Consider the following 68,031-nt stretch of genomic DNA (forward strand, 5'->3'; position numbering starts at 1 on the left):
TGGTCATACCCTCCAGGTCATTACTACCGTCCTGGTCATTACTACCCTCCTGGTCATTACTACCCTCCTGGTCATTACTACCCTCCTGGTCATAACTACCCTCCTGGTCATTACTACCCTCCTGGTCATTACTACCCTCCTGGTCATTACTACCCTCCTGGTCATAACTACCTCCTGGTCATTACTACCCTCCTGGTCATTACTACCCTCCTGGTCATAACTACCCTCCTGGTCATTACTACTCTCCTGGTCATTACTACCCTCCTGGTCATACTACCCTCCTGGTCATTACTACCCTCCTGGTCATTACTACCCTCCTGGTCATTAACTACTCCTCCTGGTCATTAACTACCCTCCTGGTCATAACTACCCTCCTGGTCATTACTACCCTCCTGGTCATTACTACCCTCCTGGTCATTAACTACCCTCCTGGTCATTACTACCGTTCCATGGTCATTACTACCCTCCTGGTCATAACTACCCTCCTGGTCATTACTACCTCCTGGTCATTACTACCCTCCTGGTCATTACTACCCTCCTGGTCATTAACTACCCTCCTGGTCATTACTACCCTCCTGGTCATTACTACCCTCCTGGTCATTACTACCCTCCTGTCATTACTACCCTCCTGGTCATTACTACCCTCCTGGTCATTACTACCCTCCTGGTCATTACTACCCACCTGGTCATTACTACCCTCCTGGTCATTACTACCCTCCTGGTCATTACTACCCTCCTGGTCATTACTACCCTCCTAGGTCATTACTACCCTCCTGGTCATTACTACCCTCCTGGTCATTACTACCCTCCTGGTCATTACTACCCTCCTGGTCATTACTACCCTCCTGGTCATTACTACCCTCCTGGTCATAACTACCCTCCTGGTCATTACTACCCTCCTGGTCATTACTACCCTCCTGGTCATTACTACCCTCCTGGTCATTACTACCCTCCATGGTCATTACTACCCTCCTGGTCATTACTACCCTCCTGGTCATTACTACCCTCCTGGTCATTACTACCCTCCTGGTCATTACTACCCTCCTGGTCATTACTACCCTCCTGGTCATTACTACCCTCCTGGTCATTACTACCCTCCTGGTCATTACTACCCTCCTGGTCATTACTACCCTCCTGGTCATTACTACCCTCCTGGTCATTACTACCCTCCTGGTCATTACTACCCTCCTGGTCATTACTACCCTCCTGGTCATTACTACCCTCCTGGTCATTACTACCCTCCTGGTCATTACTACCCTCCTGGTCATTACTACCCTCCTGGTCATTACTACCCTCCTGGTCATTACTACCCTCCTGGTCATTACTACCCTCCTGGTCATTACTACCTCCTGGTCATTACTACCCTCCTGGTCATTACTACCCTCCTGGTCATTACTACCCTCCTGGTCATTACTACCCTCCTGGTCATTACTACCCTCCTGGTCATTACTACCCTCCTGGTCATTACTACCCTCCTGGTCATTACTACCCTCCTGGTCATTACTACCCTCCTGGTCATTACTACCCTCCTGGTCATTACTACCCTCCTGGTCATTACTACCCTCCTGGTCATTACTACCCTCCTGGTCATTACTACCCTCCTGGTCATTACTACCCTCCTGGTCATTACTACCCTCCTGGTCATTACTACCCTCCTGGTCATTACTACCCTCCTGGTCATTACTACCCTCCTGGTCATTACTACCCTCCTGGTCATTACTACCCTCCTGGTCATTACTACCCTCCTGGTCATTACTACCCTCCTGGTCATTACTACCCTCCTGGTCATATACTACCCTCCTGGTCATTACTACCCTCCTGGTCATTACTACCCTCCTGGTCATTACTACCCTCCTGGTCATTACTACCCTCCTGGTCATTACTACCCTCCTGGTCATTACTACCCTCCTGGTCATTACTACCCTCCTGGTCATTACTACCCTCCTGGTCATTACTACCCTCCTGGTCATTACTACCCTCCTGGTCATTACTACCCTCCTGGTCATTACTACCCTCCTGGTCATTACTACCCTCCTGGTCATTACTACCCTCCTGGTCATTACTACCCTCCTGGTCATTACTACCCTCCTGGTCATTACTACCCTCCTGGTCATTACTACCCTCCTGGTCATTACTACCCTCCTGGTCATTACTACCCTCCTGGTCATTACTACCCTCCTGGTCATTACTACCCTCCTGGTCATTACTACCCTCCTGGTCATTACTACCCTCCTGGTCATTACTACCCTCCTGGTCATTACTACCCTCCTGGTCATTACTACCCTCCTGGTCATTACTACCCTCCTGGTCATTACTACCCTCCTGGTCATTACTACCCTCCTGGTCATTACTACCCTCCTGGTCATTACTACCCTCCTGGTCATTACTACCCTCCTGGTCATTACTACCCTCCTGGTCATTACTACCCTCCTGGTCATTACTACCCTCCTGGTCATTACTACCCTCCTGGTCATTACTACCCTCCTGGTCATTACTACCCTCCTGGTCATTACTACCCTCCTGGTCATTACTACCCTCCTGGTCATTACTACCCTCCTGGTCATTACTACCCTCCTGGTCATTACTACCCTCCTGGTCATTACTACCCTCCTGGTCATTACTACCCTCCTGGTCATTACTACCCTCCTGGTCATTACTACCCTCCTGGTCATTACTACCCTCCTGGTCATTACTACCCTCCTGGTCATTACTACCCTCCTGGTCATTACTACCCTCCTGGTCATTACTACCCTCCTGGTCATTACTACCCTCCTGGTCATTACTACCTCCTGGTCATTACTACCCTCCTGGTCATTACTACCCTCCTGGTCATTACTACCCTCCTGGTCATTACTACCCTCCTGGTCATACTACCCTCCTGGTCATTACTACCCTCCTGGTCATTACTACCCTCCTGGTCATTACTACCCTCCTGGTCATTACTACCCTCCTGGTCATTACTACCCTCCTGGTCATTACTACCCTCCTGGTCATTACTACCCTCCTGGTCATTACTACCCTCCTGGTCATTACTACCCTCCTGGTCATTACTACCCTCCTGGTCATTACTACCCTCCTGGTCATTACTACCCTCCTGGTCATTACTACCCTCCTGGTCATTACTACCCTCCTGGTCATTACTACCCTCCTGGTCATTACTACCCTCCTGGTCATTACTACCCTCCTGGTCATTACTACCCTCCTGGTCATTACTACCCTCCTGGTCATTACTACCCTCCTGGTCATTACTACCCTCCTGGTCATTACTACCCTCCTGGTCATTAACTACCCTCCTGGTCATTACTACCCTCCTGGTCATTACTACCCTCCTGGTCATTACTACCCTCCTGGTCATTACTACCCTCCTGGTCATTACTACCCTCCTGGTCATTACTACCCTCCTGGTCATTACTACCCTCCTGGTCATTACTACCTCCTGGTCATTACTACCCTCCTGGTCATTACTACCCTCCTGGTCATTACTACCCTCCTGGTCATTACTACCCTCCTGGTCATTACTACCCTCCTGGTCATTACTACCCTCCTGGTCATTACTACCCTCCTGGTCATTACTACCCTCCTGGTCATTACTACCCTCCTGGTCATTACTACCCTCCTGGTCATTACTACCCTCCTGGTCATTACTACCCTCCTGGTCATTACTACCCTCCTGGTCATACTACCCTCCTGGTCATTACTACCCTCCTGGTCATTACTACCCTCCTGGTCATTACTACCCTCCTGGTCATTAACTACCCTCCTGGTCATTACTACCCTCCTGGTCATTACTACCCTCCTGGTCATTAACTACCCTCCTGGTCATTACTACCCTCCTGGTCATTACTACCCTCCTGGTCATTACTACCCTCCTGGTCATTACTACCCTCCTGGTCATTACTACCCTCCATGGTCATTACTACCCTCCTGGTCATTACTACCCTCCTGGTCATTACTACCCTCCTGGTCATTACTACCCTCCTGGTCATTACTACCCTCCTGGTCATTACTACCCTCCTGGTCATTACTACCCTCCTGGTCATTACTACCCTCCTGGTCATTACTACCCTCCTGGTCATTACTACCCTCCTGGTCATTACTACCCTCCTGGTCATTACTACCCTCCTGGTCATTACTACCCTCCTGGTCATTACTACCCTCCTGGTCATTACTACCCTCCTGGTCATTACTACCCTCCTGGTCATTACTACCCTCCTGGTCATTACTACCCTCCTGGTCATTACTACCCTCCTGGTCATTACTACCCTCCTGGTCATTACTACCCTCCTGGTCATTACTACCCTCCTGGTCATTACTACCCTCCTGGTCATTACTACCCTCCTGGTCATTACTACCCTCCTGGTCATTAATACCCTCCTGGTCATTACTACCCTCCTGGTCATTACTACCCTCCTGGTCATTACTACCCTCCTGGTCATTACTACCCTCCTGGTCATTACTACCCTCCTGGTCATTACTACCCTCCTGGTCATTACTACCCTCCTGGTCATTACTACCCTCCTGGTCATTACTACCCTCCTGGTCATTACTACCCTCCTGGTCATTACTACCCTCCTGGTCATTACTACCCTCCTGGTCATTACTACCCTCCTGGTCATTACTACCCTCCTGGTCATTACTACCCTCCTGGTCATTACTACCCTCCTGGTCATTACTACCCTCCTGGTCATTACTACCCTCCTGGTCATTACTACCCTCCTGGTCATTACTACCCTCCTGGTCATTACTACCCTCCTGGTCATTACTACCCTCCTGGTCATTACTACCCTCCTGGTCATTACTACCCTCCTGGTCATTACTACCCTCCTGGTCATTACTACCCTCCTGGTCATTACTACCCTCCTGGTCATACTACCCTCCTGGTCATTACTACCCTCCTGGTCATTACTACCCTCCTGGTCATTACTACCCTCCTGGTCATTACTACCCTCCTGGTCATTACTACCCTCCTGGTCATTACTACCCTCCTGGTCATTACTACCCTCCTGGTCATTACTACCCTCCTGGTCATTACTACCCTCCTGGTCATTACTACCCTCCTGGTCATTACTACCCTCCTGGTCATTAACTACCCTCCTGGTCATTACTACCCTCCTGGTCATTACTACCCTCCTGGTCATTACTACCCTCCTGGTCATTACTACCCTCCTGGTCATTACTACCCTCCTGGTCATTACTACCCTCCTGGTCATTACTACCCTCCTGGTCATTACTACCCTCCTGGTCATTACTACCCTCCTGGTCATTACTACCCTCCTGGTCATTACTACCCTCCTGGTCATTACTACCCTCCTGGTCATTACTACCCTCCTGGTCATTACTACCCTCCTGGTCATTACTACCCTCCTGGTCATTACTACCCTCCTGGTCATTACTACCCTCCTGGTCATTACTACCCTCCTGGTCATTACTACCCTCCTGGTCATTACTACCCTCCTGGTCATTACTACCCTCCTGGTCATTACTACCCTCCTGGTCATTACTACCCTCCTGGTCATTACTACCCTCCTGGTCATTACTACCCTCCTGGTCATTACTACCCTCCTGGTCATTACTACCCTCCTGGTCATTACTACCCTCCTGGTCATTACTACCCTCCTGGTCATTACTACCCTCCTGGTCATTACTACCCTCCTGGTCATTACTACCCTCCTGGTCATTACTACCCTCCTGGTCATTACTACCCTCCTGGTCATTACTACCCTCCTGGTCATTACTACCCTCCTGGTCATTACTACCCTCCTGGTCATTACTACCCTCCTGGTCATTACTACCCTCCTGGTCATTACTACCCTCCTGGTCATTACTACCCTCCTGGTCATTACTACCCTCCTGGTCATTACTACCCTCCTGGTCATTACTACCCTCCTGGTCATTACTACCCTCCTGGTCATTACTACCCTCCTGGTCATTACTACCCTCCTGGTCATTACTACCCTCCTGGTCATTACTACCCTCCTGGTCATTACTACCCTCCTGGTCATTACTACCCTCCTGGTCATTACTACCCTCCTGGTCATTACTACCCTCCTGGTCATTACTACCCTCCTGGTCATTACTACCCTCCTGGTCATTACTACCCTCCTGGTCATTACTACCCTCCTGGTCATTACTACCCTCCTGGTCATTACTACCCTCCTGGTCATTACTACCCTCCTGGTCATTACTACCCTCCTGGTCATTACTACCCTCCTGGTCATTACTACCCTCCTGGTCATTACTACCCTCCTGGTCATTACTACCCTCCTGGTCATTACTACCCTCCTGGTCATTACTACCCTCCTGGTCATTACTACCCTCCTGGTCATTACTACCCTCCTGGTCATTACTACCCTCCTGGTCATTACTACCCTCCTGGTCATTACTACCCTCCTGGTCATTACTACCCTCCTGGTCATTACTACCCTCCTGGTCATTACTACCCTCCTGGTCATTACTACCCTCCTGGTCATTACTACCCTCCTGGTCATTACTACCCTCCTGGTCATTACTACCCTCCTGGTCATTACTACCCTCCTGGTCATTACTACCCTCCTGGTCATTACTACCCTCCTGGTCATTACTACCCTCCTGGTCATTACTACCCTCCTGGTCATTACTACCCTCCTGGTCATTACTACCCTCCTGGTCATTACTACCCTCCTGGTCATTACTACCCTCCTGGTCATTACTACCCTCCTGGTCATTACTACCCTCCTGGTCATTACTACCCTCCTGGTCATTACTACCCTCCTGGTCATTACTACCCTCCTGGTCATTACTACCCTCCTGGTCATTACTACCCTCCTGGTCATACTACCCTCCTGGTCATTACTACCCTCCTGGTCATTACTACCCTCCTGGTCATACTACCCTCCTGGTCATTACTACCCTCCTGGTCATTACTACCCTCCTGGTCATTACTACCCTCCTGGTCATTACTACCCTCCTGGTCATTACTACCCTCCTGGTCATTACTACCCTCCTGGTCATTACTACCCTCCTGGTCATTACTACCCTCCTGGTCATTACTACCCTCCTGGTCATTACTACCCTCCTGGTCATTACTACCCTCCTGGTCATTACTACCCTCCTGGTCATTACTACCCTCCTGGTCATTACTACCCTCCTGGTCATTACTACCCTCCTGGTCATTACTACCCTCCTGGTCATTACTACCCTCCTGGTCATTACTACCCTCCTGGTCATTACTACCCTCCTGGTCATTACTACCCTCCTGGTCATTACTACCCTCCTGGTCATTACTACCCTCCTGGTCATTACTACCCTCCTGGTCATTACTACCCTCCTGGTCATTACTACCCTCCTGGTCATTACTACCCTCCTGGTCATTAACTACCCTCCTGGTCATTACTACCCTCCTGGTCATTACTACCCTCCTGGTCATTACTACCCTCCTGGTCATTACTACCCTCCTGGTCATTACTACCTCCTGGTCATTACTACCCTCCTGGTCATTACTACCCTCCTGGTCATTACTACCCTCCTGGTCATTACTACCCTCCTGGTCATTACTACCCTCCTGGTCATTACTACCCTCCTGGTCATTACTACCCTCCTGGTCATTACTACCCTCCTGGTCATTACTACCCTCCTGGTCATTACTACCCTCCTGGTCATTACTACCCTCCTGGTCATTACTACCCTCCTGGTCATTACTACCCTCCTGGTCATTACTACCCTCCTGGTCATTACTACCCTCCTGGTCATTACTACCCTCCTAGGTCATTACTACCCTCCTGGTCATAACTACCCTCCTGGTCATTACTACCCTCCTGGTCATTACTACCCTCCTGGTCATTACTACCCTCCTGGTCATTACTACCCTCCTGGTCATTAACTACCCTCCTGGTCATTACTACCCTCCTGGTCATTACTACCCTCCTGGTCATTAACTACCCTCCTGGTCATTACTACCTCCTGGTCATTACTACCCTCCTGGTCATTACTACCCTCCTGGTCATTACTACCCTCCTGGTCATTACTACCCTCCTGGTCATTACTACCCTCCTGGTCATTACTACCCTCCTGGTCATTACTACCCTCCTGGTCATTACTACCCTCCTGGTCATTACTACCCTCCTGGTCATTACTACCCTCCTGGTCATTACTACCCTCCTGGTCATTACTACCCTCCTGGTCATTACTATCCTCCTGGTCATTACTACCCTCCTGGTCATTACTACCCTCCTGGTCATTACTACCCTCCTGGTCATTACTACCCTCCTGGTCATTACTACCCTCCTGGTCATTACTACCCTCCTGGTCATTACTACCCTCCTGGTCATTACTACCCTCCTGGTCATTACTACCCTCCTGGTCATTACTACCCTCCTGGTCATTACTACCCTCCTGGTCATTACTACCCTCCTGGTCATTACTACCCTCCTGGTCATTACTACCCTCCTGGTCATTACTACCCGTCCTGGTCATTACTACCCTCCTGGTCATTACTACCCTCCTGGTCATTACTACCCTCCTGGTCATTACTACCCTCCTGGTCATTACTACCCTCCTGGTCATTACTACCCTCCTGGTCATTACTACCCTCCTGGTCAGTTACTACCCTCCTGGTCATTACTACCCTTCCTGGTCATTACTACCCTCCTGGTCATTACTACCCTCCTGGTCATTACTACCCTCCTGGTCATTACTACCCTCCATGGTCATTAGCTACCCTCCTGGTCATTACTACCCTCCTGGTCATTACTACCCTCCTGGTCATTACTACCCTCCTGGTCATTACTACCCTCCTGGTCATTACTACCCTCCTGGTCATTAACTACCCTCCTGGTCATTACTACCCTCCTGGTCATTACTACCCTCCTGGTCATTACTACCCTCCTGGTCATTACTACCCTCCATGGTCATTACTACCCTCCTGGTCATTACTACCCTCCTGGTCATTACTACCCATCCTGGTCATTACTACCCTCCTGGTCATTACTACCCTCCTGGTCATTACTACCCTCTTGGTCATTACTACCCTCCTGGTCATTACTACCCTCCTGGTCATTACTACCCTCCTGGTCATTAACTACCCTCCTGGTCATTACTACCCTCCTGGTCATTACTACCCTCCTGGTCATTACTACCCTCCTGGTCATTACTTACCCTCCAGGTCATTACTACCCTCCTGGTCATTACTACCCTCCTGGTCATTACTACCCTCCTGGTCATTACTACCCTCCTGGTCATTACTGCCCTCCTGGTCATTACTACCCTCCTGGTCATTACTACCCTCCTGGTCATAACTACCCTCCTGGTCATTACTACCCTCCTGGTCATTACTACCCTCCTGGTCGTTACTACCCTCCTGGTCATTATTACCCTTCAGGTCATTACTACCCTCCTGGTCATTACTACCCTCCTGGTCATTACTACCCTCCTGGTCATTATTACCCTCCAGGTCATTGCTACCCTCCTGGTCATTACTACCCTCCTGGTCATTACTACCCTCCTGGTCATAAGAACCCTCCTGGTCATTACTACCCTCCAGGTCATTACTACCCTCCTGGTCATAACTACCCTCCTGGTCATTACTACCCTCCTGGTCATTACTACCCTCCTGGTCATTACTACCCTCCTGGTCATAACTACCCTCCTGGTCATTACTACCCTCCTGGTCATTACTACCCTCCTGGTCATTACTACCCTCCTGGTCATTATTACCTCCAGGTCATTACTACCCTCCTGGTCATTACTACCCTCCTGGTCATTACTACCCACCTGGTCATTATTACCCTCCAGGTCATTACTATCCTCCTGGTCATTACTACCCTCCTGGTCATTACTACCCTCCTGGTCATTACTACCCTCCTGGTCATTATTACCTCCAGGTCATTACTACCCTCCTGGTCATTACTACCCTCCTGGTCATTACTACCCACCTGGTCATTATTACCCTCCAGGTCATTACTATCCTCCTGGTCATTACTACCCTCCTGGTCATTACTACCCTCCTGGTCATTACTACCCTCCTAGTCATTACTACCCTCCTGGTCAATACTACCCTCCTGGTCATTACTACCCTCCTGGTCATAACTACCCTCCTGGTCATTACTACCCTCCTGGTCATTACTACCCTCCTGGTCATTACTACCCTCCTGGTCATTATTACCCTCCAGGTCATTACTACCCTCCTGGTCATTACTACCCTCCTGGTCATTACTACCCTCCTGGTCATTACTACCCTCCTGGTCATTACTACCCTCCTGGTCATTACTACCGTCCTGGTCATTACTACCCTCCTGGTCATTACTACCCTCCTGGTCATTACTACCCTCCTGGTCATTACTACCCTCCTGGTCATAACTACCCTCCTGGTCATTACTACCCTCCTGGTCATTACTACCCTCCTGGTCGTTACTACCCTCCTGGTCATTATTACCCTTCAGGTCATTACTACCCTCCTGGTCATTACTACCCTCCTGGTCATTACTACCCTCCTGGTCATTATTACCCTCCAGGTCATTGCTACCCTCCTGGTCATTACTACCCTCCTGGTCATTACTACCCTCCTGGTCATTACTACCCTCCTGGTCATTACTACCCTCCTGGTCATTACTACCCTCCTGGTCATAACTACCCTCCTGGTCATTACTACCCTCCTGGTCATTACTACCCTCCTGGTCATTACTACCCTCCTGGTCATTATTACCTCCAGGTCATTACTACCCTCCTGGTCATTACTACCCTCCTGGTCATTACTACCCACCTGGTCATTATTACCCTCCAGGTCATTACTACCCTCCTGGTCATTACTACCCTCCTGGTCATTACTACCCTCCTGGTCATTACTACCCTCCTGGTCATTACTACCCTCCTGGTCATTACTACCCTCCTGGTCATAACTACCCTCCTGGTCATTACTACCCTCCTGGTCATTACTACCCTCCTGGTCATTACTACCCTCCTGGTCATTATTACCCTCCAGGTCATTACTACCCTCCTGGTCATTACTACCCTCCTGGTCATTACTACCCTCCTGGTCATTACTACCCTCCTGGTCATTACTACCCTCCTGGTCATTACTACCGTCCTGGTCATTACTACCCTCCTGGTCATTACTACCCTCCTGGTCATTACTACCCTCCTGGTCATTACTACCCTCCTGGTCATAACTACCCTCCTGGTCATTACTACCCTCCTGGTCATTACTACCCTCCTGGTCGTTACTACCCTCCTGGTCATTATTACCCTTCAGGTCATTACTACCCTCCTGGTCATTACTACCCTCCTGGTCATTACTACCCTCCTGGTCATTATTACCCTCCAGGTCATTGCTACCCTCCTGGTCATTACTACCCTCCTGGTCATTACTACCCTCCTGGTCATTACTACCCTCCTGGTCATTACTACCCTCCTGGTCATTATTACACTACTGGTCATTACTACGCTCCTGGTCATTATTACCCTCCTGGTCATTACTACGCTCCTGGTCATTGCCACTCTCCTGGTCATTACTACCCTCCTGGTCATTACTACCCTCCTGGTCATTACTACTCTCCTGGTCATAACTACCCTCCTGGTCATTACTACCCTCCTGGTCATTACTACCCTCCTGGTCATTACTACCCTCCTGGTCATTACTACCCTCCTGGTCATAACTACCCTCCTGGTCATTACTACCCTCCTGGTCATTACTACCCTCCTGGTCATTACTACCGTCCTGGTCATTACTACCGTCCTGGTCATTACTACCGTCCTGGTCATTACTACCGTCCTGGTCATTACTACCCTCCTGGTCATTACTACCGTCCTGGTCATTACTACCCTCCTGGTCATAACTACCCTCCTGGTCATAACTACCCTCCTGGTCATTACTACCGTCCTGGTCATTACTACCCTGCTGGTCATTACTACCGTCCTGGTCATTACTACCCTCCTGGTCATAACTACCCTCCTGGTCATTACTACCGTCCTGGTCATTACTACCCTCCTGGTCATTACTACCCTCCTGGTCATTACTACCGTCCTGGTCATTACTACCCTCCTGGTCATTACTACCGTCCTGGTCATTACTACCCTCCTGGTCATTACTACCCTCCTGGTCATTACTATTAACACCCACAAAAGGTCTGAGCTGCAATGATCTCCTGACAGACCTGCAATCACTGAGTCAGAACCTCTCTACTGGTACCCTTGTTCTACCGGTATACCGTTCTCTTGCTACAAGTCAAGTGCTTCGCAAGTGTATGTAGGGACAAAGTACTTATTTATAATACCAACAAGTTATTCATCATTAGACGTTTCCTGACTTTTCTCAGTTTACAATCACCCAGTTTTTTCCCATCTTTGATTCATATATTTCAAGAAAACTTCAGGATTTGCCTTTACCTTCCCATACATGCAGACTTCATAATTTTCATCATTTATACTTTTTAAATAGAGAAATTTCCGTTCTAGATTCGGTTTCCTAATCTAAATTCGTCTGTATATCGTCTTTGTTATCAGATTCTTTAGCCCCATCATAATGCATTTGGTTATATTAATATATATACAAACCCACCTTCCTGGGCTTTCTAGGTTTGTATTTAAATCAGTTACATTGTGAAGCTTCATCATTAACAAGTGTTACGTCACCCACAACTGGTTTCACGTCGTCCCGTACTAAGGATAGTCCTACACCCATCTTTAATGCCACCAAAATCTATCCTTCCCTAGCAGCATCCTAAACCCTATAGATCAGCTTCTTCTAAATCTGGCATTTTAAGTCATTTCTCTCACAGCTTTTCCATACTGTGTTAAATATGATTTCCCAATTCTAACTGTTGCTAAGCACACTCCCAAGTTTGCAGTTACTCAACTGTGTCACATTTTAGATAACACTAAGTCTAAACCACAATGTTATCGTGTTGGTTCCCAAAATATGTCAAGAAATAACTGAACAATCGACTTGAGAATCCAGGACGGTTCGAAACGTTGTTGTCCCTTCACCTTTTAGTGTGTGGTCTGGTCCAATAACTGAACAACTAGTTAGAAACTTTCACTTCACCATTCCCTAACTTTATATACTTTGCTGTTGACCGGGGGTCACTCCCTACATTAGATTCCATTTTATCTCAGCGAGAGTCACAGTGTGCTTCTGTGATCAGTGCTTTATAAAGTACTAGCTTTGATATCTGGCTTTGCTCAGGTGATGGCAACCACACCTACACTACACAAGTGCCATCCTTACTCTAACCATCTTAACCACTCACTATCTTTATCACTACAATCACGTACACTACATTATATCTTCAGCATTGCAAATATTTTTACTACACCCTATCTTCCTCCATTGTAACTATCTACACCTTTCTACAACCATTATCCTGTAACCCCCTATAACCTATCTTCAACTCCTGTTATCACCTTCACTACACACAAACTCCATCATGGTAACCACTTTCACTACACATTGTCCTCCTCCTTGCATAGTCTTCATCCCCATCACTATCTACACTACCTGAACACTACCGGGTAGCGTAGGGTGATGATAGTGTTATGATTGTGATAGATAAGATACTCCATCTAGGCAGCACATAGATTCTGGGGGCTCCAAACACTAAATTATAAAGTGGAAAAGAATATCCTGGATGAATCATACTAAGGATGGAGTGTGGTTTTCAGCGGGGTTGGAATAGGTATCTTTGGCGGGGAGACCACCGCCAACAACCACCAGTCACCCTGCAACGTTTGGTAAGGCTATACCTCAGTTATCTGACCTTTATCCTAGGATTGACAGACAATGCCGCCTTCAAGAATTATCGGCTCCTATTACAACTTTCACAAACGCCAATAAAGTATGAAATTGTGGTCTTATTTTCCATAGAGTTTTTCACAGTTTTCCAGCTGTTCCTAAAATGGCATGTTGTGATGAGTGAGAGGTAATGGATGAAAGGGGAAAGAGGAGGGAGAGAGGGAAAAGAGGAGGGATAGAGGGAATCAAGGGGGGAGAGGGTAAGAGGGAAAGCTACCCGGATGACGCTAATAAAACATGTAATTTTGCATTCAATACCTGTAATAAACATAATCAATTATTATTATAATTAATATTAATATCATCTTGCCACCATCAATGGGACCACAGAGACATCCCAGCCTGTTTTCCAGTCGGTGAGTTGCTCAGTATCGAAGGATATTAAGTTTAACTCCCATATGACGCTCATATGGAAATAAAGTGCCAACGTTTCTGTCCATCCTTGACCACTGTCGTGTCCAAGGTGGACCGAAACGTTGTTATTACCTTTATTTTAACATGTGCAGCTTGGATGTTATATTTTCAACCCCCCGTTGAAATTACGACTTACTGTCGCAATATTCTACTTATCCGCAACGTATTATGGCTTTGTGTTCGTCAGCCTATCTTAAAAATCCTAGAATTTCGTGAAATTCCTCTCCTCTCCTGTAAAAAATGTAGGCCTATGTGTGAATCTCACTTGTTTACCTGATAATGAATACTTAAGTTCCCTTACCTAGATCACCATATCCAGAATGGACATGTTTGTTGGCAAGTCGTTTACATCCACTTTAGGTTCAGACCCGCACTTTGGACATCGCAGACGACCTCTGTTGTTTATCTGCCCTGTTGAGAAAAATGAACATTAGTTCTATAAAGGGAAAATCACAACTTAAAATAGTCAAGGAAGGATTAAAATGTCGTGACTTTCTTTTCATTTCATATGTGCGGGTTGGATTATTTATATTTTGGTCATGAAGTTTGTATTTCATAGTGTGAGGAAGCACTTTCCTGAATTTACTTGAGTGCCACTAACACTCTTGTGACCTCGACGAGGACAGGAATTAAGTAATTATCAAAAGAAGGCATCAAGTCAGGGAGACTATGTAGCACCATCAAAGGTGCGGGATATTCACAAGGCACTAAATATCACTAAGGGTGCCAATACGCGAACAACTGTGCATAAGGCGAGCAATATGAAACACATCTGATTCACTAAGGATTTTATTAAGGAACAAGTGACCGCGGGGGACGGTCGGGAAGCAAGACACTTGCACATCCTGGAAGTCAAGACATTCAACATGGATATGCATGACTGCAAGAGGGACAATGCCGTTAGGATAATAAGCAGCAGGGAGGCACTCAATTAAGTGCCCGTGCGCAAAGTGTGTATGGCCAATACGTAACATTGCCAGAGCCATTTCCCACCGCCGGTTACGGTGGTAGGAGGACGGCCACTGGGACACACTACTCTTAAGAACACACAGTTTCTTACCAGTAACAGACGACCAACGACCCTGCCAACAGGCAAGAATGGAGGAATGAATAACTGGGTAGAAGTCGGAATAAGGAACACCTTTGCAGGAGATGGAACAAGTCCGGATAGCCGCCTTAGCGGCAGCGTCCGCACGCTCATATAAGGACACACCAATGTGGCTGGGAACCCAACAAAACTCCACAGTCTTAAATCTACGGGAGATAAGAAACAACCAATGTTGAATTTCAACTACCACCAGATGGACCGGGTTAAAGGACTCCAGATCCATGAATGCACTGCGAGAGTCAGCTACAACAACAAAGGAATGTTGACAGCGAAAGCTTCTGATAATAAATTCACCCAGTCTATTTGACTTAGTTATTTCAGGGAGATAAATTAAAATTTATCTGCATTATTTTCAACTGCATAAATGCAGTTGAGTCTAAGCAGAAGAACATTGTTTGAAGGACCTCAGGGCTCCATCCTGGGGTCTTCTGTCATTTGACCTGTATATGAGCTATTTGGATTAAGGATTGAGCAGCAACATTTACAACTTTGCAGACGATACAAGGATGTCCCAGGACCTGAGATCAGCAATGAACATACGCTCGTTTCAAGACAGTCTGGATAGCCATATGAAATAAACAAAGGCTTGGATGAAGCAGTTAATCGCAATGCCATACTTGATCCCGTAACAAAAGTCTTCTTTCACTGCTCGTAAACTGTAAACAAAGAGTGTTGACGAGACCACGCACACTAGAAGGTGAAGGGACGACGACGATTCGGTCCGTTCTGGACCATTTTCAAGTCGATTGTACCAAGTCAAGACAATCGACTTGAGAATGGTCCAGTACGGACCGAAACGTCGTCGTCCCTTCACCTTCTAGTATGTGTGGTCTGGTCAACATTCTTCAGCCACGTTATTGTGACTCATCGCATGCACAAAGAGTGTTGATTTAGCCTTAACCAATAGAGCAATTATACAAGAGTGATGATAGTTACTCAGGCACGACTTGCAAAATGTGTGTCCACACTTGGGTAGTATCAGCGGGCGCCGGTGGCCAGAGTCATACTCCTTGCAGCACTCCTTACACTCCGTGCACCCGGTCCTCTGCAACAATAACAAACACTTGAAAGAAAGTAATCGAGTTAATAAAATAATATTTTATTTAAAAAAAACACAAAATACAGAATCATATTACCTTGGAAATAATAATATAAGAATGAGTAACTATACTATACTGTACAGCAGCAGCACTACAGATGGGCCATACACTTTGGGTCCTGTGTAAAGCCACACCCGCTCACCGATCCTGTGTAAAGCCACACCCTCACACCCGTCTGCCTATCCAATCTATTCTTGAGAATAGATTGGATAGGCCCTGATCAGAGACAAAACGGAGAGACGACCCACTGTGGCTCGGTGAGGCGTCGAGAGTCCTGTGAGACGGATGAGGACAGGGAGGAAATATTCAACTAATCACCGAGCCAGAGTGGGTCGTCTCTCCGTTCTGTCTCTGTGTCTGATCAGGGATCTGATCCTGACCTGTTTCAACCTGTTAAGTTGTTGATTCAACCTGTTAAGTTGTCTTAATTGTGATAGCCCATTCCAGTCATTCAAAACCTGTATTCCTCCTAAAGCAAAATTTCTACAGCTTATATGCATTGTTGTGGGTTTAGACCTGATCGGACAGATTAAGAACCATGTATGTGTATCCTCTTTGCTTGTGTCTCAAACCTACTTAAAAACCTCAGTCAAAACCCCCTTGTTCTGTGTCTCTGGTGAATGCTGATTGAGGCACTTTGGTATTATCATAGGAAAGGTCCTTAATACCAGGCTTGTCAACAATATTTTTTACTATTAAATAGAATGTCTTTTTGTCGGTCTGAAGTAGGAGGCCAGATGTTTGAGGCTACAATCACAAAAATTTGCACGGTGATTGCTGTGGGGTAGGGACCCAACATGTGTGGGTTGAGGTTGGCTCCATTGGTTACAGTTAAAACTGGCTTCCTCATATACTGAACCCCTAACAAATCTAGCACCGGCTCGATCCTCTGGACCGGCCATTTCTAACCTGGGTTCCATGGAACAATGGGATTCAGAGACCCAGTGTCCTGCCTTATGAGAGAATTTTAAAAACTGATGAAAAAAATTGTACCTTGCCTTCTTTTACAAAAAAAGTAATTATTAGAATTTAATTTAATCTATTAATAAAAAATATAGTATTTAGAAAGTCATGCCAAGTTAGATATTCACGTAGTAGTTATTAATTGAGCAGTGAAAGCTTTACTTGGCAGAATATATGTTGTTAAGGCAAGATATTCAATTCACAGTAACTAACGTTTCCAGCGGTGCTCCCTTCTACTAACTCGTCTCGTTTCCGTCAAAGTACCGACAAATGTGCAGGTTACCATTACTGTACACTAGTACTAGGCATACTGTACTCTTGGGAGAATATAGAGTCGCGCTGTGGTTGTCGAGGCTGGAGTGGCCTCTCCAGGGCGCAAAGCCAGGGTAGGGTGATATGGAGGAGAAGCTGTTACCCATGCAGCAGGATCCCCACCCCCCCTCCACGTTCCTATACTGTCCAATGGAAACACTGTACACTAGTACAGTATTTATTGCTGTGTTATGTATTGCTAAGTAAATGCTGCTTATTAACGGTAAGTTAATTCATTTCTGGAGACCTGTTAGTGAGGGGGGAGGGCTGAGAGAGAGACAACAGTTTTTCTGCCAGTCAACACCTGTATTTGTAACCACAGAGATGTTTGTAAACGACATGTTGTTTTTGTTGATTTAGGGACGACAACGATCGTAGAATCGGATGCGCCCGGCGTACCCGTTAAGGGTTAATTCGCGAAGCCCAGAAAGGTGAAACGCCAAGCCAAATCACGAAACAAATGACGCCAATCACTAGAAACTAATATGCCTCGCCGCAAAGAAACACAGATAGAGAGATGATTGGGGAGTCCCCAAGAGTCCCGCAGGGGTAACAAGCACCAGCCCCGCCCCACACAGAGAACACTGGGAAGCAAAACCAAAAACTCTGCTCCCAACTAAAACGCTAAAGTCATCCAGTGTCCTCTGGCAGAGCAGAAGCCGGCCGCCCACCACGACTGAGGGCCCACCAGGAGCCCACCAAAACCCACCAACCCCCGGCACCTCTCGGCCAAGCCGGCCCCCGAACACCGTCACCCCGCCGGGAGAACCAGCCAGAACACGTAAAAAAAAAAAACTATCAACCATCCCGTGACCCAAGGCGATATGTGCGCCAGGCGTCGTACAACCGGACCGTTGAATAGGAATGCCAGACGGCAGTAGCAAAGCCGAAACGCGAGAACAGAACGTGATCCGGCGGCCCCCAGGCGGAGGAGGTGTCCAGACGTCCGCTCGTCGTCAAGGTTGAACCAGGACCTAAACGACATGTTTGTAAACGACGTGTTTGTAAACAAAGACATGTGCGTGGCATGGTTAGCACTGCAACCCGAAAATGAAGTCAGTGTTGATCTCAATCTTGCCTGATCATTAGTTAACAATAAACTACCTTGGTGCAGGTGTCCTATTATCTTAGCATCATCAGCAAACATGTTCATATAATTCTGTATACCTTCTGGTAGATCGTTTATATAGACGATGAAAATTACCAGTGCAAGAAATGAACCCTGTGGTACTCCGCTTGTAACACTCCTCCAATCAGATACATTGTCTCTGATTACTACCCTCATTTTCCTGGAGGTTTGAGCATTATTCATCCACGTCAGAAGTCTTCCTGTCACCCCTCCAGCATGTTCCAAGTTTCCTGAACAACCTCTTGTGTGAAACTATCAAAAGGCCTATTTTTTAAGGTGCAGATAAATAGTCACCCCAACCAACTCTAATTTTTGTGGCTGACATCAAAACTAAGTAAATTTGTTACACAGAATTTCCTTGATCGACAACCATAATGTCTGATGTTAAACAACTAATCTCCAGGCGTTCTCCTTAATGAGTTTTAGTTATTTTTTCAGTGTTTTGGAAACCTCGGTTGTTGATGATTCAGGTCTGTAATAAAGAGGGTTTTTACTGCTACAATTTTTGTAGATTGGAACTATGTTTGCCTTTTTCTGTATATCAGCCAAGAATCATGTACATATAAATGATTGGAAAAAAATAATTGAAGTTGAGTGCTGAGCTCAGATGCACATTCTCTCATGACCCAAGGTGAAACTTCATCTGGCCCAACCGTGTTTCTACCTGGCTATCATGTATCTCATAAAATGTGGCTTACATCTCTTATTTCTTTACCAAACAATAAATCTTTCCAATTAAACTCATTCAAGAACTTGCCGAATACCCCATATTCTCCTCTCTTGCCATCAGGTTTTCCACAATTTCCATCCATTTCTCCAGTCCCTTCTAGATTATAATGCACTGACATTTGATTTCCCAAAGGACATGGTCGCAATGGTGGAGCATTCCCTCCTCTCATTCTCGTGTTCTGATTAATATACTGAGACGTGAAAACTGCAGGATGAGGTTTATGTATCGGCTGGTTCAGAAGATTTAGCATAGAATATAATAGATTTGTAGGAGAAATTTTTTCTAAAGTGCCAGATTTTCGAAAAGCTGATTTTAATGGCTTAAGATTTTTTTTGGGTGAAATAGATTGGAAAGTCTTGTGCATTGTGGAAGGGGGCGGACCGGTCTTGGAGCAAGATGTGAGCTCAGCGATGGGTGACGTAAAAGGGGATTTCGATGTGGATTCAAAATATAACTTATTTAAAAATATTCTAAGCAAAGCACAGGAGAGTAGTATACCTTACAAACTGAATAGATCTAATAAAATGACCCAAAATAGATAACAAAGGATCTGAAGAACCTTATAGGTAGAAAGAGAGCTTGGTACAAAAGGATTAAGAATGGGGAAGTCAGTTTAGAACAAGAATTCGCACAACTGGTTAGAAATGTTTAAAAGGAGATAAGGAGGGCAGAAAGAAACTATGAAGTTCGCACAGCAGGTCAAGCAAAGATAAATCCCAAAGGTTTTTTTCAGTTATATCGAACAAAGATTAGGGAAAGGATAGTTCCATTAAAAACTGAGAGAGGCCAGATAACTAATAATGACGAAGAGATGAGTAGTATTTTTAATAAATATTTAATCTCTGTATTTACTAAAGAGGAACGTAACTCTATACCTTCAGCTGAACAAGTCTATGTGGGTGGGGACGAGGACAGGTTGACTAATTTTACAGTTACCAGGGAGGATGTTATTGAACAAATAGTGAAACTCAAGTCAAACAAATCCCCAGGGCCGGATGAAATGTTTACCAGGGTGCTTAAAGAATGCAAAGCGAAACTTTGCAATCCATTGTCTACCATATTTAATAAGAGTCAGACAGAGTGCCAGAGTCGTGGAAGGTTGCTAATGTGGTACCAATTTTCAAGAAAGGAGATAGATCACTTGCGTCAAACTATCTGCCAATTAGCCTAACGTCTATTGTGGGAAAATTACTTGAATCGATAATTGAAAATACCATTCGACATCATCTTGAAATATATAAATTTATAAATGATTCACAACATGGATTTACAAATGGTCGTACATGTTTAACAAACTTGCTATCATTTTATTCCAGCATAGTTGAGGCAGTTGATACCTTACCTTGAGGGTAAGGTATCAACTGCCTCACCCTCAAGGTAAGGTAAGGTATGATAGTGGCAAGGGTTGTGATGTTGTGTACCTTCACTTTAGCAAAGCTTTTGATACAGTGCCACATAAAAGACTGATTAAAAACTTAAGAGGCTCACAGAATTGAGCATTGAATTGGGTGTAGCAGAGGAAAAGGAGGTTATAGGTCCGGTCATTCTCAGGTACTGGAGGGTTGGGGGACATGGTAGGGCGTGGTTGGGGGAGGGAAGGGGTGTGCGGTAGTGAGGTCAAGGTCTTGCCAGTTGCTGCCTAGATGTTTTGACTCTGCTGTCATGAAATCTCTGTGATTTATGTTCCTGCTGCTCCTGATTTGTCATGAATCGTTTTATGTAAACATTATAGAAATTCCCTGACCTCCTTAGTAAATGTCTGTGTTCCAATATATACTCAACTGCATGTACGTTCGTAAATTCTACCTAAACAGGTCGATTCGTAGTATTCGGAGTACTTGTCCTAATGCAGAGTGATATCACAACCTCCTGCTCGGTCAGCATGCAAACATCTCATGATCTCCCCCAGCTCTAGTCTATCATATTGTATCCTCTCGAGTTGTGAAGGCATGGCGTTCCTCGATGAGTCCTACCTTGAGGCTACCTTGAGGTGCTTCCGGGCCTTAGTGTCCCCGCGGCCCGGTCGTCGACCAGGCCTCCTCCAGTCCATGTATTACTATTGTTCTTTTCTTCTGTAGTTCCTTGTCATCATCTCTCATCACTCTACTTCAATGTTCCTTGATGTAGACCAGACCACACACTAGAAGGTGAAGGGATGACGACGTTTCGGCCCGTCCTGGACCATTCTCAAGACAATCGACTTGAGAATGGTCCAGGACGGACCGAAATGTCGTCGTCCCTTCACCTTCTAGTGTGTGGTCTGATCACCATACTTTAACCACGTTATTGTGACTCATCGCCTGCATTCCTTGATGTATTGTGCCCCCTGCTGTCTCTTTGTCGTTTCTAATTACCATATTGTCTCTTCATTTTCACATAATCGAGAGGTGCTTTGTAATCTTTCCAATTTGTTCTCTAGTTGTAGCAGTCTCGCCTCCCCAGCTTGCTCACTACTCCAGTGGTGGTTGACCCTACCTCTGTTGCCCCGGTGTCCTGGACTATGTCTCTCTCCCTCTTCCACTCCTCCGCCCCCCGGCTATGACTGATTCTAAGTTATTTACTCTTCCCTTCTATCTATGCATTACTGCCGCCACTCTGTTTCCATTTTCCTATTTTCTGCTGTCTCTTTGTCGTTTCTAATTACCATATTGTCTCTTCATTTTCACATAATCGAGAGGTGCTTTGTAATCTTTCCAATTTGTTCTCTAGTTGTAGCAGTCTCGCCTCCCCATCCCTCCTCAGCTTGCTCACTACTCCAGTGGTGGTTGACCCTACCTCTGTTGCCCCGGTGTCCTGGACTATGTCTCTCTCCCCCTTCCACTCCTCCCCCCCCCCCGGCTATGACTGATTCTAAGTTATTTACTCTTCCCTCCTATCTATGCATTACTGCCGCCACTCTGTTTCCATCTTCCTATTTTCTGCTTAATAATATCCCTCTATCCACTGCTTCTGTTTGTCCATTTCATATTCCCATTTTGTAGCCAAGTACTTTTTCTGTTTTTATATGATCTCCTCAACTCCAAAGTTTACCCCTCTCTTCCCATTCCTCCCAAAGCTCTCTCTATAATCCTATCTACTCCTCCCAGTGTAAATTCCTCCATGCTGCTCCTTGACCTAGTTACTCTTCCTGTGTCAGCCATTGCAAGACTTCCTTAAGCAGAAAGCGTACCAGTTACCTCACCCTCTTGCCAGCACAATAGGTGAGTATTTCCCGGTATGTTGTCTTCAAAGTCTTGAGCTTCCAATTTCTTCATTCAGAGTTCCCAGCCTTGCCAGAGCTACCCTTACACCTGCCGTCAGGAGATATAGGAGCTCCACGACCCAGTGGATCAAAGGGTTGCTATCACAACATTTATTGTGTTGTTACTGCAGTCCTTTCTGACTGAGGTCACTTGTATTAGTGCCATCCCCAATAGGCAACATCTCAAACCTACTAGGTAGGGTATCTGGATTGTGCCTGGGGGGGGGTTCTGGGATTTAAATAGGGAGATTGAAGAAATCGAGCGGAAATTGCAACACTCATATGAAACTGAAGAAAGGCAGTTAGAACCGAAAGCCATTCAGGAAATAAAGAAAAATCCAAAATATTTCTTCTCATATGCGAAATCAAAAGCAAAAACCACTGCCAGTATTGGACCTATTCGTACAAGTGAAGGTTCATACACGGAGGATGACAAAGAAATTAGTGAAATCCTAAAAAAGCAGTATGAGGACATGTTTAGCACTCCAATAAACAACATGAAGGTGGAAGATCCAGACAATTTCTTTATGCGGGATATTCAAACCCCTGTAAATATAACTGATATAAACACGAGCGCACTAAATTTTGAAAAAGAAATTGAAAACATGCCCATGCACACGGCCCCAGGTCCAGACTCATGGAATTCAATATTTATAAAGAAATGCAAAGTGCCGGTAGCACAGGCACTCAGTATAGTGTGGAGGAAGAGCTTGGACACGGGGGAGATACCAGATGCACTTAAAGTAGCAGACATAGCCCCTCTACACAAGGGAGGGAGCAAAGCATTGGCCAAAAATTATAGACCAGTTGCACTAACATCGCACATCATAAAAGTATTTGAGAGAGTGATTAGGAGTCAGGTCACCAATTTCATGGAGACCAATGACCTTCACAACCCAGGCCAACATGGATTTCGAGCGGGAAGATCGTGCCTCTCACAGCTACTTGAGCACTACGACAAAGTCACTGAGGCATTAGAAGAGAAACAGAATGCTGATGTGATATACACGGACTTCGCAAAGGCTTTCGATAAATGTGACCATGGCGTGATAGCACACAAAATGAAGTCAATGGGAATAACCGGTAAAGTAGGACGCTGGATACTCAGTTTTCTGTCAAACAGGACTCAGCGAGTAACTGTCAACCATATAAAATCTAGTCCAAGTGCAGTGAAAAGCTCTGTACCTCAGGGTACAGTCCTTGCACCGCTGCTTTTCCTTATTCTCATATCAGATATAGACAAAAATACAAGTCACAGCTTCGTATCATCCTTTGCAGATGACACAAAAATCAGTATGAAAATTACCTCGGCTGAGGACATTGAAAAACTTCAAGCTGATATTAATAAAGTTTTCGACTGGGCATCAGAAAATAACATGATGTTTAACAGTGATAAATTCCAGGTACTCAGGTACGGTAAAAATGAGGACCTTAAACATAATACAGAGTACAAAACACAATCAAATGTACCCATAGTAGGAAAACAGCATGTAAAGGATTTGGGAATAATAATGTCTGATGACCTAACGTTTAAGGAGCATAACCAAGCAAATATTGCGACAGCCAGAAAAATGATAGGATGGATTACGAGAACTTTCAAATCCAGGGATCCCATCACAATGGTTGTACTCTTCAAGTCACTTGTGTTGTCCCGTCTTGAGTACTGTTCAGTACTCACTTCCCCCTTCAGAGCAGGAGAGATTGCTGAAATAGAGGGAATACAGAGAACATATACGGCACGCATAGATGCAATAAAGCACCTAAATTATTGGGATCGTCTCAAAGCCCTCCAAATGTACTCACTAGAAAGAAGACGAGAGATATATCAAATAATATACACCTGGAAGATACTGGAGGGCCAAGTACCAAATCTACACAGTAAAATAACAACGTACTGGAGTAAACGTTATGGAAGAAAATGTAGAATAGAACCAGTGAAGAGCAGAGGTGCCATAGGCACAATCAGAGAACACTGTATAAACATCAGAGGTCCGCGGTTGTTCAACGTCCTCCCAGCAAGCATAAGAAATATTGCCGGAACAACCGTGGACATTTTCAAGAGGAAACTAGATTTATTCCTCCAAGGAGTGCCGGACCAACCGGGCTGTGGTGGGTATGTGGGCCTGCGGGCCGCTCCAAGCAACAGCCTGGTGGACCAAACTCTCACAAGTCAAGCCTGGCCTCGGGCCGGGCTTGGGGAGTAGAAGAACTCCCAGAACCCCATCAACCAGGTATCAACCAGGTAAAGCCCGGCCCAGGGGCAGAGTTGACTTAAGAGAGCTTGGTCCAACAGGCTGTTGCTTGGGGTGGGCTGCGGTACACAGTGGTCGGTCAGTCTCTTTCTCATTCTCTCTCTCTTTCTTTCTTTCTCTCTCTCTCTCTCTCTCTCTCTCTCTCTCTCTCTCTCTCTCTCTCTCTCTCTCTCTCTCTCTCTCTCTCTCTCTCTCTCTCTCTCTCTCTCTTTCTTTCTTTCTCTCTCTCTCTCTCTCTCTCTCTCTCTCTCTCTCTCTCTCTCTCTCTCTCTCTCTCTCTCTCTCTCTCTCTCTCTCTCTCTCATTAACTCTCTCTCTCTCTCTCATTATCTCTCTCTCTCTCTCTCTCTCTCTCTCTCTCTCTCTCTCTCTCTCTCTCTCTCTCTCTCTCTCTCTCTCTCTCTCTCTCTCTCTCTCTCTCTCTCTCTCTCTCTCTCTGTCACTCTCACTATCTCTGTTTCTCCCTCCTGTTCTCTCTCCCTGTCATTCTCTCTACCTCCCTTCATCCTGTTCTCTTTCACAATACTCACTATACACACCCAGGTAATGCAAAACATAACTGCAATGTTATTTTTAATAGTGTTACTTTAATATTGAATGTTGTTGTTAGGTTGTGTGTGATGAATATCTGAAACATTTGTTAAAACCAGTCTATGGAGAATCAAGCCCACATTTCAGACTTCACAGTAGTCGTGGTTGTCACAATAGGAGACAATCCTACCTAATGAGATGCATGAGGATTGATCCCCTCGTGACACTTCTCTGATCCCCTCGTGACACTTCTCATACAATCACACTCCACCATGGAAAATTGCATGAGTCTATCCAAAACAATCTGGCCTTCATCCTCAGAAAGACTGACAGAGATATACATTCTGTTTTATATAGATAGATTAGTTTCAGAATTAATCTGAGAGCTTTCGGATACTTACCCCACGATTTTGTGTACTGGATTGCTTTGATGTTGAACTCAAATTATCCATGAAAGAATAACCTCCCGTCAATGTAGGAAGGGTTTGCAACATACGAAAACCCTGCGACAGAGGAAGGCCCTGCGACATACCATTGTTCTGCATCATCATCATCATCATTATCTTCATGAAGTCTTCGTGTCGTGCTTGTGAGATCGCCATTTGTGTTAGCATCACATTCATTTGTTGAAAAGACATCTGGAATCATGACACTTCATTAAATTAGAAAATCAAGTGAAGCAATGTGGGGAATCGAACCCTCACCTGGGTATTCCCAAGCTGTGCACCTTACTGGGTTAAATCTCTGCCCCAACTAATTTTCTCGTCGATATATCACTTTTTTGTGTGTTCTATATTAAATATTTCTTTCATTCTGAGAGAACCGATTGAAGTTAGATGAAAGGCTAATGACAATGATATAAAGAAATGGACAAACTTTAAAACTAAAATATGTATGTTTCAAAATGAATATATTATATATGTCTATTTAATATAGGTTATTATTAACATGATATGGCATCACAAAGAAATCACAGTGCAGTGAAAATCGCAGAGAAAATTATTTGGGGGCAATGAGGTGTCTTGAACCAGCGTTTTGGTGAGTCTTAAGACACCAGCCTTTAACCCATTCAGCCACAGTAGAACAAAAGCCTATTAACTCATAACTACTGAATTCACAAAGAGGACTGGAGGTCCAAGCCAGTACCCAACCAAGCTTTTAAGATAAGTCCGCCTACACGCTTACCTGCAGGTCATATTCACACTTTTACTCCCCTCCTTCAGATTAGTATAGAGTACCCTTTAACTACTTCTGGTCTCTGGTTCTCTCTGCATTATTATTATTAGTTTTCTTTCTTTTTATATTAGGGGGGCTTATATTATTTATATAAGCGGGGCTTATATTTGTGGGATATCCTCCTTTGATGTTTAAGTTTGACTCCTTGGCTGCTCTTCCATGTACTATTTGTGTCCTAGCTTGTATCATGTTTCATGAAAATTCCTTTTTCCCACCTACCACCACCTCTTTTGGCTCGTTCGATCGTTTTTGGTTCCTCTTGTAGGCACAGGACTTCACTTCCCTCTCAAATCCTCATTTATTTTGCATCCACAAGGCTTCTACCTTGTGGGCTGCATTTATGGAGGGTTCGTGTTTTTTTCCTGGCATTTGGATGATCTTCAACTTTCTTTTGTACTACTTGCTCATTTGTGGGGCGAGTTATGGGCTCCATCCCGTGATCAGCTGCCTTAGCTTCCTGTAGCCTTGGCCACAGAGGCCCAAGTGATCCATGCTCACTTGGTCACCATTTTGTAGATCAGGTCTGCAAAATTGTCCGGATGCATTGGCTTCAGTGCCGGGTATTGCTGCCCTGTTGCCTGCTGTTTGGCTTTGGGGGCCATACCCTGGCTGCTCACTCCTCTCTTTTGGTGGTAGACTTTTGTCTTGCCAATCTCAGCTCGCATGTTGGCAGGCTATGCTTGTCCAGGCTTTAATTTGGCTGAGTCCCTCCCCTTTTTCTTTGCTTTCCCTTTTCATCCATATAGTTTCCTGTGGAGTCGATATCTTAGGGCCTTCGGCCACAGCCACTGGCTTCCTGCCCCTTATTTGGGTTCTCTTGCAGCAAGGTTCTGTGCTTCCCGTATTTTCCGACTGTTGGTTTCTTCTTCGCATTAGTACCTGCCACCGCTCCTCCTTCCTGGTAATCCTTCTTTGTTTCTCTGTGGTTATTTAGCTATTGAATGAAACGTCTCTTTCTGGTAGAGCCCCAAAGATGCTCTCTGTTCTTCTCCCTCCCTTCCAAATTTTAATATTTTTTTTAATATTTATTTATATGTACAAGAGTTGTTACATTCTTGTACAGCCACTAGTACGCGTAGCGTTTCGGGCAGGTCCTAAATCCTATGTTCCCCGGAATATGACTCCCACGAAGAATCGTTTTAACAACCAGGTACCCATTTTACTTTTGAGTTAAACAAAGGCTACAGTTAGGGATTTGCACCCAGTAAATCCTCCCCGGCCAGGATACGAACCCAGGACAAAGCGCTCGCGGAACGCAAGGCGAGCATCCTACGACTATGCCACGGAAACTGTTCCTCTACTCATCAGTTCGTTGGTGGGGTTATTATCTACTCCAGAATTTGATTGCGAGCTGCAGAGGACTGAGCTCCAGGCTGCCTGGTTGTGGTGTTCAATACTAACAGGTTTGCCCTAATTTGGAGGGATTTTTTTTTTTAATCGTTAGGGGAACTATTTGGCAGTTTTCAGGTTTTTAGTCTTGTGAACTCAACAGTTATCTGTAAAGCTGTGCAGACTTTGTGGATGCTTTCCCGGGAAAGTTGCAAAATTCATTTGCTTTTTGCGCTGCAACACCTCCACATTGCTACTCCACCTTCTCACTTAAAACCCCAGCTTAACACTGCTTGCAAGCTCACTGTGACCCCTCACTGAACTCCCAGCTAACTGTTAAACAGAAACTTTAATTGAGGGGGAAGCTACAAATGAAAGGGATATGATTTTAAATAATGAATAATACTTAAACTTACAGCTGCCACCACCTTCCTGAAACCTGAATGTGCCTGTATTACTGAACTCCCAGGAAGGACAGAAATAAATGATCATGAACTCGAAGGGCGTAGGAATCTTAACGTTAATGCTTGGGATTTATTTATAGAAATCTTTACTTATTGAGGAGACACGGACTTCCAATACAGCACATAAACTCGACATATAAAAATGACTCAACATTAATAAAAAGGGGTTAACTAAATACCATTAAATCAATATTCACTTTACTTAACAAAAGTCATGTTTATTTATATCTTAGCTGTAAATATATCCTTATGAGGCAATAGGTATCCACTGATTGAACATGAGTACTCAAGAGCACATTACCTTTCCCTGCAATCACCGGCCACAGATGTTGAATGGCTGGCCTCAGGTCCCTGGACCTGTCTCCAAAACACTCCCAAGACACATTCTAAAAATTCCTTTTGACTACCCCAGGGAGGCCTATGGTTTTACCCACGAGTTTGACTCCGGGCTAGGAGCGCCAATCAATTCAAACCAAAACTGGATGCTCTGGTCCCTTGGCCAATGGGTGTCTGGCACTACCCTTGGGGACTCCGCCTCTCAGACTTAGTCCAATAACTTGAGCCCCCAAGGCCTAAATTTGAGAATACGGTTTTATGGCACTAAGTTATATTGCTCCAACTTGTCCACGCCTATAGAGGAGGAAGGGGAGTGGGGAAAGGGTAGGGGAGAGAGGGAAATGAGTGGGGATGGAGTGGGGGAAAAGTGGGCCAAGTGAGAGGGACTGTCCAGCCACCAGGGGCCTCTTGGCTCCAGTTTTATGGCAGGAAAGGGCGGAGGGAGAGGAAAGATGAGGCAACGGGGGAGGGGGGGGGGGGAATGAACAGGGAAGGGCGAGACAAACGAGGGGAAGGGGAGAAGCTAGGTCTGTACACAGACCATTACAGTGCCTCTGGGAGGGTGGAGGGTAGGTTCTGGCACTGGTCCCTAAGACCAAATAGACCTCTTGCAACTTATATGACAAATATAATGGAACATTCTCTCTGAGATGGCTGTACACAGCCACTAGGTCTCTACCAATAAGTGTTTCATTACATTCAATTTTTTTTTTTATTCCAATATGTTTCCAAGTTTTCATGTTACCCTTTATTTTATAAAATTTCATGGTAGTTTATTCAAACTTTTCATTATCTTCAATATTTGGAGCCGGTTGGCCGAGCAGACAGCACGCTGGACTGTGATCCTGTGGTCCCGGGTTCGATCCCGGGCGCCGGCGAGAAACAATGGGCAGAGTTTCTTTCACCCTATGCCCCCTGTTACCTAGCAGTAAATAGGTCCCTGGGTGTTAGTCAGCTGTCACAGGCTGCTTCCTGGGGGTGGAGGCCTGGTCGAGGACCGGGCCGCGGGGACACTAAAGCCCCAAAATCATCTCAAGATAACCTCAAGATATTATTGAAAAATTCCTCTTTGGGAAAGAGCCTTATCCGGTGTTTCCGTTCATATTCATGTTTTTTTTTTGAGTGATTAATGTATGTCTTTTGTAAGCCATGGGTTGTTTAGGCTTTTGGCAGTGACTTGTTGAGATAGCCCAACAGTGCATGTTACAGAGGCTCTGGACTTTGTAAGGAAATGTTTGTATATGAGTTTAATATTTTCCACGCAACCGGTTTTAGTCTCCTAAGCTTGTTGCTGACAACTTCATTAAACTGCTTATGGAGGCCTGATTGTGTAGTCTGAAGCTAATTTTCCTTGTTCTAACAGTAGGAGATGATGTTTGTCAGTGATCTGTTGTACCATCAGTAGTTATTTCCCGAAGTTTGCATCTAAATTGTACTTGGATGGGGTTCTGGGAGTTCTACTCCCCAAGCCAGACCCGAGGTCAGGCTTGACTTATGAGAGATTGGTCCAACAGGCTGTTGCTTGGAGCGGCACGCAGGCCCACATATCTACTACAGCCTAGTTGGTCCGGAATTTCTTGAAGAAAACTGTCCAGCTTTTTCTTGAAGTTTCCACTTTTGTTCCGGTAATATTTCTTATACTCGCTGGGAGGGTGTTGAACAACCGTGGACTTCTGATGTTCGTATAGTGTTCACTGATTGTGCCTATGGCACTCCTGCTCTTCACTGGTTCTATTCTGCATTTCTTTCCATATCATTTGGTTCAATATGTTATTTTACTGTGAAAATTAGGGACCTGGCCTCAAGTATTCTCCATTTATATATAATTCGATACCTCTCTCTCGTCTTCTTTCTAGAGAGCACATTTTGAAAGCTTTGAGACGGTCCCAATAGTTTATGTATTTTATCGTGTCAATGTGTGCTGTGTGTTCTTTGTATTCCCTCTATTTCAGCAATTTCTTCTGCTCGGAAGAGGGAAGTGAGTATCGAGACAGCACATTTGAAGAGTACAACCATTGTGATGGGATCCCTGGATTTGAAGGCTCTCATAATTCATCCTATCAATTTTCTTGCTGACGCAATATTTGCTTGGTTATGCTCCCTAAACGTTAGGTCGTCAGACATCATTATTCCCAGATCCTTTACATACTGCTTTCCTACTATGGGCAGATTTTATTGTATTTGTACCCTGTATTATGTTTAAGGTCCTCATTTTTACCGAACTCGAGAGCCTGGAATTCATCACTGTTAAACATCATGTTATTTTCTGCTGCCCAGTCAAAAACTTTATTAGTATCTGCTTGTAGTTTTTCAATGTCTTTAACAGAGATAATTTTCATGCTGATATTTGTGTCATCTACAGAGGATGATACAAAGCTGTGACTTGTATTTGAACCTATATCTGATATGAGAATAAAGAAAAGCAGTGGTGCAAGGACTGTACTCTGAGGTACAAAGCTTTTAACTGCACTTGGACTATTTGATTTGATTGACTGTTACTCTCTGAGTTCTGTTTGACAACAAATTTAATATCCATCCCCTTACTTCATCTGTTATTTATATTAAGCTTAGTTTGTGTGCTATCACTCCATGGTCACATTTATCAAATGCCTTTGCAAAGTCCGTGAATACGACATCTGCATTCTCTTTTTCTTCTAATGCCTCAGTGATTTGTTTGAGCTTATTTGACCAATTGTAGCCTAGGGAGGAGGCACCCATTTAAGCACTTCTGGTAAGTTTAGTCCTCATGGGTATGAAGGAACGAACTATCAGGGGGCTCCTACCCAAGCTCATGGGTATAAAGGAACTATCAGGGGGGCTCATAGCCAAGCTCATGGGTATGAAGGAACTATCAGGGGGGGCTCATACCCAAGCTCATGGGTATGAAGGAGCTATCAGGGGGGCTCATACCCAAGCTCATGGGTATGAAGGAACTATCAGGGGAGCTCATACCCAAGCTCATGTGTATGAAGGAAGGAACTGTCAGGGGGCTCATACCCAAGCTCATGGGTATGTGAGAAAATTGTCGGGATTGATATAAGAGGAGAACTACTTTGTACTTGTACTGTACTAAATTTTAAAAAATTACTGTATGCAAAATTAATACAACTAAAAGTACCTAGCTAGGGTTGTAAAGCCTAGCTCCTCTTGTCCTAATGACAGACTGTGGGCTGTAAGGGGCATGTTGGGTTCCTAAGGGTGAATGGAGAAGTTGATTGAAAATCTACAATCCACCTGCAGATAATTCAACACATCAGCTTGTATTGTTAATACAAGAATAAGATTAAATAAACCCAATTCTATAACTGAACACTGGTTCTGTTAATGTCAAGGATCAAAACATGTACACAGTCGAGCTTAGCACCATAACTACAACAACCAATATTTACACACTAATAAACACAACAATTTGTATTATAGAGGTATGATATATATGAATATGCAATCAAAGGACCTTGAATTGGGTCCAAGTGTTGGTATCTAGGCACAAGAGATTATATTCAATATGATAAACTGATATGATAAATTAAAGATAACTAAGTAAACAATTGTTAACTTAATGTATATTATCAATTATATCTACAGATATATTAAATTTATATGAAAAGATTCAGTCGAGCTTGACTTTTAATGACTGAGGTTGAATTAATGAGTGTCCAGATACTTGAAAAGATTCAGTGGCTGAAAGATTAATAATAACTGACTGATATATTGGGCATTGCCCCACTCTGTAACAACAAACAGTTTAACTGAATAGATTAAGGTTATACAAGCATACAATTGGCCAATCAACACATTACAATAACACTCAATATACTTAATCTGAATGTCGGTGCCATTTGAGAAGTTGCCAGACAGGATAACGCTCTTGTAGAGTTTAGGCACTATATTTTATGTCACAGCTTTGCTGTTTATTATTCTGGTAGCTTTGCTAATTGATTAGGTCCTTGGTTGTGTTTGCAGTATTTTTGTGATTTTTTTTTTTACATACCCATACTCAGGGAAGGGTTTTTGACACTTAAAAAAAAAATTCCAAAGAATTTATTTCCTGCGCACTGCAGGGGTGTCATATTTGGAGGCAACGCAGTTAAAGGGATAGAGAGGGTAACCTTCAAGGTATATATATTGATTATTTTTACTGTCTAGACATATGATTGAGATAAGATGTGATTATAATATAATTAGATATAAGATTTATAGATTATAAGTAGTACTTATTAATACTATTGATTCATATTAAGGATTTGACTTAATCTTTACTGGAAATCAATTGATTGTTCCAATAGCATTTTAATTAAGATATTGTTCTAGAACTTCTAGATCCTTGAAAAACCATGCACAAAGTCATGTAGGAACCATGGGCCTTATGGTGTATGCGATCATAGTGACATTGTTATGTAGGATCCAGATGTAGGATTTAATGAATCTGTAATGATTCTGATATAATATAGAAATAATACATTTCTTAGATAATAATATAGATATAGTGGGTAAAATTTTCCACAGTATGAAGGAAGGAACTATCAGGGGACGGCTCATACCCAAGCTCATGGGTATGAATGAAGGAACTATCAGGGGGCTCATACCCAAGCTCATGGGTATGAATGAAGGAACTATCAAGGGGCTCATACTCCAACCCGTCCTTGACTCAAGTCCATTCCATCCAGCGGTCGACCCCACAGACGCAATCATAAATTTTAACATGCTGTTCATCCAAAACAGGAAAATATAAATTAATATTATAATATATTAGCATATTGTGCATATATAGGCATAGGTTAGGTTAGGTGTTTAGGTTCTGTTGGCGATTATTTGTATTTTGTAGTACGTGGGTGAAGCATTTACAGCGTTGTGGCTCGATAAAAATTCGTCAGCGAAACACTTGTTCCGGAAGTGTTCGGACGTCAACAGTTTGGCGGGTGCATGGAATTACTTTTGTGTCTTTGTTTGGAGGACAAGCTGTATGAGCATGATATGAACATGCAAGAGTTCATACAGTTGAGGAAGCTAGTAACTTGTGGGTGATTCAACTGCCAGAGATCAATATTATAATACTTTATTAGTATAAAGTATTATACTAATTATTATACTATAAAGTATTATACTTTATACTATATAATTATTATAGTATAAAGTATTATACTAAGTATTATACTTTATTTTATAATACATTATTAGTTGAATTTTGCTGTTTGTTAATATTAAATTTCTGTTGTAAGTATAGAATTCAGTTACATGTGCGTTAAGAACTTTGTGCACCGCTCTAATGGTTAAGTTCGCTTCCGAACTTTTGATTTTGAACTGGAAATTTATATATTCACAGGTGTCTCGAGTTGTGATGACGTTTGAGCATGACAGCCTCTAGTGGCAGCAAACTGCCGAACCACCACCTCTGGCTGGGTCCACAGTTCTTTTTCTGAGGAGGACTACTGACTAATTGGATGTTCAGTAGTTGGGTTGAATTTTATTTTAGTCACGGCTCTGCTAATATTACATTTTTTTTAGTTTAGTGGGTACAATGGGTGTTCGATTCTATAGTTGCTGTTCGATTTTGGTTTGGGCTTCGTCTTGTCAAGAAGGGGAGAGAAGCGTTAAAAGAAGATAAAGGACCGGAAAAATAACTATGTTTAACCTCTAGAAGAAATATATCAGTTCACCAATAATCAGCGAGAATGATGACCAAACCACACATCACAAGATAAAGAAAGGAAGACAAAGAAAGAAATAATATACACAAATGATATTATTTGTAATTAATGAAAGGTTATTGGTCAAACTGCCATCATTATTATACTATCTTCAAGGACATAAACATAGATCAAATGTTACCTGTATCAAGCTGTCGCTGTTTTCTTGCTGTCTGTCCATTCTCTCTATGAGCTGTAAAGAATAACAAAGGGTATTATAGTAAATAATTTAAAAACGGTAATACAATTTCAGAAGCCCTATTATTATCCCATACGAGGCAGCTGTTTTTATATCCACCTAAACTCATTTATATATATATTATATATATATATATATATATATATATATATATATATATATATATATATATATATATATATATATATGTATATATATATATATATATATATATATATATATATAATGTTCACAAACAAAACAACACCTACAGGAAAAACATTTAAATATGAACTAATCCAAAATTATCAATTAGTATACCTATCGCTCATAATCGATCTTTACTCCCTCAAAACTCCCTATACATATATATCGAGCCCCGGTAGTACAGTCGGCTTCGTTCTCGACTCACAATCGGAAATTCCAGGTTCAAATCCTTGGCACGACATAAATGGTTGGACCACGTTACCCATCACCTGATGCCTCTGTTCCCCTAGCAGTAAATAGGTCCCCGGGAGTTAGTCAACTGTTCTGGGGTTGCATCCTGGGGAGGATCAGTACCTTAAAGGGGGGAACCTCTGTATAAGCCTAACATGTATAATACACACAGAGATCACACTAACGTGATGCATCAAATGAACAAATCCACAAGACATAGCTCGGGTGCAGGGGGGAGTTGTGTAAAACCCTGGTTTATGCCTCGGAGAGGCTACGGGATCCAGTAAGTTCAGTAGAACTTCGGTTTCAACATATTTAACCCTGTCATAGCTCAGTCGATTAAGGCAGTGTCTGGGATGCTCCCGGACGCAGGTTCGAATCCTCGTCACGGCCCTTGTGGATTTGTTCATGTATAATACACTAGCTATCTTTACCTCGACACAAATAATGATATAACTAATTATTCGGCAGCACTAGGCTGTTGAATGAGGCTACTTATAATAAAACTCACACTTAAACTCACTTTAACAACAGCTATAAACTGTTTTAGAAAAGATTATATCAACTGTTCGGTGTTTGATCTGTTGACATGAGGTTCTGTTAAACCATTCATCAAAGAACCTTGTACAGTACTTGGGTGATTAGTAACATAAATATACAACAAACTACTACAAAGAATATAGAACAACTCAACGTACCTCTCTAAATTGGTGTCTCTCTTCTGCGTTTGTCGTAGTTCTATTCCAAGCTTCTATTAGTTCTAAAAGGAAATAAAATATTTTGATGCATATATTTATATGTATTTTTAATTTAATGATGAAGGCAGCATGTATCCAAACAATGATATATTAGGCATTACAAAATAATACTGATTTAATGCGACACCGAAAAACTATAAAATAATAAACAATGTAATCCTTATAACAATCCTTATCCACCATCAGATATGTGACCAATGTGAAACTGCCTCTTGAGAGACCTCTGATACAGCTTAATCTTTAAAAAAAATCATGTCTGTATAGCGATACGGTTATCTAGAATCTATTTTTTTCAGCAGGTAGCTGTTATTCTAAGGCATAGATATTGCTACCTGGCTAATTCACTGTGTGTACGTTCGACTCTGTCAGTGATGTTGCCCCGTGCGATGGGGAGATTTCTGTTCTACCTCTTCCAGTTGGCAAGCCACCTTGCACTCCACGGGAGGACCTATCTGGTTGCTACCACTGTAGGTCTGACCCTACCTATGGTGATAGCGTGGTCACCCTTGAGTTTACTGACCTCAGTCACTTCTCGTGGACTTTCCGTGTTACTAAAATTAATATGCCCATACTGGAATGCAGATTCCTATGTCATCACATCATTGTGAATCTGGCATGTGGAATGACTGGAATGAATGACTGATGAATGAATGATGAAAGGAATGAATGACCTCTAGTGAATGACTGGCACTCAACGATTGCTTACCAGCTTGGCACTGAGTACATCACCAGCCCAGCAGAACCTGTGCTGGATCCAAGGACATCACCGGGCCTCATGCCTAAGACGCCAAATTTAATCACTTAAGTCATCCTCCACAATGTACCTCGGGTCAGCCTAAATCCAGAATGATTCTAGATGGTCAAGGAAGAATCTAACAAGTTGTTAGCTGTTGGTGTTGTGAGACGTACTGATAGTTTCTGAACTATCCAACTGCCTATGGTTGCCAGGACAACCGCAGTGGAAGTCTTGCCTTGTAATAATACAGAGCCCTTAATGTAAGGACACCTTTGGACCAAAATCTCATCCCACACATTCAGAATTTCATTAACAAACCGCAAGGAGCGAACACTTTCTCTAAAATATATTTGGTTTGAGCATTTCACCAAGTCTTGGTGTATGCTGCGTATGTCCCCAGAATAGCAAAGTACTATACCTTTTGGCTAGTTTAAAATGTTCTTGATGCCATTTGGCCTCTGTCAAATAGTCCAGACATTCCAACATTTCATTGATCAAGTCATCAGAGACTTTCTCAAGTGCTGTGCCTACATTAATGCCTCATCAGAGAGAGTCCATCTACAGGTGAACATCGGCAACACCTTCTGCTACTCACTCACAGCTATGGACCCCAGATTAAGCTAGGTAAATACATTTTTTTAGGTGCCTGAACTCTACTTCCTGAGTCGCAAAGTACCTGATATCGTGCCATTGGTGAAGAAGACTGAGTCTCTCCAAGAGTTCTTACGACCCATAACCCCTAAGAAGCTATTTGAATTCTAGGGTGTGGTGAGTGTTTACAAGATTTATCTAATACTTTTCCAACATCTCAAAACCTTCGCTTGGATTTCATGGGGTAGGCAGTCATGAAAGGCCACAAGACGCCAAGCAAGTGTTCGCTAATCTCTAGCAGCTAGTTCATCTAAACCTCCTCGCCCATCCAGTGTTCTGTACACCAACAGCCTCTCTACCAACGGCTCTGACACTAATATGGCAGTGGTCTTATAGTATGTTCATTAATGACATATTATATCCAATCGCTTCCTCCAGTATACACTTAATTAACACCAGTGGAGGCAAAATACAGTACGTTCGAAAAGGGTATAATTAATTACACAAAACTTCAGTCATTTTCTATAGGGACATTATTTTCACTTCCTCACCAACTTCACACCACTGATTTAACGATTTGGTGGTCAAGGGCAGTTCCCAATCACTGTGAGTCACTGAACACTAGAGCAATATATCCCAATTCCTGACTTGGTAAGGTAACTATGAGAAAGCTCTAAGTTGATATAACAGTATAGTACGTATAAGGATATGAGAACAACTAGCTGGGATATAAGGGAAACTGTATATACCGTCGCCACTGCCATTTCTGGACCTAGTTTATGTGCCATCCTCCATGCGACGTCTCACATTGATTTTGCAGAGGTTACCAGAGTACTGTGGTATGAGCTCGTACCCTCAACACCTGTGAATTCTCCCTCAGCACTTTACCTCAGTGTTGTACCCTTGCTTAAGTCCGAGGATACTGTTACTTAAGACACTTCTCTCATTGGTGTCCTACAGCTGTACATACTAAAGACACATTGTTAGAGAAGCTCCACGGAGATCCACTCCTTGGCTAACCTTGACATCCAGAATACGTCGGGCCTCCTGAACAAGTAGGTGGTATGGCCAGGAATCATCATTGATGCCCGCTTTTAATGTCAACAATCAAAGATACACACAACCACACAGATGCCGCTGCAATATTTCCCACGAATGTCTGTCAGACTTTAGATGGTTCATGAAGAGATCAGCGGCCCTCTTCCTCAACATGGAGGGCGCTCATACAAAATTCACATGCGCCCACCACGTCTCAAGATGAGACCAGCGCAAATGGTGGAGATGAGGACAGTGTTTGTAGTTCTTAGTTTCTGCAATGGTTCAGTCTCTAGGACTGGAGTTCCCACAGCAACGATTGTCTCCTACCAAGGATTGTAATTCAGGTCACACTTATGTTAGAAACTGCAGCAGTTCCTGGGAGCCCCCCCGCCCCCCGCAACCACACCACGGCCTACCGTCTTCAGTCCAACAGAATGGTTGAACAGTTAACTCCAACTGAAAGTGGTGTTGTTGGTACAACCAGACCTGACTGTTTCAATTGCCAACCTTCCTTTAGTCCCTCTTGGGACTAAAGAAACATTTAAACATCTCAAATTGGCTCCACTCCTGCCCTCCGCCTGTCCCAAGTTTCTCCCACATTATGTTACCATTGAAAACAAGTCACAAGTCCATCCTCACTCCCACTGGAGCCTCCTGCAGAAGTGAACACTCTCTTATTTTACTACGGCTACCACTGTGACATGTGGGGTCCCTGTACCACCACTGGTACTACTGACACATAAAGGGACCCCCCCCCCCCCCGTGTTGGAAATAACCAACAGTTTTATACATCTTTGTATTTTATGCACCTTTGTATTAACCACAAGTAGTTATTAAAATTACTAACTTGTAGATTTAATCATTATCATGATTTATTTACACATATTGCCAGATTCTTCCTAGTCAGAGTGCCGACGTGAGGAACGACAGGCAGTAACATGAATTCTCTCCACATTTAGTTGGATTTATAACAAGAGTCCAGTTTATTATTTCCTTTACTAAAAATAGTCACTAATAAGTTTAATTTCGTAGTATACTACTACTTACTGGAACTCCCTTATTTAGTTGATATTAAACATTCTAGAGGAAATTACTTTAATGTAAATGATTTTACTTTAATTTCCTCGATTAGTTGCACAACTTTAATAAGCCAATTTATGTTACGAGAAATTCTATTTTATCGCAGAAGAATTTATTGTGATATTAATACTCGTCACTACCTCTTCCTTTCTTAGTCAATTGCGATACATACATAAACATTTACGGTCGAGATGTCTATCGAGAGCCGCGCATGCGCAATAAGGAAGAGGGGGGATGGGAGAGCGTCACTAGACGAGAGCACGGTGTGGACGCCATTGACAACGTGTAGTAGAGCTACGTTTTGATCCCATTTATTTCGCTCCCACGACCAGTAGAGCGGTGCCATGTTATCTGGCACAATAGCCGTGTCCCAGACTATCATATGAGCAATTCCAAAGTCAACGCCTTTCAAGCAGCAGCTGGAGGACGAAGAATTGCTCAAGTCTCCACATCAACGGACACGCGGCTCGGCAGCTAGGTTCACCTTTTTGTTATTATGTGGCCACAATTAACATTTAGGCTAGTTGTCGTTAGGCCGTAGAACAGATAATACAATCCCGTACGTGTCTTAAGTAAATTTACCATCTAAATAGATGATTAATTTCATTATTTTTTCCAAAGAGAATTTACAGTGTTTGAATATAAATTGCTCAGATATTAGCTGATAATTTCCACTATTATCCTCATAATTTAGGATGTATTTGTAGTTACTTATTATGTAGAAGATTTCTACAATGTAATTGCCTTTCAGTACCAAGGCGACGCCAACCGAGGTACTAGGCTTCCCACCGTCCCGTGCAACAATTTGCCCTATGCAACACGTCGTCGGTGGAGCGTAGCAACTGATTACACCTCACTAGATTAACAGCTAAGCTGTCCCTTTTTTATCTGTAGCAATAACTCTGTAGTTACAGTAGTGATCTCTCAAAGAGATCAATTACACTAACCCATTGATTTACTGATGCTGTTCAACATTTCAGTAGTATATTGAGGAGCATTTATCTCCAATTAATATTATATAATCAACCTTATTTCCTTTCCTATTTTATTTACTCTGGTGAAGAACCAGCACCAGAATAATGCTAGGGATGTATTAATCTTTTTGCATGTAACCCCCCAATTTTGTGTAAGTTAATTTGACTCCATTTATATAAGAAATACAGTTTCACTAAGATCCATAGGACACTAGTTCTTGGGATCAGTTTTTCCATTGTCTTATTTTGTTTTCCACATTTTCTCAAAAAGTGGTGGTCCTTCATAGCTATCGAAGTATATATTTAATTATTAGTTATTGGAGTCAAGTTTTCCCCCACACCCCGTACCACCACTGACACATAAAGGGACCGTGAACCACCACTGCTACCACTAACACACGTGGGGACCCTGTACCACCACGGTGACAGCACCCGCCATGTTAGCAGGGAAAGCTGCTTATACAGGTGTGGCCCAACCTGTACTAGCAGCTATGCTGATGACCAACTCAGGAGACCAGTCAGTACCTGCCTGCAACTCAACCAGTCACCCGGACTAAAACAACACACAGATATAAATGCTGTACAGATGTGCATATTCTATTTTTTCTTGAAGGATCTTTGAGCGGCGTTGTTTTAAGGACGTCCCAAAGCACAGCTGTAAATCTGATGGCATTAGGAATTGAAAATACTAGGCTTTAATCAAATCTAGATTAATGTAATCATATATTTCAGTTCATCTTTATAAAGGACTGCTATGTATTTAAGTCTTATTTAAGTATTTATTTATGCTCTGCTCTTATTTATAAGTGTTCAATACTATACCACAAAGTAACACAGATTATGTGAAAGGTTTAGTTCAAAAGTTTGGCAAAGTATAAGACTGTACCTTTAGCACCTAGTACGATGAAGGGCAATGCCTCGAACCACGCACACATTTTGGCCCGAAAATTTCTCTTGACTAACTCTGAAAGCAAAAAAACTAATTGATAATGACCAGACATATTATTTTTAGATTCAACAGAGCAGAAGTTGTTAAACACATGGAGCGAAATTTCCCTGAAGCGACCATACGAGTCATAAATACTCATATTCCGCCTAAGTCAGGCTGCGAGCAGCCGCGTCCAACAGCCTGGTTGATCAGTCCAGCAACCAGGAGGCCTGGTCGACGACCGGGCCGCGGGGACGCTAAGCCCCGGGAAAAAATTGATAATATTAAAGAAATTACCTTGCTCTGAAATGAAAATATCAAGAGTTATTATTTGCATGTATTTGCAATATTTAGAGAACAGTTTTTAAACCATAAATGAAATGAAGTTAATTGAGGAAGCAATAAAGGAAATGTCTTTATATGCTTGGGAAGGTTATCTTGAGATGATTTCGGGGCTTAGCGTCCCCGCGGCCCGTTCCTCGACCAGGTCTTCCTTTTTGTTATACATACCCCCAAGAAGCAGCCCGTAGCAGCTGTCTAACTCCCAGGTACCTATTTACTGCTAGGTGAAAATGAACATCAGAGTGAAAGAAACTTTGCACATTTGTTTCCGCCTCCACCGGGAACTGAACCCGGAACCTCAGGACTATGTATGAATCCAAAGCGCTGTCAGGTCCCCTTATAACACTGACCTGGGAAACACTCCTTCTGGGAAAAAGAAAGGGAAGGGAATTATCAGGAGAAAGCGCCAAGCCTTCACAACTATATAGCATTGGGAAGAGGTTAGGATAAGGATTTGGGATGGGACGGGGGGAAAGGAATGGTGCCCAACCACTTGCATGGTCACGGATTGAACACCGACCTGCATGAAGGTATACCGTCGCTCTACCGTCCAGTGCAAGTGGTTGGAAAGTGTTTACAATTTCATCTACGTTGGTCTCATTTTCCTAATTGTAACACTTCCCCTACAGGAGTCAGCTTGAATTAATCCCGTTAATGACCAGGAAACTGTGCAACATAGCTCCGAGACATAGCGGGGGCCATTTTAACTCAATAAAGCTAAATAAAAAATAGTTTTTATCCCTTCTAATATGGTTAAAATGTGTTCCCCTGATCACGGGATAAAAAAAAAAAGATTGTATATGACTGACTTCGGCCGTGGTAAAGTGAGTATATTGGATGGTCTATAGCCTCGTGGCAGGAGTTGCTGTGGAGGTATATGTAGATATATATATCAATTTCTCTGATTTGTTTTCCCTCTTTTTATATCCAGGATTATTCAATGGTGTGTCATTTGAGAAATTTATGTAATAAAATGTGTGAAACATCAGAATGCTCAAATATTCGTCTCGTAAATATGCGGACTATATTAAGTGCCTATAGCACAATATAGACCCACACACTAACCAGACGACGAGACAACATGCTTGCCCTGCCAGGAGTACCGACCTCTCACCTTGCACCAGTGACACAGTGTGTGCAAATATTGAACTTCAGCCAGCATTTGTTTCGTGTTGGTTCACGATGTTCCGTTTCCGTTTAAAATGATAGACTATGAATGCTAGTGTGATTGGGCGGTTTGGAGAGGTGCTAGGAATGGGCCAGAACCGTTTGTTTCACTTATGGGAATTTCAAGGGTATTGAAGTGGAACCTGAACTGTGAAAGTTATTTTATCAAGAGATTTGCCTTCCACTGTTTATGTCCAAGGTTTCCGGCTTAGTATAGTGTACATTGGTCAGCCCATTACTTGTTTCAGGAGTGGGCTCCCCAGACGTTTTGTGACTGTGTATGGTAGAGGCAAAGGACAAGATGAATATATATGGGGGGATTTTCAAGTCTGATGCATGCAGAACAAAGTCGTACTCGTGGGTTCGATGGAGGTGGCACCTGCGCTCGAAGATGTGGCACGGAATGAATGTGTGACAGTTTCCGGGTGAGGACCATGTAATACGTGGGGTGTCAGCGACACTTTCAGTTGCTCTACCACTACTGGCCTGATGGATGTGGATGCACAGGTTCAAGGCAGGGAAAGATATATATAGGTCTCCAATGGGGACCAGGTGGATGGTTCGATTGATACAGTTGGTTGTCCTGCTGTTTTATTGCCGGTGCATCAGAGTTCAGCCCTGTGGACTCGGTTGTGGTGGTGAACCCTGCGGATAAGGAGGACTGACGAATTAGTGGTGAATGCAAGCCACAGAGGGAGGATACTAATGGGTGTCTCCTGTAGAGAATTGTGTTTGTGTGATGGAGGCGGCGGTCCACGATGAGCTACCTAGCAGTGTCTCGCCAGAACACTGGCCCTGAGAGGTCGTGCTGAACAGAAAGAGGTGTGGTGGAGTCTGGCGTTGCCCTCATGTTGGTAAGCGTCCACCACCTGGTATGGGAAGCCTGGGTGCATGTACATGGCTAAAGTGGAGGCGTACCTCCTCAAGTGGAATACTTCACTGCCCTGAAACTTCGAACTCTCAGGAGACCCTACACGGAGAGGCCACTCCAGACCGACAACCAGAGCGCAACTCCATAGTATCCTGAGACTGATGGATGCCTACTACTACTACTACTACCTCCTCTAAGTGTAGGGTCTACTGGGAGTGTCGAAGTTTCTGAGCAGTGGAGTGCGGTGGCAGGGGAAAATCGTAGTTTCGATGATGAACGTGTTGACGTTGTCTCTCCTGAAGGATTCAGAGGATGGGCCAAGGGCTAGTGAGTGCCACTCTGACGATTTCTGGTAGAGTGGGAGGTGGTGAGTAGTTTAAATGTGGCGTTTTCATCTCGAAGGTAGTAGGTTGCGTGTTAGGGATTACCCAGGGATTGGGTGTGTTGTATAACGTTAATGCATGTCACGTGGGGTTCCGAATTGTTTTGTGTCATTATGCATTGTATTGAATTTTGATTTTGTGTTAAATTTTGGGCACTATGTGGTATTATAGTTCATAGTGTTCCTACCATACAATTGTTTGGGGTTTTATCCATACTACAAATTCAAGTTTTCTTGCCTGTTACAACTTTGGTACCTAATTCCTAGTACATGTAACGACCATCGCTTGTTGGAGGTCCTTTTCCTGAGTGAGTGAATTGGTACTTATGAGTTAAGTGTGCCTAAATCTTTTTCTTAAAGATTCAGTGCCCCGTGTTATACTTCGTGCGTTGATATGTCATGTTTAATCGGTCATTGAGGGCCTTTTTATTCCTGTTAATTTGTCAATACATGTTTCTTGTACATCATGCCGTCAATGTCTGTAAGGCATTGTTACTGTGTGGTGTCTTGCCTTTATATTATCTTATGTATGTTAAATTACATTCCATTGTATTTATTTTGCTGTATTTTTTCTGCTTTCCAATGTGCTGTCATGCTCTCTGTATGTGCAGTTATCTGGGTGTGGTTTTTATTTATATGTGATGTGTGTGGACAGTACATTAAGGGTTTTCAGTTTGTTCTCCTTGTGCTCACTCTGTCATCTGCGTGCTTGTGAACTATTTTGTTCTTCTGTTCATCGTAAGGCTTGTTTGCAAACGATGAGTCACAATAATGTGGCTGAAGATATATAGACCAAACTACACATCAGAAGGTGAAGAAACGACGACGTTTTGGTCCAACCTGAACCATTCTCAAGTAAAATTCGCCTTACGACAAACTAACGACGTTTTTCTTTTCTTTTCTTTTTATTTGTAAAACAAACAAAACAACATAAACGGCACTGAAGTAGCAAATAAAACCGATTAGAAGTTCCACACCCAACATCAACACCATAAAGGAGAAATACAACACAGAACATTCAGAGTAACACATCATGGAAAACACTGAAAACATTAATAACAATGAACACAGAAACATAGTGCACAGAGCAATGCAACACAATGTGTAAACGCAAATTGAACAGTAATAATGGTACAAAGGAACACACTTTAGGAAGACCCGCACCACCCTGATGGGGCGTGCCAATATGACATAGTAAGTAAAACACCCAACACCAAGGTATCAAAATAATGAAAGACAGTGAATACAAGTGTACAAAAGAAAAACAAAACAAAAATGAAAGTAAAGTAAAAACACACATAATACTCTGCACAAAACACAACAACAGACATACCAAGGAAACAGAAACACATTACACACACATGAACAGAGCATAAACAAAACAGGACACACACAGCACAAAGAAACCCCATGTGAAAAACTATACACACCAAATGTGAAAGTTCAATAGAGACATATAAATGAGAACACAATAAGTATAACACAGTAAATATAACATGAAATAGAACAGAGTACACACAAACAGCAACCGCACCCAGACGGGTCGTGCCAACCTGGACACATGATATAAGCACATAATAAAAGGCATCAATACATAAGGACAGGGAGAACACAAAGCAAGCACAAGCACTACGTACATTTAGCCGGGAACTCCTGCGCCAGATAGCGCAAGCAGTACGTTTCCCAAATCAGCATGACGTGATCGGTTACACCCAGATAGTAGAGGAGCACCATGGGATTGGATGCACCTGAGTTCCAACATCTGATGCTCACGTATCAGAGGCCACAGTTAGTGCCCGCAAGCAACACATCCTGAGGCCACAGTTAGTGGCCACAAGCAACACATCAGAGGCCACAGTTAGTGCCCACAAGCAACACATCAGAGGCCACAGTTAGTGCCCACAAGCAACACATCAGAGGCCACAGTTAGTGCCCACAAGCAACACATCAGAGGCCACAGTTAGTGCCCACAAGCAACACATCCAGAGGCCACAGTTAGTGGCCACAAGCAACACATCAGAGGCCACAGTTAGTGCCCACAAGCAACACATCCAGAGGCCACAGTTAGTGCCCACAAGCAACACATCCTGAGGCCACAGTTAGTGCCCAAAAGCAACACATCAGAGGCCACAGTTAGTGCCCACAAGCAACACATCCAGAGGCCACAGTTAGTGCCCACAAGCAACACATCCTGAGGCCACAGTTAGTGCCCACAAGCAACACATCAGAGGACACAGTTAGTGCCCACAAGCAATACATCAGAGGCCACAGTTAGTGCCCACAAGCAACACATCAGAGGCCACAGTTAGTGCCCACAAGCAACACATCAGAGGCCACAGTTAGTGCCCACAAGCAACACATCCAGAGGCCACAGTTAGTGCCCACAAGCAACACATCCTGAGGCCACAGTTAGTGTCCACAAGCAACACATCAGAGGCCACAGTTAGTGCCCACAAGCAACACATCCTGAGGCCACAGTTAGTGCCCACAAGCAATACATCAGAGGCCACAGTTAGTGCCCACAAGCAACACATCAGAGGCCACAGTTAGTGCCCACAAGCAACACATCCTGAGGCCACAGTTAGTGCCCACAAGCAACACATCAGAGGCCACAGTTAGTGCCCACAAGCAACACATCCAGAGGCCACAGTTAGTGCCCACAAGCAACACATCCTGAGGCCACAGTTAGTGCCCGCAAGCAACACATCCTGAGGCCACAGTTAGTGCCCACAAGCAACACATCCTGAGGCCACAATTAGTGCCCACAAGCAACACATCAGAGGCCACAGTTAGTGCCCGCAAGCAACACATCCAGAGGCCACAGTTAGTGCCCACAAGCAACACATCCTGAGGCCACAGTTAGTGCCCACAAGCAACACATCCTGAGGCCACAGTTAGTGCCCACAAGCAACACATCAGAGGCCACAGTTAGTGCCCACAAGCAACACATCAGAGGCCACAGTTAGTGCCCACAAGCAACACATTAGAGGCCACAGTTAGTGCCCACAAGCAACACATCCTGAGGCCACAGTTAGTGCCCACAAGCAACACATCAGAGGCCACAGTTAGTGCCCACAAGCAACACATCAGAGGCCACAGTTAGTGCCCACAAGCAACACATCAGAGGCCACAGTTAGTGCCCACAAGCAACACATCCAGAGGCCACAGTTAGTGCCCACAAGCAACACATCCTGAGGCCACAGTTAGTGCCCACAAACAACACATCAGAGGCCACAGTTAGTGCCCACAAGCAACACATCAGAGGCCACAGTTAGTGCCCACAAGCAACACATCAGAGGCCACAGTTAGTGCCCACAAGCAACACATCAGAGGCCACAGTTAGTGCCCACAAGCAACACATCCTGAGGCCACAGTTAGTGCCCACAAGCAACACATCAGAGGCCACAGTTAGTGCCCACAAGCAACACATCAGAGGCCACAGTTAGTGCCCACAAGCAACACATCAGAGGCCACAGTTAATGCCCACAAGCAACACATCCTGAGGCCACAGTTAGTGCCCACAAGCAACACATCAGAGGCCACAGTTAGTGCCCGCAAGCAACACATCAGAGGCCACAGTTAGTGCCCACAAGCAACACATCAGAGGCCACAGTTAGTGCCCACAAGCAACACATCAGAGGCCACAGTTAGTGCCCACAAGCAACACATCAGAGGCCACAGTTAGTGCCCACAAGCAACACATCAGAGGCCACAGTTAGTGCCCACAAGCAACACATCAGAGGCCACAGTTAGTGCCCACAAACAACACATCAGAGGCCACAGTTAGTGCCCACAAGCAACACATCAGAGGCCACAGTTAGTGCCCACAAGCAACACATCCTGAGGCCACAGTTAGTGCCCACAAGCAACACATCAGAGGCCACAGTTAGTGCCCGCAAGCAACACATCAGAGGCCACAGTTAGTGCCCACAAGCAACACATCAGAGGGCACAGTTAGTGCCCACAAGCAACACATCAGAGGCCACAGTTAGTGCCCGCAAGCAACACATCAGAGGCCACAGTTAGTGTCCACAAGCAACACATCAGAGGCCACAGTTAGTGTCCACAAGCAACACATCAGAGGCCACAGTTAGTGTCCACAAGCAACACATCAGAGGCCACAGTTAGTGTCCACAAGCAACACATCAGAGGCCACAGTTAGTGCCCACAAGCAACACATCAGAGGCCACAGTTAGTGCCCACAAGCAACACATCAGAGGCCTCAGTTAATGCCCACAAGCAACACATCCTGAGGCCACAGTTAGTGCCCACAAGCAACACATCAGAGGCCACAGTTAGTGTCCACAAGCAACACATCAGAGGTCACATTTAGTGTCCACAAGCAACACATCAGAGGCCACAGTTAGTGCCCACAAGCAACACATTTGTAAGTAATCACAGCTTACGTTTGAAAGTACTTCAAGTCAAAAACTAACTCTGGTTTAAGTACGAAGTCCTAAAGGCTTATGCAGTCAAAACTTGTTAATATAAATCTAATAAATTAGTCATAAATTAGCATATTTACTCCAGCACTATATATATATATATATATATATATATATATATATATATATATATATATATATATATATATATATATATATATATATAGTGCTGGAGTAAATACGCTGATTTATATGGAGCTTTGTCAACTTTTGTAGTTAAATTTTCATATATAATTAAATAATAAAGATACATTTACCAAATACCTTGATGATAAAAGATCCCTTTTAGCAGCAGGAGACCTAAGCGCTAACGGGACCCCAAGATAATTAAAGCTTGAGGAGCGTTGTATGTACACGTCCGTCCGCGGTGGAAGCTGGTGAGACACTGAGGAGTTGGTCGGTTGGCGTCTCTGGACGGGAGGACGGGTGCTGCCTTCTGGTGGTGGAGGGCAGCTTTGTGGTGGTGGTGGAGGGCAGCTTTCTGGTGGTGGAGGGCAGCTTTGTTGTGGTGGAGGGCAGCTTTGTGGTGGTTAAGGGCAGCTTTGTGGTGGTGGTGGAGGGCAGCTTTCTGGTGGTGGAGGGCAGCTTTGTTGTGGTGGAGGGCAGCTTTGTGGTGGTTAAGGGCAGCTTTGTGGTGATGGTGGAGAGCAGCTTTGTGGTGGTGGTGGGGGGCAGCTTTGTGGTGGTGGTGGAGGGCAGCTTTGTGGTGGTGGTGGAGGGCAGCTTTGTGGTGGTGGTTAAGGGCAGCTTTGTGGTGGTGGTGGAGGGCAGCTTTGTGGTGGTGGTGGAGGGCAGCTTTGTGGTGGTGGTGGAGGGCAGCTTTGTGGTGGTGGTGGAGGGCAGCTTTGTGGTGGTGGAGGGCAGCTTTGTGGTGGTTGGTTGTGGTGGAGGGCAGCTTTGTTGTGGTGGGTGGTGGTGGAGGGCAGCTTTGTTGTGGTGGGTGGTGGTGGAGGGCAGCTTTGTTGTGGTGGGTGGTGGTGGAGGGCAGCTTTGTGGTGGTGGAAGGCAGCCTTGTGGTGGTGGAGGGCAGCTTTGTGGTGGTGGAGGGCAGCTTTGTGGTGGTGGTGGAGGGCAGCTTTGTTGTTGTGGAGGGCAGCTTTGTGGTAGTGGTGGAGGGCAGCTTTGTGGTTTTGGTGGAGGGCAGCTTTGTGGTGGTGGTGGAGGGCAGCTTTGTGGTGGTGGTGGAGGGCAGCTTTGTGGTGGTGGTGGAGGGCAGCTTTGTGGTGGTGGTGGAGGGCAGCTTTGTGGTGGTGGTGGAGGGCAGCTTTGTGGTGGTGGTGGAGGGCAGCTTTGTGGTGGTGGTGGAGGGCAGCTTTGTTGTAGTGGGTGGTGGTGGAGGGCAGCTTTGTGGAGGTGGGTGGTGGTGGAAGGCAGACTTGTGGTGGTGGGTGGTGGTGGAGGGCAGCTTTGTGGTGGTGGTGGTGGAGGGCAGCTTTGTGGTGGTGGAGGGCAGCTTTGTGGTGGTAGTGGAAGGCAGCTTTGTGGTGGTGGAGGGCAGCTTTGTGGTGGTGGTGGAGGGCAGCTTTGTGGTGGTGGTGGAGGGCAGCTTTGTGGTGGTGGTGGAGGGCAGCTTTGTGGTGGTGGTGGAGGGAAGCTTTGTGGTGGTGGTGGAGGGCAGTTTGTGGTGGTGGGTGGTGGTGGAGGGCAGCTTTGTGGTGGTGGAAGGCAGCCTTGTGGAGGTGGGTAGTGGTGGAGGGCAGCTTTATGGTGGTGGTGGAGGGCAGCTTTGTGGAGGTGGTGGAGGGCAGCTTTGTGGTGGTGGTGGAGGGCAGCCTTGTGGTGGTGGTGGGGGGCAGCTTTGTGGTGGTGGTGGAGGGCAGCTTTGTGGTGGTGGTGGAGGGCAGCTTTGTGGTGGTGGTGGAGGGCAGCTTTGTGGTGGTGGTGGAGGGTAGCTTTGTGGTGGTGGTGGAGGGCAGCTTTGTGGTGGTGGGTGGTGGTGGAGGGCAGCTTTGTGGTGGTGGTGGAGGGCAGCTTTGTGGTGGTGGGTGGTGGTGGAGGGCAGCTTTGTGGTGGTGGGTGGTGGTGGAGGGCAGCTTTGTGGTGGTGGTGGAGGGCAGCTTTGTGGTGGTGGGTGGTGGTGGAGGGCAGCTTTGTGGTGGTGGTGGAGGGCAGCTTTGTGGTGGTGGTGGAGGGCAGCTTTGTGGTGGTGGTGGAGGGCAGCTTTGTGGTGGTGGTGGAGGGCAGCTTTGTGGTGGTGGGTGGTGGTGGTGGAGGGCAGCTTTGTGGAGGTGGTGGAGGGCAGCTTTGTGGTGGTGGGTGGTGGTGGAGGACAGCTTTGTGGTGGTGGGTGGTGGTGGAGGGCAGCTTTGTGGTGGTGGTGGAGGGCAGCTTTGTGGTTTAGGGTGGTGGTGGAGGGCAGCTTTGTGGTGGTGGTGGAGGGCAGCTTTGTGGTGGTGGTGGAGGGCAGCTTTGTGGTGGTGGTGGAGGGCAGCTTTGTGGTGGTGGTGGAGGGCAGCTTTGTGGTGGTAGTGGAGGGCAGCTTTGTGGAGGTGGGTGGTGGTGGAGGGCCGCTTTGTGGTGGTGGTGGAGGGCAGCTTTGTGGTGGTGGTGGAGGGCAGTTTTGTGGTGGTGGTGGAGGGCAGCTTTGTGGTGGTGGTGGAGGGCAGCTTTGTGGAGGTCGGTGGTGGTGGAGGGCAGCTTTGTGGTGGTGGTGGAGGGCAGCTTTGTGGTGGTGGTGGAGGGCAGCTTTGTGGTGGTGGTGGAGGGCAGCTTTGTGGTGGTGGTGGAGGGCAGCTTTGTGGTGGTGGTGGAGGGCAGCTTTGTGGTGGTGGTGGAGGGCAGCTTTGTGGTGGTGGTGGAGGGCAGCTTTGTGGTGGTGGTGGAGGGCAGCTTTGTGGTGGTGGGTGGAGGTGGAAGGCCGCTTTGTGGTGGTGGTGGAGGGCAGCTTTGTGGTGGTGGTGGAGGGCAGCTTTGTAGTGGTGGAGGGCAGCTTTGTGGTGGTGGGTGGTGGTGGAGGGCAGCTTTGTGGAGTTGGGTGGTGGTGGAGGGCAGCTTTGTGGTGGTGGTGGAGGGCAGCTTTGTGGTGGTGGAGGGCAGCTTTGTGATGGTGGGTGGTGGTTTAGGGCAGCTTTGTTGTGGTGGGTGGTGGTGGAGGGCAGCTTTGTGGTGGTGGTGGAGGGCAGCTTTGTGGTGGTAGGTGGTGGTGGAGGGCAGCTTTGTAGTGGTGGGTGGTGGTGGAGGGTAGCTTTGTGGTGGTGGTGGAGGGCAGCTTTGTGGTGGTGGGTGGTGGTGGAGGGCAGCTTTGTGGTGGTGGTGGAGGGCAGCTTTGTGGTGGTGGTGGAGGGCAGCTTTGTGGTGGTGGTGGAGGGCAGCTTTGTGGTGGTGGTGGAGGGCAGCTTTGTGGTGGGGGGTGGTGGTGGAGGACAGCTTTGTGGAGGTGGGTGGTGGTGGAGGGCAGATTTGTGGGGGTGGGTGGAGGTAGAGGACAGCTTTGTGGTGGTGGGTGGTGGTGGAGGGCTGCTTGGTTGTGGTGGGTGGTGGTGGAAGGCAGCTTTGTTGTGGTGGGTGGTGGTGGAGGGCAGCTTTGTTGTGGTGGGTGGTGGTGGAGGGCAGCTTTGTGGTGGTGGTGGGCAGCTTTGTGGTGGTGGGTGGTGGTGGAGGGCAGCTTTGTGGTGGTCGTGGAGGGCAGCTTTGTGGTGGTGGGTGGTGGTGGAGGGCAGCTTTGTGGTGGTGGTGGAGGGCAGCTTTGTGGTGGTGGGTGGTGGTGGAGGACAGCTTTGTGGTGGCGGTGGAGGGCAGCTTTGCGGTGGTGGGTGGTGGTGGAAGGCAGCTTTGTGGTGGTGGAGGGCAGCTTTGTGGTGGTGGAAGGCAGCCTTGTGGTGGTGGAGGGCAGCTTTGTGGTGGTGGAGGGCAGCTTTGTGGTGGTGGTGGAGGGCAGCTTTGTGGTGGTGGAAGGCAGCCTTGTGGTGGTAGGTGGTGGTGGAGGGCAGCTTTGTGGTGGTGGAAGGCAGCCTTGTGGTGGTAGGTGGTGTTGGAGGGCAGCTTTGTGGTGGTGGAGGGCAGCTTTGTGGTGGTAATGGAGGGCAGCTTTGTGAGGGTGGAGGGCAGCTTTGTGGTGGTGGTGGAGGGCAGCTTTGTGGTGGTGGAGGGCAGCTTTGTGGTGATGAAGGGCAGCTTTGTGGTGGTGGTGGAGGGCAGCTTTGTGCTGGTGGAAGGCAGCTTTGTGGTGGTGGAGGGCAGCTTTGTGATGGTGGTGGAGGGCAGCTTTGTGTTGGTGGTGGAGGGCAGCTTTGTGATGGTAGATGGTGGTGGAGTGCAGCTTTGTGGTGGTGGTGGTGGAGGGCAACTTTGTGTTGGTGGTGGAGGGCAGCTTTGTGGTGGTGGTGGAGGGCAGCTTTGTGGTGGTGGTGGAGGGCAGCTTTGTGGTGGTGGGTGGTGGTGGAGGGCAGCTTTTTGGAGGTGGGTGGTGGTGGAAGGCAGCCTTGTGGTGGTGGGTGGTGGTGGAGGGCAGCTTTGTGGTGGTGGAGGGCAGCTTTGTAGTGGTGGTGGAGGGCAGCTTTGTGGTGGTGGTGGACGGCAGCTTTGTGGTGGTGGTGGACGGCAGCTTTGTGGTGGTGGGTGGTGGTGGAGGGCAGTGTTGTGGTGGGGGTGGAGGGCAGCTTTGTGGAGGTGGGTGGTGGTGGAAGGCAGCTTTGTGGTGGTGGTGGAGGGCAGCTTTGTGGTGGTGGGTGGTGGTGGAGGGCAGCTTTGTGGAGGTGGGTGGTGGTGGAGGGCAGCTTTGTGGTGGTGGAGGGCAGCTTTGTGGTGGCGGTGGAGGGCAGCTTTGTGGTGGTGGAGGGCAGCTTTGTGGTGGTGGTGGAGGGCAGCTTTGTGTTGGTGGTGGAGGGCTGATTGTGGTGGTGGAGGGCAGCTTTGTGGTGGTGGGTGGTGGTGGAGGGCAGCTTTGTGGAGTTGGGTGGTGGTGGAGGGCAGCTTTGTGGTGGTGGTGGAGGGCAGCTTTGTGGTGGTGGAGGGCAGCTTTGTGATGGTGGGTGGTGGTGGAGGGCAGCTTTGTTGTGGTGGGTGGTGGTGGAGGGCAGCTTTGTGGTGGTGGTGGAGGGCAGCTTTGTTGTGGTAGGTGGTGGTGGAGGGCAGCTTTTTGGTGGTGGGTGGTGGTGGAGGGCAGCTTTGTGGTGGTGGTGGAGGGCAGCTTTGTGGTGGTTGGTGGTGGTGGAGGGCAGCTTTGTGGTGGTGGTGGAGGGCAGCTTTGTGGTGGTGGTGGAGGGCAGCTTTGTGGTGGTGGTGGAGGGCAGCTTTGTGGTGGTGGTGGAGGGCAGCTTTGTGGTGGAGGTGGAGGGCAGCTTTGTTGTGGTGGGTGGTGGTGGAGGACAGCTTTGTGGAGGTGGGTGGTGGTGGAGGGCAGCTTTGTGGTGGTGGGTGGTGGTAGAGGACAGCTTTGTGGTGGTGGGTGGTGGTGGAGGGCAGCTTGGTTGTGGTGGGTGGTGGTGGAGGGCAGCTTTGTTGTGGTGGGTGGTGGTGGAGGGCAGCTTTGTTGTGATGGGTGGTGGTGGAGGGCAGCTTTGTGGTGGTGGTGGGCAGCTTTGTGGTGGTGGGTGGTGGTGGAGGGCAGCTTTGTGGTGGTCGTGGAGGGCAGCTTTGTGGTGGTGGGTGGTGGTGGAGGGCAGCTTTGTGGTGGTGGTGGAGGGCAGCTTTGTGGTGGTGGGTGGTGGTGGAGGACAGCTTTGTGGTGGTGGTGGAGGGCAGCTTTGTGGTGGTGGGTGGTGGTGGAAGGCAGCTTTGTGGTGGTGGAGGGCAGCTTTGTGGTGGTGGAAGGCAGCCTTGTGGTGGTGGAGGGCAGCTTTGTGGTGGTGGAGGGCAGCTTTGTGGTGGTGTTGGAGGGCAGCTTTGTGGTGGTGGAAGGCAGCCTTGTGGTGGTAGGTGGTGGGGAGGGCAGCTTTGTGGTGGTGGAAGGCAGCCTTGTGGTGGTAGGTGGTGGTGGAGGGCAGCTTTGTGGTGGTGGAGGGCAGCTTTGTGGTGGTGGTGGAGGGCAGCTTTGTGAGGGTGGAGGGCAGCTTTGTGGTGGTGGTGGAGGGCAGCTTTGTGGTGGTGGAGGGCAGCTTTGTGGTGGTGGAGGGCAGCTTTGTGGTGGTGGTGGAGGGCAGCTTTGTGCTGGTGGAAGGCAGCTTTGTGGTGGTGGAGGGCAGCTTTGTGGTGATGGTGGAGGGTAGCTTTGTGATGGTAGATGGTGGTGGAGGGCAGCTTTGTGGTGGTGGTGGAGGGCAGCTTTGTGGTGGTGGTGGAGGGCAGCTTTGTGGTGGTGGGTGGTGGTGGAGGGCAGCTTTGTGGAGGTGGGTGGTGGTGGAAGGCAGCCTTTTGGTGGTGGGTGGTGGTGGAGGGCAGCTTTGTGGTGCTGGAGGGCAGCTTTGTGGTGGTGGTGGAGGGCAGCTTTGTGGTGGTAGAGGGCAGCTTTGTGGTGGTGGTGGAGGGCAGCTTTGTGGTGGTGGTGGAGGGCAGCTTTGTAGTGGTGGTGAAGGGCAGCTTTGTGGTGGCGGTGGAGGGCAGCTTTGTGGTGGTGGTGGAGGGCAGCTTTGTTGTGGTGGGTGGTGGTGGAGGGCAGCTTTGTGGAGGTGGGTGGTGGTGGAGGGCAGCTTTGTGGTGGTGGGTGGTGGTGGAGGACAGCTTTGTGGTGGTGGGTGGTGGTGGAGGGCAGCTTTGTGGTGGTGGTGGAGGGCAGCTTTGTGATGGTGGGTGGTGGTGGAGGGCAGCTTTGTGGTGGTAGGTGGTGGTGGAGGGCAGCTTTGTGGTGGTGGTGGAGGGAAGCTTTGTGATGGTGGGTGGTAGTGGAGGGCAGCTTTGTGGTGGTGGTGGAAGGCAGCTTTGTGGTGGTGGTGGAGGGCAGCTTTGTGATGGTGGGTGGTGGTGGAGGGCAGCTTTGTGATGGTGGTGGAGGGTAGCTTTGTGGTGGTGGTGGAGGGCAGCTTTGTGGTGGTGGGTGGTGGTGGAGGGCAGCTTTGTGGTGGTGGTGGAGGGCGGCTTTGTGGTGGTGGTGAAGGGCAGCTTTGTGGTGGTGGAGGGCAGCTTTGTGGAGGTGAGTAGTGGTGGAGGGAAGCTTTGTGGTGGTGGTGGAGGGCAGCTTTGTGGTGGTGGATGGTGGTGGAGGGCAGCTTTGTGGTGGTGGTGGAGGGCAGCTTTGTGATGGTGGGTGGTGGTGGAGGGCAGCTTTGTGATGGTGGGTGGTGGTGGAGGGCAGCTTTGTTGTGGTGGTGGAGGACAGCTTTGTGGTGGTGGGTGGTGGTAGAGGGCATCTTTGTGGAGGTGGGTGGTGGTGGAAGGCAGCTTTGTGGTGGTGGTGGAGGGCAGCTTTGTGGTGGTGGGTGGTGGTGGAGGGCAGCTTTGTGGAGGTGGGTGGTGGTGGAGGGCAGCTTTTTGGTGGGGGAGGGCAGCTTTGTGGTGGTGGTGGAGGGCAGCTTTGTGGTGGTGGTGGAGGGCAGCTTTGTGGTGGTGGTGGAGGGCAGCTTTGTGGTGGTGGTGGAGGGCAGCTTTGTGGTGGTGGTGGAGGGCAGGTTTGTGGTGGTGGTGGGCAGTTTTGTGGTGGTGGGTGGTGGTGGAGGGCAGCTTTGTGGTGGTGGTGGAGGGCAGCTTTGTGGTGGTGGAGGTCAGCTTTGTGGTGGTGGTGGAGGGCAGCTTTGTGGTGGTGGTGGAGGGCAGCTTTGTTGTTGTGGAGGGCAGCTTTGTGGTGGTGGTGGAGGGCAGCTTTGTGGTGGTGGTGGAGGGCAGCTTTGTGGTGGTGGTGGAGGGCAGCTTTGTGGTGGTGGTGGAGGGCAGCTTTGTGGTGGTGGTTGAGGGCAGCTGTGTGGTGGTGGTGGAGGGCAGCTTTGTGGTGGTGGTGGAGGGCAGCTTTGTGGTGGTGGTGGAGGGCAGCTTTGTTGTGGTGGGTGGTGGCGGAGGGCAGCTTTGTGGAGGTGGGTGGTGGTGGAGGGCAGCTTTGTGGTGGTGGAAGGCAGCCTTGTGGAGGTGGGTGGTGGTGGAGGGCAGCTTTGTGGTGGTAGGTGGTAGTGGAGGGAAGCTTTGTGGTGGTGGTGGAGGGCAGCTTTGTGATGGTGGGTAGTGGTGGAGGGCAGCTTTGTGGTGGTGGTGGAGGGCAGCTTTGTGGTGGTGATGGAGGGCAGCTTTGTGGTGGTGGAGGGCAGCTTTGTGATGGTGGTGGAGGGCAGCTTTGTGGTGGTGGTGGAGGGCAGCTTTGTGGTTGTGGGTGGTGGTAGAGGGCAGCTTTGTGGTGGTGGTGGAGGGCAGCTATGTGGTGGTGGTGGAGGGCAGCTTTGTGGTGGTGGAGGGCAGCTTTGTGGAGGTGGGTAGTGGTGGAGGGAAGCTTTGTGGTGGTGGTGGAGGGCAGCTTTGTGGTGGTGGAGGGCAGCTTTGTGGTGGTGGGTGGTGGTGGAGGGCAGCTTTGTTGTGGTAGGTGGTGGTGGAGGGCAGCTTTGTTGTGGTGGGTGGTCGTGGAGGGCAGCTTTGTGGTGATGGAGGGCAGCTTTGTGGTGGTGGTGGAGGGCAGCTTTGTGGTAGTGGAGGGCAGCTTTGTGGTGGTGGAGGGCAGCTTTGTGGTGGTGGAGGGCAGCTTTGTGGTGGTGGAGGGCAGCTTTGTGGTGGTGGAGGGCAGCTTTGTGGTGGTGGTGGAGGGTAGCTTTGTGGTGGTGGAGAGCAGCTTTGTGGTGGTGGAGGGCAACTTTGTGCTGGTGGGTGGTGGTGGAGGCCAGCTTTGTGGTGGTGGGTGGTGGTGGAGGGCAGCTTTGTGTTGGTGGTGGAGGGCAGCTTTGTGGTGGTGGTTGGTGGTGGAGGGCAGCTTTGTGGTGGTGGTGGAGGGCAGCTTTGTCGTGGTGGTGGAGGGCAGCTTTGTGGTGGTGGTGGAGGGCAGTTTGTGGAGGTGGGTGGTGGTGGAGGGCAGCTTTGTGGTGGTGGTGGAGGGCAGCTTTGTGGAGGTGGGTGGTGGTGGTGGGCAGCTTTGTGATGGTGGGTGGTGGTGGAGGGCAGCTTTGTGGTGGTGGTGGAGGGCAGCTTTGTGGAGGTGGGTGGTGGGCAGCTTTGTGGTGGTGGGTGGTGGTGGAGGGCAGCTTTGTGGTGGTGGAGGACAGCTTTGTGGTGGTGGTGGAGGGCAGCTTTGTGGTGGTGGTGGCGGGCAGCTTTGTGGAGGTGGGTGGTGGTGGAGGGCAGCTTTGTGGTGGCGGTGGAGGGCAGCTTTGTGGAGGTGGGTGGAGGTGGAAGGCAGCCTTGTGGTGGTGGATGGTGGTGGAGGGCAGCTTTGTGGTGGTGGAGGGGAGCATTGTGGTGGTGGTGGAAGGCAGCTTTGTGGTGGTGGAGGGCAGCTTTGTGGTGGTGGGTGGTGGTGGAGGACAGCTTTGTGGTGGTGGGTGGTGGTGGAGGGCAGCTTTGTGGTGGTGGTGGAGGGAAGCTTTGTGGTGGTGGTGGAGGGCAGCTTTGTGGTGGTGGGTGGTGGTGGAGGGCAGCTTTGTGGTGGTGGAAGGCAGCCTCGTGGAGGTGGGTAGTGGTAGAGGGCAGCTTTGTGGTGGTGGTGGAGGGCAGCTTTGTGGAGGTGGTGGAGGGCTGCTTTGTGGTGGGGGTGGAGGGCAGCTTTGTGGTGGTGGTGGAGGGCAGCTTTGTGGTGGTGGTGGAGGGCAGCTTTGTGGTGGTGGTGGAGGGCAGCTTTGTGGTGGTGGGTGGTGGTGGAGGGCAGCTTTGTGGTGGTGGGTGGTGGTGGAGGGCAGCTTTGTGGTGGTGGTGGAGGGCAGCTTTGTGGTGGTGGTTGGTGGTGGAGGGCAGCTTTGTGGTGGTGGTTGGTGGTGGAGGGCAGCTTTGTGGTGGTGGTTGGTGGTGGAGGGCAGCTTTGTGGTGGTGGTTGGTGGTGGAGGGAAGCTTTGTGGTGGTGGTTGGTGGTGGAGGGCAGCTTTGTGGTGGTGGTGGAGGGCAGCTTTGTGGTGGTGGTGGAGGGCAGCTTTGTGGTGGTGGGTGGTGGAGGAGGGCAGCTTTGTGGAGGTGGTGGTGGGCAGCTTTGTGGTGGTGGGTGGGGGTGGAGGACAGCTTTTTGGTGGTGGGTGGTGGTGGAGGGCAGCTTTGCGGTGGTGGTGGGGGGCAGCTTTGTGGTGGTGGTGGAGGGCAGCTTTGTGGTGGTGGGTGGTGGTGGAGGGCAGCTTTGTGGTGGTGGTGGAGGGCAGCTTTGTGGTGGTGGTGGGCAGTTTTGTGGTGGTGGGTGGTGGTGGAGGGCAGCTTTGTGGTGGTGGTGGAGGGCAGCTTTGTGGTGGTGGAGGTCAGCTTTGTGGTGGTGGTGGAGGGCAGCTTTGTGGTGGTGGTGGAGGGCAGCTTTGTGGTGGTGGTGGAGGGCAGCTTTGTGGTGGTGGTGGAGGGCATCTTTGTGGTGGTGGTGGAGGGCATCTTTGTGGTGGTGGTGGAGGGCAGCTTTGTGGTGGTGGTGGAGGGCAGCTTTGTGGTGGTGGTGGAGGGCAGCTTTGTGGTGGTGGTGGAGGGCAGCTTTGTGGTGGTGGTGGAGGGCAGCTTTGTGGTGGTTGTGGAGGGCAGCTTTGTGGTGGTGGTGGAGGGCAGCTTTGTGGTGGTGGTGGAGGGCAGCTTTGTTGTGGTGGGTGTTGGTGGAGGGCAGCTTTGTGGAGGTGGGTGGTGGTGGAGGGCAGCTTTGTGGTGGTGGAAGGCAGCCTTGTGGAGGTGGGTGGTGGTGGAGGGCAGCTTTGTGGTGGTAGGTGGTGGTGGAGGGCAGCTTTGTGGTGGTGGTGGAGGGCAGCTTTGTGATGGTGGGTGGTGGTGGAGGGCAGCTTTGTGGTGGTGGTGGAGGGCAGCTTTGTGGTAATGATGGAGGGCAGCTTTGTGGTGGTGGAGGGCAGCTTTTTGATGGTGGTGGAGGGCAGCTTTGTGGTGGTGGTGGAGGGCAGCTTTGTGGTGGTGGGTGGTGGTAGAGGGCAGCTTTGTGGTGGTGGTGGAGGGCAGCTATGTGGTGGTGGTGGAGGGCAGCTTTGTGGTGGTGGAGGGCAGCTTTGTGGAGGTGGGTAGTGGTGGAGGGAAGCTTTGTGGTGGTGGTGGAGGGCAGCTTTGTGGTGGTGGAGGGCAGCTTTGTGGTGGTGGGTGGTGGTGGAGGGCAGCTTTGTTGTGGTGGGTGGTGGTGGAGGGCAGCTTTGTTGTGGTGGGTGGTGGTGGAGGGCAGCTTTGTGGTGGTGGAGGGCAGCTTTGTGGTGGTGGTGGAGGACAGCTTTGTGGTAGTGGAGGGCAGCTTTGTGGTGGTGGAGGGCAGCTTTGTGGTGGTGGAGGGCAGCTTTGTGGTGGTGGAGGGCAGCTTTGTGGTGGTGGTGGGTAGCTTTGTGGTGGTGGTGGAGGGCAGCTTTGTGGTGGTGGAGGGCAGCTTTGTGGTGGTGGAGGGCAACTTTGTGGTGGTGGGTGGTGGTGGAGGCCAGCTTTGTGGTGGTGGGTGGTGGTGGAGGGCAGCTTTGTGTTGGTGGTGGAGTGCAGCTTTGTAGTGGTGGGTGGTGGTGGAGGGCAGCTTTGTGGTGGTGGTGGAGGGCAGCTTTGTGGTGGTGGTGGAGGGCAGCTTTGTGGTGGTGGTGGAGGGCAGCTTTGTGGTGGTGGTGGAGGGCAGCTTTGTGGAAGTGGGTGGTGGTGGTGGGCAGCTTTGTGATGGTGGGCGGTGGTGGAGGGCAGCTTTGTGGTGGTGGTGGAGGGCAGCTTTGTGGAGGTGGGTGGTGGTGGAGGGCAGCTTGGTGGTGGTGGAGGGCAGCTTTGTGGTGGTAGGTGGTGGTGGAGGGCAGCTTTGTGGTGGTGGAGGGCAGCTTTGTGGTGGTGGAGGGCAGCTTTGTGGTGGTGGTGGAGAGCAGCTTTGTGGTGGTGGTGGAGGGCTGCTTTGTGGTGGTGGTGGAGGGCAGCTTTGTGGTGGTGGTGGTGGGCAGCTTTGTGGTGAAGGGTGGTGGTGGAGGGCAGCTTTGTGGTGGTGGAGGGCAGCTTTGTGGTGGTGGTGGAGGGCAGCTTTGTGGTGGTGGGCAGCTTTGTGGAGGTGGGTGGTGGTGGAAGGCAGCCTTGTGGTGGTGGGTGGTGGTGGAGGGCAGCTTTGTGGTGGTGGAGGGGAGCTTTGTGGTGGTGGTGGAAGGCAGCTTTGTGGTGGTGGAGGGCAGCTTTGTGGTGGTGGTGGAGGGCAGCTTTGTGGTGGTGGAGGGCAGCTTTGTGGTGGTGGGTGGTGGTGGAAGACAGCTTTGTGGTGGTGGGTGGTGGTGGAGGGCAGCTTTGTGGTGGTGGTGGAGGGCAGCTTTGTGGTGGTGGTGGAGGGAAGCTTTGTGGTGGTGGTGGAGGGCAGCTTTGTGGTGGTGGGTGGTGGTGGAGGGCAGCTTTGTGGTGGTGGAAGGCAGCCTTGTGGAGGTGGGTAGTGGTGGAGGGCAGCTTTGTGGTGGTGATGGAGGGCAGCTTTGTGGAGGTGGTGGAGGGCAGCTTTGTGGTGGGGGTGGAGGGCAGCTTTGTGGTGGTGGTGGAGGGCAGCTTTGTGGTGGTGGGTGGTGGTGGAGGGCAGCTTTGTGGTGGTGGGTTGTGGTGGAGGGCAGCTTTGTGGTGGTGGTGGAGGGCAGCTTTGTGGTGGTGGTTGGTGGTGGAGGGCAGCTTTGTGGTGGTGGTTGGTGGTGGAGGGCAGCTTTGTGGTGGTGGTTGGTGGTGGAGGGCAGCTTTGTGGTGGTGGTGGAAGGCAGCTTTGTGGTGGTGGTGGAGGGCAGCTTTGTGGTGGTTGTGGAGGGCAGCTTTGTGGTGGTGGGTGGTGGTGGAGGGCAGCTTTGTGGAGGTGGTGGTGGGCAGCTTTGTGGTGGTGGGTGGTGGTGGAGGACAGCTTTGTGGTGGTGGGTGGTGGTGGAGGGCAGCTTTGCGGTGGTGGTGGGGGGCAGCTTTGTGGTGGTGGTGGAGGGCAGCTTTGTGGTGGTGGGTGGTGGTGGAGGGCAGCTTTGTGGTGGTGGTGGAAAGCAGCTTTGTGGTGGTGGTGGAGGGCAGCTTTGTGGTGGTGGTGGAGGGCAGCTTTGTGGTGGTGGTGGAGGGCAGCTTTGTGGTGGTGGTGGAGGGCAGCTTTGTGGTGGTGGTGGAGGGCAGCTTTGTGGTGGTGGTGGAGTGCAGCTTTGTGGTGGTGGTGGAGGGCAGCTTTGTGGAGGTGGGTGGTGGTGGAGGGCAGCTTTGTGGTGGTGGTGGAGGGCAGCTTTGTGGAGGTGGGTGTTGGTGGAGGGCAGCTTTATAGTGGTGGTGAGGGCAGCTTTGTGGTGGTAGGTGGTGGTGGAGGGCAGCTTTGTGGTGGTGGTGGAGGGCAGCTTTGTGGTGGTGGTGGAGGGCAGCTTTGTGGTGGTGGTGGAGGGCAGCTTTGTGGTGGTGGGTGGAGGTGGAGGGCTGCTTTGTGGTGGTGGTGGAGGGCAGCTTTGTGGTGGTGGTGGAGGGCAGCTTTGTAGTGGTGGAGGGCAGCTTTGTGGTGGTGGGTGGTGGTGGAGGGCAGCTTTGTGGTGGTGGGTGGTGGTGGAGGGCAGCTTTGTGGAGCTGGGTGGTGGTGGAGGGCAGCTTTGTGGTGGTGGTGGAGGGCAGCTTTTTGGAGTTGGGTGGTGGTGGAGGGCAGCTTTGTGGTGGTGGTGGAGGGCAGCTTTGTGGTGGTGGTGGTGGTGGTGGAGGGCAGCTTTGTGGTGGTGGTGGTGGTGGTGGAGGGCAGCTTTGTGGTTTGTGGAGGGCAGCTTTGTGGTGGTGGGTGGTGGTGGAGGGCAGCTTTGTTGTGGTGGGTGGTGGTGGAGGGCAGCTTTGTGGTGGTGGTGGAGGGCAGCTTTGTGGTGGTAGGTGGTGGTGGAGGGCAGCTTTGTGGTGGTGGGTGGTGGTGGAGGGCAGCTTTGTGGTGGTGGTGGAGGGCAGCTTTGTGGTGGTGGTGGAGGGCAGCTTTGTGGTGGTGGGTAGTGGTGGAGGGCAGCTTTGTGGTGGTGGTGGAGGGCAGCTTTGTGGTGGTGGTGGAGGGCAGCTTTGTTGTGGTGGGTGGTGGTGGAGGACAGCTTTGTGGAGGTGGGTGGTGGTGGAGGGCAGCTTTGTGGTGGTGGGTGGTGATGGAGGACAGCTTTGTGGTGGTGGGTGGTGGTGGAGGGCAGCTTGGTTGTGGTGGGTGGTGGTGGAGGGCAGCTTTGTTGTGGTGGGTGGTGGTGGAGGTCAGCTTTGTTGTGGTAGGTGGTGGTGGAGAGCAGCTTTGTTGTGGTGGGTGGTGGTGGAGGGCAGCTTTGTGGTGGTGGTGGGCAGCTTTGTGGTGGTGGGTGGTGGTGGAGGGCAGCTTTGTGGTGGTATGGAGGGCAGTTTTGTGGTGGTGGGTGGTGGTGGAGGGCTGCTTTGTGGTGGTGGGTGGTGGTGGAGGGCAGCTTTGTGGTGGTGGTGGAGGGCAGCTTTGTGGTGGTGGTGGAGGGCAGCTTTGTGGTGGTGGTGGAGGGCAGCTTAGTGGTGGTGGGTGGTGGTGGAGGGCAGCTTTGTGGTGGTGGAGGGCAGCTTTGTGGTGGTGTATGATGGGGCTCCTAAGCTCCTTCATACACGTTTTATTCTTGTTAATGGCAGCACCTGTTGCTCTCTCAGAGTCGTCCTACTCATCCTGAACATTCACCACCGAGTCATCAGTCGACACAAAAATAGTGATATCATCTGCATAACCAACAACAGGAAGTGTCATATCATTGGGAAGTAACAAAGTCAGTAGACTAACAGACGTTGTCACAGCTCGAATAAGACTTGGCTACAAGTATCTCTGGCAGTTCGGCTTGTATAGGGATCTAGATGAAGTAAAGTGTAAAGTGTGTGGACAAAGACAGGGACACACACACTCGAACACTTTATCTTGGACTGTAGTAAAATTGAGCCATTTAGAGATAAATCTAAGCTCACGTTGTATGATATGGCAACCTATCTTATAGGTTGCCATATCCTTTTATTTCAGGATAAAATAACTGAAATCCTTGCACTGTATCCATATTTCGCTTCCAGTAGATAAATGACATATGAGATTAAGAAACAAGTTGTGAATTGTGAAGACTAATAATAAACAGAAGCGCCTCATTGAGTTGAGAATTGATACCTGATCAACCAGGCTGTGACTCATACGTCAGGCTGCGAGCAGCCGCGTCTAACAGTCTGGTTGATCAGTCCAGCAACCAGGAGGCCTGGTCGACGACCGGGCCGCGGGGACGCTAAGCCCCGGAAGCACCTCAAGGTAACCCCCTATGACTGTAATATCTCCATTGTTCAAACAATTATATATATTAGCGATAGACCTACCATGTATGTATAATGACTTACTGTTTATTTATTATATAGCCCCTGAAATAGAACATTCTCTGTATTTAGCTGTCATTGTAATTGTAAGGTGTGAAGGATAGATGAAATTGTTTATGTAATAATCTAAGATGAGGTCTGACAAAGACCTTTTGTGCCCTCTGTATTGCCTTTTGCATTACCGCTCACATGATGAGTATGGGGTGCACAATAAACTAGCCGCCTCCGGCGCCAACAATCATCATTGGGAAGACAAGGTGGAACAATGAAGTCATTGCATTATATTGTCAAAAACAATGGCTCTTGAAATACAACATCATTGAAAAGGGACATCCCTGAGGTAACGACCGTTCAATTGAAAATGGTTCACTCAAGACACCACTGATACCACACGCTGTTCCGATATTGTTTATAAAGCATACAGATCCAATCAGTAACTTCCTGTGCCACTCCTACGCTATCCAATATTTCTAATACAAACTGAACATCAACACGGTCAAAAGCTTTGGACTAGTCGAGGTTTATCATGGAGGAAGGAACATTATTTTCAGACACATAATACACAATATTCTTAATTACAATTGATTACGGATCTTCTCGGGCACACCACAGAACTGTTGCTTCGATATAATTTTATCCATTGCAATAATAAGTCTATTCGCCAACAATTTCGAAATTATTTCGTAATCCTGTTTGAACAAGGAAAGTGGCCTCCAGTTGTTAGAATATGCAACTCACCTGTTTTAGGTATCATTTTAATAATCCCATGAGATTGTGACATGCTAAACTTCCTATGCTGTATGCTATACTGCACCACTTGTACAAAGTCTTTACCAATGACATCCCCACGGAAAAAAATACAATTCCGCCAGGAACCCATCTCAACCAGGTGATTTACCCATCATTAAACTCTTTACCACACTCCATACCTCCTGCTTACCTACATCTTCCAACAATGCCATGTTGTCACCCTGGGTTAAGACCCGTGTACATTTTCCAAGGAAATACTCCCGCCAATCTTAGGCTACGTCCATTTTTATGTTTTCGGGAAACATGTTAGACATTTTGGCTAACCAGCAGCGACATGAGTTATTTATAAATTCGGAATTATTTTCACCCATTGTTTAAACATAGTGGCATAGGTTTTGCGATAAATTTTGCTGACAAAATTGCCTCTTGGACTCGTTCTCTTACGGTTGTTGGTACAGACTCCCAGAGGGACTTGTAGCCTAGCGTTAGTGTAAACATTCCCTCTACCACTCACGGATAGATGGTGCAATATCTCCCCCCTGCACACGATGGTGCAATTTCCCCCCCCCCCACCGCTACAGTTATTCCTAGGCACAGGAGCACCGATTCTAGGGGAATAATGGTCGACAGATACCTTAGATGGCACGTAACCTGGGAGGCAAGTACCCTGGGAGGCAAGTACCCTGGGAAGCAAGTACACTGGGAGGTACGTACCCTGGGAGGCACGTACCCTGGGAGGTAGTACACTGGATGGCACGTACCCTGAGGGGCAAGTACCCAGGGAGGCACGTACCCTGGGAGGTACGTTCCCTGATAGGCACGTACCGCTGAGAGGCACGTAACCTGGGAGGTACATACCTTGGGAGGCACGTACCCTAGGAGGCACGTACCCTGGGAGGCAAGTACCCTGGGAGGTACGAACCCTGGGAGGCACGTACCCTGGGAGGCAAGTACCCTGGGAGGTACGAACCCTGGGAGGCACGTACCCTAGGAGGCAAGTACCCTGGGAGGTACGTAACCTGGGAGGCAAGTGCCCTTTAAGGTACGTACCCTGGGAGGTACGTACCCTGGGAGGCACGTAACCTGGGAGGCAAGTGCCCTTTGAGGTACGTACCCTGGGAGGTACGTACCCTGAGGCACGTACCTTGGGAGGTAAGTACCCTGGGAGGCACGTACCCTGGGAGGCACGTACCCTGGGAGGTTCGTACCTTGGGAGGCAAGTAACTTTGGAGGCAGGTACCCTGGGAGGCACGTACCCTGGGAGGCATGTACCCTGGGAGGCAAGTACCCTGGGAGGCAAGTACCCTGGGAGGCAAGTACCCTGGGAGGCACGTACCCTGGGAGGCATGTACCCTGGGAGGCAAGTACCCTGGGAGACAAGTATCCTGGGAGGCAAGTACCCTGGGAGGCAAGTACCCTGGGAGGCAAGTATCCTGGGAGACAAGTATCCTGGGAGGCAAGTATCCTGGGAGGCAAGTATCCTGGGAGGCAAGTACCCTGGGAGACAAGTATCCTGGGAGGCAAGTATCCTGGGAGGCAAGTACCCTGGGAGGCATGTACACTGGGAGGCAAGTATCCTGGGAGGCATGTACCCTGGGATGTAAGTCCCTGGGAGGCATGTACCCTGGGAGGCAAGTACCCTGGGAGACAAGTATCCTGGGAGGCAAGTATCCTGGGAGGCCAGTACCCTGGGAGGCAAGTATCCTGGGAGACAAGTATCCTGGGAGGCAAGTACCCTGGGAGGCAAGTACCCTGGGAGGCAAGTATCCTGGGAGACAAGTATCCTGGGAGGCAAGTATCCTGGGAGGCAAGTATCCTGGGAGGCAAGTACCCTGGGAGGCAAGTACCCTGGGAGGCAAGTACCCTGGGAGGCAAGTACCCTGGGAGGCAAGTATCCTGGGAGGCAAGTATCCTGTTAGGCAAGTACCCTGGGAGGCAAGTATCCTGGGAGGCAAGTACCCTGGGAGGCAAGTACCCTGGGAGGCAAGTATCCTGGGAGACAAGTATCCTGGGAGGCAAGTATCCTGGGAGGCATGTACCCTGGGAGGCAAGTACCCTGGGAGGCAAGTATCCTGGGAGGCAAGTATCCTGGGAGGCATGTACCCTGGGAGGCAAGTATCCTGGGAGGCATGTACCCTGGGAGGCATGTACCCTGGGAGGCAAGTATCTTGGGAGGCAAGTATCCTGGGAGGCATGTACCCTGGGATGCATGAACCCTGGGAGACAAGTACCCTGGGAGGCAAGTACCCTGGGAGGCATGTACACTGGGAGACAAGTACCCTGGCCGGTACGTACCTCCTGGAGGTAAGTACCTTGAAAGGTACGTACCCTGGGAGGTAAGTACCCTGGGAGGCAAGTACCCTGGGAGGTACGTACCCTGGGACGTACGTACCCTGGGACGTACGTACCCTGGCCGGTACGTACCCTGGGAGGTAAGGACCTTGAAAGGTACGTACCCTGGAAGGTACGTACCCTGGCCGGTACGTACCCTGGGAGGCACGTACCCTGGGAAGTAAGTACCCTGGGAGGCACGTACCCTGGGAGGCACTTACCCTGGGAGGTACGTACCCTGGGAGGTACGTACCCTGGAAGACACGTACCCTGGGAGGTAAGTACCCTGGGAGGCACGTACTCTGGGAGGTACGTACCCTGGGAGGTACGTACCCTGGGAGGTAAGTACCCTGGGAGGTACGTACCCTGGGAGGCAAGTACCCTGGGAGGTTAGTACCCTGGGAGGCACGTACCCTGGGAGGTAAGTACCCTGGGATGTACGTACCCTGGAAGGCACGTACACTCGGAGGCACGTACCCTGGGAGGCACAAACCCTGGGAGGTACGTACCCTGGGAGACAAGTACCCTGGGATGCAAGTACCCTGGAAGGCACGTACACTCGGAGGCACGTACCCTGGGAGGTACGTATCCTGGGAGGTACGTACCCTGGCCGGTACGTTCCCTGGGAGGTAAGTACCTTGAAAGGTACGTACCCTGGCCGGTACATACCCTGGGAGGTAAGTACCTTGAAAGGTACGTACCCTGGAAGGTACGTACCCTGGTCGGTACGTACCCTGGGAGGTACGTACCTTGGGAGGCACGTACCCTGGGAGGCACGTACCCTGGGAGGTAAGTACCCTGGAAGGCACGTACCCTGGGAGGTACTTTCCCTGGGAGGTACGTACCCTGGGAGGTACGTACCCAGGGAGGTAAGTACCCAGGGAGGTACGTACCCTGGAAGGCACGTACCCTGGGAGGTAAGTACCCTGGGAGGTACGTACCATGGGAGGCAAGTACCCTGGGAGGTTAGTACCCTGGGAGGCACGTACCCTGGGAGACACGTACCCTGGGAGGCACGTACCCTGGGAGGTACGTACCCTGGAAGGCACGTACACTCGGAGGTACGTACCCTGGGAGGCACGTACCCTGGGAGGTAAGTATCCTGGGAGGCACGTACCCTGGGATGTAAGTACCCTGGGAGGCAAGTAACCTGGGAGACAAGTACCCTGGGAGGCAAGTACACCGGGAGGCAAGTACCCTTGCCGCAGCGTTGACTGATAC

The 68,031-nt window shown here is 48.3% G+C and overlaps 1 protein-coding gene across 2 annotated transcripts; it reads right to left on the reverse strand.

Moving 5' to 3' along the window:
• Positions 1-14,469: 14,469 nt before the first annotated feature.
• LOC123752447 (uncharacterized) lies at positions 14,470-48,918 on the reverse strand. Of its 2 annotated transcripts, XM_069332078.1 has the most exons (7): positions 48,787-48,918; positions 41,274-41,351; positions 35,909-35,970; positions 34,737-34,787; positions 25,944-26,180; positions 16,221-16,329; positions 14,470-14,587 (listed from the first exon to the last, which is right to left on the reverse strand). In XM_069332078.1, the coding sequence occupies exons 2-7, from the start codon at positions 41,320-41,322 to the stop codon at positions 14,478-14,480; spliced, it is 618 nt and encodes a 205-aa protein (XP_069188179.1). In that variant the 5' UTR covers positions 41,323-41,351; positions 48,787-48,918; the 3' UTR covers positions 14,470-14,477. The 2 variants fall into 2 exon arrangements, with proteins under 2 accessions (XP_069188179.1, XP_069188180.1); XM_069332079.1 differs by lacking the exon at positions 41,274-41,351 and having other exon boundaries at positions 48,787-48,906.
• Positions 48,919-68,031: the final 19,113 nt, after the last annotated feature.

Source organism: Procambarus clarkii, chromosome 27, assembly GCF_040958095.1.
Source record: "Procambarus clarkii isolate CNS0578487 chromosome 27, FALCON_Pclarkii_2.0, whole genome shotgun sequence".
NCBI classification, from domain to species: Eukaryota; Metazoa; Arthropoda; class Malacostraca; order Decapoda; family Cambaridae; genus Procambarus; species Procambarus clarkii.

Bases quoted from the DNA above. Each gene is read 5' to 3' on its own strand.
- LOC123752447 (XM_069332078.1), bottom strand. From the start codon at position 41,322: ATGTGTGCGTGGTTCGAGGCATTGCCCTTCATCGTACTAGGTGCTAAA. The intron at 26,181-34,736 runs GTAACATTTGAT...TCATGATTCCAG, and splicing joins ACAGCGACAGCTTGATACAG to ATGTCTTTTCAACAAATGAA. The intron at 14,588-16,220 runs GTAACTATCATC...TTTTCTCAACAG, and splicing joins ATTTTGCAAGTCGTGCCTGA to GGCAGATAAACAACAGAGGT.